General features: G+C 46.4%; 1 protein-coding gene and 2 pseudogenes across 1 annotated transcript; all 3 read left to right on the forward strand.

Moving 5' to 3' along the window:
• The first annotated feature begins 42,561 nt into the window (after positions 1–42,561).
• Positions 42,562–46,123, forward strand: LOC142791375 (fatty-acid amide hydrolase 2-like). The gene is made up of 5 exons (XM_075885484.1): positions 42,562–42,820; positions 43,849–43,968; positions 44,367–44,521; positions 45,676–45,771; positions 46,049–46,123. The coding sequence occupies exons 1-5, from the start codon at positions 42,562–42,564 to the stop codon at positions 46,121–46,123; spliced, it is 705 nt and encodes a 234-aa protein (XP_075741599.1).
• A 2,062-nt stretch (positions 46,124–48,185) lies between these two features.
• On the forward strand, positions 48,186–51,603 carry LOC142786156 (uncharacterized; annotated as a pseudogene).
• On the forward strand, positions 50,707–51,603 carry LOC142791390 (uncharacterized; annotated as a pseudogene).
• Positions 51,604–72,089: the final 20,486 nt, after the last annotated feature.

Genomic DNA, 72,089 nt, shown 5'->3' on the forward strand with positions numbered 1-72,089 from the left:
CGCAGTCTGGGACGGTTGTACGACTGTTTCAATCTCAGGCTTTACTCTGACAGCAATCTGGGTCGATGGGGAAGTAATTAATAATGACCATGGTCGCCACGATTAGCTCCTGCATTGCATCATTACTATTCGTCCCTCCAGCTCGGCATGTTTTCCAAAGAAAATAACATTATATCAATGCCTCAAGAAACCGTAAGGTGGCGACCTTAGCCCAAGCCTTGGCCTCGCTCATAGCATCCAATCATATTAAAGCTAGCTCTGCAACGCGCTCTTGCGTCTCGTTGCTGTAACAGCACCTTACAAGCACACCGAGTAAATCCTTGGTCAATCGCGGTTGGGCTACAGAGGAAACAAGAGGTGCGCTGCGTTCACCTCTAGTTCTGACATAGTGCATAACTATTAACACGCCGCGGGATGACGACATTAACCGAAGTCGTCCAGGCAGTGACGCTCCTCTAGCTCTCACAACACTTTATTTATTCAAAACACTCTTACTATTTACAACTACAGCTGCTAAAAGGCTCCGTTTAATCATTGATCCTTGGACGTTGGAGATTCGCCAACAAACTTCGGCGTGGTTGCATGCACGTTTGAGCAATAATTGAGTATTATACAAGCTCTCTTATATTAATGTACAGCAAATATTCACCTGTTTCCGTAAGGACAAGTTTTACTCTAATTTTATACGAATTCCTCTGACAGAGGAATCAACCATGTTTGTATTCTTTTTTACAGCCACAAACCTAAAAAAGTAGCCCAGTTGGCGCAAGGTACCAAAGCTTGGCAAACCCTGTTTTAGGTCTAGATGACTTCAAGGTGAAAGCCATCTTGTTCCTGTTACGCGGTGTACCGAACCTTTTCTGCCACCCCCTCCCCCCTGAGAAATTGCTACGTTTGACCTAGTTCTGCAGGGCCTTCAGCATAAGGGGAATTGAAAGGCTTTTACACGTGATGACGTCATATTGTCGTTTCTTGAGGCTAAAGGTGGTGACGTCGTCTTGCCGTTACCTAATGTGTCATCACCAACTGTGCATCACAGAGGCATTGCAGTGCTTCTACACCTCACTTGGCTTTGCTTCAGCTCTGTGATGAACACACCTTTGATCAAGCGCTGGTGTTAGTTGATGCTACGTTATGTAACCACAGGGCTACGTCACCACTTTTCGCTCCAAAGAACATATTCACGTTATATGATGACATTATCACATGATCTTTTGTATCACTCGTGTTGACGCTGACGCCACGGACCACCGGCGCCACTGAAGCCGCTGGCGGTCAATTTTCGCATATGATGAGGCATCTGAAGTTTTCGCCTTCTTGAACATAAAATTACAAATGCTGGATATCTTTGAGGATTGTGGTATCTCTTGCGCGACGAGTGCCTATAGCGCTCATTCTGGAACAGCGCTCAATGTGAATGGTTGGTAGACCCTATAGTACCTGGCTGTGGTGTCGTCACCGGGGGACAAGTCCTTGGTGAGTGGCCTGTCGTCTTCTGGAGATGACGGCGACAAGTGCTTGCTCTTAGCAGGACCACCAGAAGACAGACTGGCGAACTGCTCTTCACCGCTGTGCGAGAACGGCGACTCCTGCCCGCCAGACAACGCCGCGCCGTCATCTTCCAAACGCTTTTGCCGATGGCGCTTCTTGGAAGACCCTTGCGATTGGGCTGGATCCATGCCTTCAAGAAAAAAAAAAGCTGCGTGATCAACGTTTCTCGCGAGATGGCCACAAAATCAATCACGGAGGATCAAGACTACAGTTTTTCGAAAAGCCTGTGCATGACAACGAATTCGTTACTGATTGTCTAACTTAAACATCTGCGTTCACAGCTTATTAACATGCCTTAATTTATTTGTTAATTAGTGATAGAACAATTTAATGTGAGGGTGCAATGTTGCTGAACAATGTGACACCTTGCGAAGAGTTTACCGAAAAATACTAATTAGTACGCTTGGTTTTCATTTCAATGATATTCAGTTTGGCAGCGGTGCGTGCCTGAGCAGCACCTAAATATCGCGCTTGCCTTTACAATGTTGTCGGACCCACAAGAGGAACTGCTGCTGCCATGCCCAGTTAAGACGGATTTACGCCACGAGCCCAGGGTATTGCCAGCATCAGCTGTGTTGGCGCGTGGAAGACGAGGCAACGCCCACATTTGCGAGGACTGCCTCACGTGCCCACGGCTTAAAAGGGGCAGCTCAACGAGGATTCGACACAGTTCGGCAGCGGTGCGCGCCTGAGCAGCACCTAAATATTGCGCTTGCTTTTACAGGTAAGCGGCATTCTTGAAAAATTCTGTTATGCTTTAGAAGTGTGCACTGCTGCCGAACAATTTGTCGCTTGTTTTGTTTGCATAGTCATTGCTGTTGGCTTGCTGTACGTTTTACTGTTGGTTTGCTGTTCCAATGGCTAAAGAAATGACAAAAGTCTTCCAAGATTTCAAGTGCGAGCTTAGGCTAGAAATCAGAGGCTTAAAAGGAAAATTTGAGGGCATTGGGGAAATCACGAAGCAGTTACAGGAAGAATTGAAAGAAAACAGAGAACTTCGTGCCCAAAATATGAAACTGACAAACAAACTAGAAGAGCTGGAACAATATTAACGTTCCAACAATGTTGAGATTAAGGGCATTCCGCTTGAAGGTGAACCAGTCGATATAATCAAACAAATTGGTGTAGTCATACAGGAGGAAGTAACGGAAGCTGACATTGATGTTTGTCATCGTGTGCCTACTGCTCGGCACGACGAATCAAACATATTAGTCTGGTTCATCCGTAGAACAAAGAGGGATGCTTTCCTCAACAAAGTGGAGAAATCAAAATTAGATGCAAAGCAACTTGGATTCCAATCCCCTTCCAGTGTTTATGTGAATGAACACCTAACCCGCTATGGCAAGCAACTTCTCTGTGCCACAGTACAAAGAAAAAAGGAACTACGATGAAAATTTGTGTCGACTGCAGGCGGCAAAATGTTTGCAAGGAAAGATGAAAACTCACCTGTGTTGAAGATTGCATGCATTGGCGACACTGACGATGAACGAAGGAATGTAGTGAGCGGTCTTCTGAGTGTACTTGTAGAGTGTCGCATACGTAATTTACAGTCCTGAAGCGTGTAGCTATTACAATGTTGCCACTGTTAACGAAATTTTCTCATGGGAGTCTAAACCGTTTAAAACCCTACACCTAAACACGCGTAGTATTATAAATAATTGAGCGACAACTTAGTGACTCGTATGCCTCTATCACCCACAGCTTTGATAATCTGATGTACACGGAAACCTGGCTAACAGAAGCGGAAAAACCACCACATTTCCACGGTTACTCATACAATGGTTTCGTGCGGTCAAGCGGTAGAGGTGGTGGCATAGCAATTTATGTTAAAACGTCAATAAGGCATGCAAATATTTCCGAGTTTTCAGTAATAAACAGCAGCGTTGAATGTATGTCGGTTCGTTTACAGAAATTAATAGTTGTAGAAATATATCGACCACCAATGGGCAACAAACTAGACTTTTTTGAGTATTTGGAGCGTATGCTTTCTTTTTTATGTCAATTTTCGATGCCTTTTGTAATAATGGGGGACGTCAACATAAATATGTTATCGAGTAACACTGCAGCTAAAAAGTTTATTGAAATCATACACTCCTTTGCATGCACCAATCTTATTACGGAAGCCACAAGATTAACAGGAAAGAGTGCAACTTCACTCGACATATGTGTAACAAACATTCATTCCCGAGACTGTTTTGCTGGACTGCTAACGGCTGACGTAAGCGACCATTTACCAATTTCTTGCTTACTGCCAAATATGCAAGTCAAACGCGAAACCACAGTGGAAGCCTTATCTCGCAGCATTAGTGCTGCAGGCTTGGAAGTGTTTCGCCCACATATTCAATCAGTCGATTGGAACGGCGTGTTTGAGAAAAGAAACCCAAATGCAGCATACGAGGCGTTTTTCGAAAAACTTAGACTATGTTATAATCAAGCATTTCCATTTACCTTGCGAAAATCAAAACCCAAACGTGCAAGGAAGCCGTGGATTGATGAATAGCTATTGAAAATGAATAAAACAAAAAATAAAATGTACCACACATTTGGTCACGAAACCTGGAGGCGTTGTCAGAGTTTGAAAAATACCGAAATAGATTTGAACACCGACTTAAAGTGTGCGAGGGAAACATATTATGAAAATTAATTCACGAAAATAAAAAAAATGACTCTAGGAAGGTGTGCGACGAGGTTAAGAATCTAATGTCAGAGAAAAAAGAACCACCGCCGCTATGTTTTCATACTAATACAGGTACCTTATCTGATAGTGACGCAGCGAATAAGATGAATGATTACTTTGTCACCAGTGCACAATACAAAAACGATGGCAATATAGCTCCCTGTATTACAATAAGAGAGTGCGTGCTTATAAATTCCGTGTCACTGTCCCCAGTGACATCAGAGGAAGTAATACAATTAATAAACCAGATTAAAAATAACGTAGCCGCTGGCTTTGATGAGACCAAGGCAACTCCGCTAAAATACGTAGCTGATGTTATAGCTACAGTGATTGTTTATATAATAAATAGAATGTTCGAAACTGGCATTTTCCCAGACAGCCGAAAAATAGCCAGAGTATGCCCAGCCTTCAAGGGTGGTGGTAAACGGCTATTCACAAACTACAGGCCATTATCCGTTCTTCCTGTTTTATTTAAGGTATTTGAGGATGCAGTAAACGTACGTTTGTACAAACTTTTTGACAAGTATAATGTGATCAGTGAGGCTCAATATGGTTTTGAAAAAATAAATCTTGTAAAGCAGCTTTGCTTAATATTAAACATGAACTGATCACAAACATCGAACATAGACTGTACTCACTAGGTTTGTTCATAGACTTTAGAAAGGTGTTTGATTCGGTATGTCATGAAGTACTACCGGCTAAACTTAGCAAGTATGGTGTACGTGGTGTGGTTCTTGAGTTAATGAAAGACTATGTAACAAACCGCCATCAATATTTTTGCATCAACAAAAGTGCATCGACTTACTTAAACATAACAAGAGGAGTACCACAAGGGTCAATTCTTGGCCCTCTATTGTTCATAATTTATATAAACGACCTGTGTGATATCCTATGTTCTCCCAAGTTAATAATGTATGCAGATGACACTAACACACTCTTTAGCGGCACATCCATTTTAGAGCTTGAACACCATGTTAATAACTACCTACGAAAGTTGTCCGTGTATCTTAGTTTGAATAAACTGCAACTAAATGTTAGTAAACGAAATACATTGTCTTTGCCCCACCTAATAAGCCGCGTAACTATAGTTCAACTGTTTTTTGAGGGCAAAGAGATAGAGCAAGTCACCAGCCGGAAGTTCCTAGGTGTATGGTTTTCTGAAAGCTTGACATGAAACACACATATAGAAAAACTAACGGTAGAACTCAGTAAAACCGTTGGATGTTTATATAAGCTCAGCCCAGTCTTACCAAAATGGTTACAAATAGAAATATATTATGCCCTTTTCTACACTAAAATGACATACGGTATCTTGGTATGGGGTACTACTACACAAACTATCAAAAATTACTAGTTCTTCCAAAAAGGTTTTTGCGAGCATTCGATCAATACCATAGTATTATCAGGGACTCGAAAACTAAACCACTCTTTGAAAAATACGCATTACTAACGGTAACAAAACTGTATCATTTCAAACTTCCGCAGTGGATTAAACAAAACAAGCCACAGTGTCTTCAGAACCCGCCTGACAACACTCATTATACCATGCGTCAGCAATGCCGGAAAATCCCAGCAATAAGGACAAGTTATGGCAAGCAACATGTTCAGTATCAAATACCCACAATGTTAAATCGTTTACGCGGTCTCATAGATTTCAATTCCGTACCTTCGAACACCATTATTAGGTCCATCCTAATGAACCATGATAATGAGTATGCTTATTAAAGTTTCTGTACTTGATTTGTTACATCCTATCTATCAATTTGAGTTATAAACGTAAACATTTTGACAGCAATCTGTCTGGCTGGGTAGAAAAGATTAGAAAATTGAAATTGCTCCAGCCACAGTTCAAATAGAGCCCGACGTTTCGAGACCGACTCGGTCCCTTCCTCAGGGGGTGACTGTCTTGGTCATGGAAGTGTCGTCGCGTCGTGTTCTCTCACCACGGCTCCGGCTTTCCCTTTCCACCACGTTTCGGAGACCGTGAACGTACACCGAAGGCATTGTTCCCAGCGAGCGGTTCACGTTGGCAGGCGTATGCTGAATGTGCCAAGACTCGAGCAAGAGCCTCTTTCCCAAATTCCATTCTGTTTCAATAACAGAAGCGCCGTCTAAGTCAATTTTATGGTCGTGCTTCTCGCAGTGCTCCGCCAGAGCGCTACGTTGCACTTCCATCTTCCTGACGTCGTTCTTGTGTTGGCGCATTCTTTCCGGGAAACACTTGCTCTCGCCTATGTAGCAGGCTGGACACCCAGAACACGACACTTTGTAGACAACGCCCGGGTGTAGCTCCCTCGGAGGTCGGTCTTTCGGCCGCGGTAGCAAGCGAGCGAGCGTCGAAACAGGTTTATGGATTACCGTGACCCCGGCTTTTCCTAGGACTCTCGAGAGCTGTTCACTTATGCCCGGCACATATGGAATGGCGACGCGGTTGTTTGGCGCCTTCGTTTCTCTCGTGTGCGGTGGTGTGGCCAGGGCGGAAAGGGGGTCGGGCGGTGTGTCGCTTGCAGGTGTCTTTCCGCGGTGCGGTGGTTGTCGTCTCGACAAACGGCGTGACGCCCGGCGGATGAACGCTTCTGTGTAGCCATTCCTTCGTAGCTCGGCGACAATCCTCTTTTCTTCTTTCTTCCTCTCACCCTCCGACGTGCAGATTACTCGTGCACGTGAAAGGAGTGCCGAAACCACTGAAGCTTTGTGGGCAGTTGGATGACAGGACGCAAAATGCAAATACTTGCCGGTGTGAGTTGGCTTTCTATACACCGAAAAGGTCATGCGCTCGCCCTGTCGTCTGACTAAAACATCGAGAAACGGAAGCGCCCCGTCTCGTTCTCGTTCCACCGTGAACTGTATCGCTTGGTCGATGGAGTTTAGATGTTCGAGGAAGCTGTCTACTGCTGCCTTCTTTATTATGCAAAAACAGTCATCCACGTACCTCACAAATACTTTCGGCCTGTCAATAAAGGAGCCCAGTGCCGTCTCTTCTATGTGTTCCATTGTGAGGTTCGCAGCCGTAATGGAGATCGCCGCTCCCATCGCGGTCCCGCTGGCTTGTCTGTAGAAGCTCCCGTTGACGCTGAAATACGTCCCCTTGAGGCAGTATTCCAGTAGGCGACACAGTTCGTCGACGCCCAGGCAGGTTCTTTCATCCAAGAGCTCGTCTTGGTTCAACGCTGCTCGTGCGCTAGATACCGCTAGTGCTACGGGCACACTGGTGAATAGGGACACGACGTCGAACGAGACGAAGCACTCATCGCTGCTCACGGTCACATCTCTCATGCGCTCCAAGAAGTGGCTGGCGTCGCGTATGTGGGTTGGTGTTTGCCCCACGAGCGGCGCGAGAGTCCGGTGGAGATACTTGGACAGCGCCCGGAGTGGAGATGTTGTAAAATCCACGATAGGACGGAGCGGAACTGTGGGCTTGTGGGTCTTGGGAAGCCCGTAAAATCCTGGTGCAGAGCCGTTCCGGCAGATGAGCTGGAGGTATGTGTTTCTCGCCTTCGGGTGCGCTTTAAAGATATCCGCCAGGAGCTTGTTCATTTCCTTTTGGACACTTGGTGTGGGGTCCTTCGTCAGCTTTTCGTAGGCCGGACTGTCCAGCAGGTCTCGCACTTTGTCGTTGTATGCCTCCCTGTCGAGCAGGACCATTGCGTTCCCTTTGTCGGCCGGGAGGATGACAACCTTATCATCATTTGACATCCGTCACTGCCGAAGATCATCGCGGCTACGGAGGAAGGCATAAGGCGACTCGACAGCGGCATTCGGGAGAACGTGCGTCTCAAGGCTATCGACGTACTATCAAAAATAGGAAAGCGGCGTGAGCACAACCTGTCGAGAGAGGAGTGTAAGGCGATCCATGCGCTCCGAAATGATGATAAGGTTGTCATCCTCCCAGCCGACAAAGGGAACGCAATGGTCCTGCTCGACAGGGAGGCATACAACGACAAAGTGCGAGACCTGCTGGACAGTTCGGCCTACGAAAAGCTGACGAAGGACCCCACACCAAGTGTCCAAAGGGAAATGAACAAGCTCCTGGCGGATATCTTTAAAGCGCACCCGAAGGCGAGAAACACATACCTCCAGCTCATCTGCCGGAACGGCTCTGCACCAGGATTTTACGGGCTTCCCAAGACCCACAAGCCCACAGTTCCGCTTCGTCCTATCGTGGATTTTACAACATCTCCACTCCGGGGGCTGTCCAAGTATCTCCACCGGACTCTCGCGCCGCTCGTGGGGCAAACACCAACCCACATACGCGACGCCAGCCACTTCTTGGAGCGCATGAGAGATGTGACCGTGAGCAGCGATGAGTGCTTCGTCTCGTTCGACGTCGTGTCCCTATTCACCAGTGTGCCCGTAGCACTAGCGGTATCTAGCGCACGAGCAGCGTTGAACCAAGACGAGCTCTTGGATGAAAGAACCTGCCTGGGCGTCGACGAACTGTGTCGCCTACTGGAATACTGCCTCAAGGGGACGTATTTCAGCGTCAACGGGAGCTTCTACAGACAAGCCAGCAGGACCGCGATGGGAGCGGCGATCTCCGTTACGGCTGCGAACCTCACAATGGAACACATAGAAGAGACGGCACTGGGCTCCTTTATTGACAGGCCGAAAGTATTTGTGAGGTACGTGGATGACTGTTTTTGCATAATAAAGAAGGCAGCAGTAGACAGCTTCCTCGAACATCTAAACTCCATCGACCAAGCGATACAGTTCACGGTGGAACGAGAGCGAGACGGGGCGCTTCCGTTTCTCGATGTTTTAGTCAGATGACAGGGCGAGTGCATGACCTTTTCGGTGTATAGAAAGCCAACTCACACCGGCAGGTATTTGCATTTTGCGTCCTGTCATCCAACTGCCCACAAAGCTTCAGTGGTTTCGGCACTCCTTTCACGTGCACGAGTAATCTGCACGTCGGAGGGTGAGAGGAAGAAAGAAGAAAAGAGGATTGTCGCCGAGCTACGAAGGAATGGCTACACAGAAGCGTTCATCCGCCGGGCGTCACGCCGTTTGTCGAGACGACAACCACCGCACCGCGGAAAGACACCTGCAAGCGACACACCGCCCGACCCCCTTTCCGCCCTGGCCACACCACCGCACACGAGAGAAACGAAGGCGCCAAACAACCGCGTCGCCATTCCATATGTGCCGGGCATAAGTGAACAGCTCTCGAGAGTCCTAGGAAAAGCCGGGGTCACGGTAATCCATAAACCTGTTTCAACGCTCGCTCGCTTGCTACCGCGGCCGAAAGACCGACCTCCGAGGGAGCTACACCCGGGCGTTGTCTACAAAGTGTCGTGTTCTGGGTGTCCAGCCTGCTACATAGGCGAGAGCAAGTGTTTCCCGGAAAGAATGCGCCAACACAAGAACGACGTCAGGAAGATGGAAGTGCAACGTAGCGCTCTGGCGGAGCACTGCGAGAAGCACGACCATAAAATTGACTTAGACGGCGCTTCTGTTATTGAAACAGAACGGAATTTGGGAAAGAGGCTCTTGCTCGAGTCTTGGCACATTCAGCATACGCCTGCCAACGTGAACCGCTCGCTGGGAACAATGCCTTCGGTGTACGTTCACGGTCTTCGAAACGTGGTGGAAAGGGAAAACCGGAGCCGTGGTGAGAGAACACGACGCGACGACACTTCCATGACCAAGACAGTCACCCCCTGAGGAAGGGACCGAGTCGGTCTCGAAACGTCGGGCTCTATTTGAACTGTGGCTGGAGCAAGTTCAATTTTCTATAATTTGAGTTATGTGTTGTAGTTTCTTTTCTTATGCTTTATTTTACATTTTGTACTGATGAAGTTTCTTTTCAGTTGACGCTTTTGTGATGAAGTGATTTTCTAATGTTTTCCCTGAAACTGTGTAACAAGACGATGCTAAATATTGTTGTGTTATAGTTTATTTATTGCGTTATTTATTTATTTATTTGTGTTATTTGTTGTGGTATATACTTATTTCTGAAAACTTATGTGACAGATTGAGCGGCCTGCGTGACAACTGTATTTAGAAGCAGACGCCCCATGTCAGGCTATATGGCCTTTAGCCTCTGCTCCCACTCCTATAAGAATTTCAGGACAAATAAACTTCAATTCAATTCAATAATAATATCTTCCATACTACGAGCGCATGACACTCAAGAAGTGTCAGCATTATTTGCGTTAACCAACATTTCATTACAGGTGCAAGAACACTTACGATGCCACTGAAACAAATACCTCGGTGATATTCGAGTGTCCTCAAGTGTTAGTTGCCCTGAAGGAGTATAGGGTCCCTCAGGGCACCTTATAGATCAAATTTTCGATGTGTTTCTAGGATGTTAATTGCCGTTTACGCTAATTTCCACAAGATATATATATATATATATATATATATATATATATATATATATATATATATATATATATATATATATATATATATATATATATATATATCTGTTCTTTTGTTTCATGGTGTACTTTATTGTCATATTTATTGCATACAAACATTAATTATGATAGTTCGTTTCCTTTATACATTTTTGTATGTTTTTATTAGGGCCTGTATATCTACATCTGGATTTTGTGACAACTCGCACTGGCGCGTGACCGAGTGCTCTGAAAGAGCGCAAATAATCACTCAGTATTCGTGTCCCTTACATTCGCGTTTTGAGTTCAGACCGAACCCAGGCGTTCTGCGTGGCAGTCAAGTATTCTACCCCATAGCGCCGCCAGTGCTCTAAATGCTTTGAAAACAAGCGGGTAGACCAAGAATTACGCCAAGTTATTGATTTCCTGGAAGGCCGGAACTCCCAGGTTCCTCGACACATCGCTCGCGAGCTGTCCTCCTTTTAAGTGTGAATACACTTTATAAGCGACCGCAAACCATCCACCGCCGTCGGCGGCGTCCGCAGTCTTCTCTCTATCTTTAAAAGAAAGAGGACTTGGCGGGCCGCAGCGCGACGCTCTACCGAATAAGCCAAGGACGCGACGCTGACATCGGTGTCAGTAACGCGCCTTATACCCCTCCCCCTTCGTTCACTCCTCCACTCTCCTCGCTCGCTGCAGCTGCGCGCGCCCCCCTCTCTCTCGCGCGCCCGCCTTCTCTCTCAGTCTCCCGTCGAGAGCGGGTCGTGCGATGGATGTCCCGGAGGCAACGCTACCATCAACAACGAATGCAGTACAACCGAATGCCAGCACTGCACCCGTCGTTGGAGGTGACGGTACCACGGTGGTTTCGCCGACGTTGGAAGACAAGGCGGCGCTGCGAAGGGCTCGTGAGACCGAACGTAATTGGGCGAAGCGTGCAGCGGATGCCGAACTGCGTGCTCGCGAGGCCGAGTGCAAGCGGGCGAAGCGTGCAGCGGATGACGAACTGCGCGCTCTCGAGGCCGAGGACATGAGGGCGAAGCGTGCAGAAAATGCCAAACTTCGCGCTCGCGAGGCCGAGGACAAGCGGGCGAAGCGTGCAGCGGATGGTGAACTGCGCGCTCGCGAGGCCGAGATGAGGCGACAGCATCGAGCCGCGAACGCGGCCCAAGAAGCGGAACGACAACGCAAGCGTCAGGCGGAGAAGGGCGATGAAGGCTGGCGTCAAGACGCCGCTCGCAATTGTCAACGGCAAGTGGACGTTCCCGAAGCCGTTCGAGCCAGTGAACGTGCCGCGCGGGAAAGGGTGTGAGCCCTGGACGTTGCTCGTCCCGACGCGTCGTGAAGTGTGAATAAATAATACTTCGTATATAATGTATCTGTGTACAAATGCTTCATGACAAACAACACTTAAATTCATTAATTACACTTTAATCATCATCATCAGTAATACAACCTCCAAGCATTTCCCCGAGGGTGAACATGGTTAAGTGCGAATGCACGGGGTGATGCTATGAGGGGGAGTAAAGTTAAAATCCGTTGGCATTCGCCAGTGAGTTAACGTAAACTCCCCCGTGTAATCAAATTGCGATTCCCAGGAACCATTACACCATAAAGGCACCATAGTGTGATTAAGAAATATAATAGTGCGAATTAATAAATACCCCTCATAGCATCACCCCGTGCATTCGCACTTAACCATGTTCACCCTCGGGGAAATGTTTGGGAATTTTTGTCTAAGAAGAGGCATTCTTCACAAGAAAAACGCTCGTGGTAGCGACAAAGCCTTTCTACACGTTGTCCCTACCGACATGCGTAATGACATCTTTCTTGCGTGCCACGACGAACCCACGTCAGTGCATTTGGCCTATTCACGACATCTCGCCAGAGCGTGCCTACAGTATTACTGGCGGAGACTATCAACTATACTGTACGTCGCTATGTGAAAGACTGCCGTGGGTGCCAGCGCCGCAAGACTCCGCCTGTAAGATCCGCGGGTCTGCTCCAGCCGATCGAACCACCGCGCATACCCTTTGACCTCGTGGAATGGACCTTCTCGGACCCTTCCCTTTGTCCTCCTCCGAGAACGAATGAAATATAGTTGTGACAGATTATCTCACTCGCTATGGTGAAACCATAGTTTTCCCCGTGGCACGGCCTCTGAAGCCGCGAAGTTCTCACCAAAGTATCCTACGACATGGCGTCCCATCATGCGTGTTCACGGACAGAGGGACGTCATTTAGAGGGCAAATGATGCAGCACATTTTTAATCTAAGCTGCACAAAACATCGAAAAACGACGGCTTATCACCCGCTATCTAATGGACTGACAGAGAGACTAAGCAAGACCATAGCAGACGTGCTGTCAATATACGTGGACGTACAACACAAAACCTGGGACGAGCTTGTTCCATACATCACATTTGCGTACAATACGGCAACACAAGAAACAACGCGATGTCCGCCTTTCCCCCTTGTTTGCGGACGCAATGCGCAAACCATGCTCGATGCCATGCTTCCCTGCGACCAAAGCGATAAGCTTGCTCCAGACGCTGAGCAATATACTCAGCACGCCGACGAAGCTCGTCAGCTAGCTCGCATAAACACCAGTCACCAACAAGGTGCAGACGCATGACGTTACAACTTCCACCGTCGAAACGTCGCCTACCACCCTGGTGACCGAGTATGGGTGCGGATCCCCGCCCGGCGATCATGCTAATCCGAAAAACTTCTAAGTCGTTTTGGACCGCACTAGGTTATAAGACGTGCCACATACCTTACCTACGAGGTATTTTCAGACGGCGCAGTGTGTTCTCGTTAACGGCTTCGGCCCGAAACTGTGCATGCATGTCGTTCGGCTGAAGCCTTACTTCAGACAGTAGCCCTTTGAATTTCACGTGTTACAACGTGCCGTGACTTTGCATTGCTGCTACTGTTTTTATTCATCTGCGTTTTATGCCTTTTTCATTTGCGCTTCGCGCAAGTGTTGGGGCAATTTTCTTATTTGCGCTGCGGGTACTAGCTCTCTCGCTATTTGGTTCTCTACATCTGCGTGTGCATGCCTTCATTTTTTTTCCTACTTTACGAGCATAGAGTTTATGCTTTCAAAGAGGAGGGCTATTGCCTCATGGTCTGCTTGCGTTAAACCCACTAGTGGAAGAGAATAAATAAGATCTACCTGAGCTGCTTCTTGGCTAGTCTACTCAAACAGCCTATTAAAGCATGTTTATCATCAGAAACGTGATAATATATTGTCATGCTAGGGCAGCATGAACAGTGTTTTTTGTGCTCGCTATCTATATCCCTTTATATACCTCGCTCGCCATTATCTAACTTCAATACATGACACTATGCACTCACATGACTTCAATCTAAAGTCAATCGTTGCTCCACATCGGAGTAATACGCCAACGGCCACCACTTGTTATATGCACACCATGTGGTATCGTACCATTCATTTCGACAAAAGTGAAGTGTATGCTTTGATGTGAATACACGCTACGCACGACTGTAACCTACTCATTTGGTAGCCAGGATATGCCCACGAATACTCTATGTGTACCTATACGAACCACCACACAGGACTTTGTTTATTCATAAGCACGGCTGGGCAACAATTTTTCGTTTCATGCCTATGACTAACTGAAGAACTGAGGTGCGTGCATATTGGAACAGTAGTTTTGTCCATACACTAGCTGCATGAAACATACTTGCCGTCGCCGTCGTATGAAATACGCAGTAATCAATGCATGTAACCTTTGTGCCTAGGTTTCTTCAGTTTTTTGTGTCTGTGCGACTTCTTCGTTGCTTTGTGGCTGCTGTCTTCAGCCAGAGGAAGTTCCTGGTCAGGTCTCTGCGTCGGACTTGCCATCCTGTCCAGCTACCTGCGAGTGTAGGTGCACAGAAAAGTCAGCACGACAGAAGTTATGTATTTACGACTCCACAATCGCCGAGTTGCTCACCGACCGCACGACATCGCAGGTTCACGCTTGTCGCTTCATTGGAACCCGTCGTTATGGAATTCATAGTGTGAACAATCTCTTAGCATCGTGTATATTTACGTATCGCGTCATAATATTGCACAGAATGCACAATGATGCATTGAAAACTAATTGAGAGCGTTGTGCTCGGCACATGCATTGTCGGCAATCCGCCGGCGATGCACCCTAGAAAGCTACGAGACGAGCCGGAATTTTGTTTCCTGCTTTCCACTTCACTGCACACTGTTTATGCGTAAATGAAAGGAAGTTGAGCGTTTCCGAAAAAACTCCGCTGTCGAGACTACTGGACCAGGTGCAGAGTTCCGGGTATTCAGCGCACCCAAATTTATATCGAAGAGTTCGATGCGGAAATTCTGAAATAGTGGATTTTTTACTGAGTTTCAACTCAGTTTCTATTCAGCAAGCCGCAAGTAGCTGCATGTTGGGTAAATGGGAACTTGCTAGGAGGTGAATTCGGCAATATGGCAGATTCATACGCATTGAGAACACAGCAGCTCTCTCCAGTATATTGATGATGGGGCACAATAGGAATCATCATCTAAATTGCCTTCGGTTGCCTCTAGAGATGTCATGTGAGGCTGACGCCCACGCACCGCTCGTGACCTGTACGTACGGAGAGTGTGGAGTTTAAGCAAAAAAAAGGCCTCAAGACAGATAGCGACAACTGTTGCATTATCCGAAAATGCCGATGTCCGAATGGATATATCTGAGCGTTACTTCTCAAGGCCACTATATGACTATGAGACTCCGTAGTGTGGGCTGCAGCAATTTTGACGATCAAGTGTTTTTTAACGTGCACTTAAATCTAAGTACGCGGGCCTCAAGCTATTTCGCTTTTATCGAAAATGAAGCCTCCACCACCCGCATTCGAACCCGTAACCTGCGGGTCAGCAGTCGAACACTATAACTGCTAGACCACCGTGGCGGGTTGATTATTCATTTAAAGGAGCTGGGCGTGCACATCTGAGCTGAGTCTAAAGTCGACCCGATTCAACCTATAGTGGCAGAGTGTGTCTAAGCAACGCTCAATTCGATCATTCCAGCAACTATATGCGGCGCAGCGCTAGGTCGAAATGACGGACGAGGCGGTGATGTCGCGAGCGTGCACGTAAGCGTTGCAGAGCGTGATGACTCGTTCATTATTTCATGCCTACTGAGTGTGTAGCGTTGCAGTTTATCACCGTGTGACAGCTTCGGAGCACGGATACATGGCGCCGCCTGCGTCGCTAGAATGGCCGAATTGCCCCCGCTATGAATCTACATGCCTACAAGCTCGCCAACCGAGCGCTTTTTGTTCTATCTGAGCTTACCAGGTGATCAGCAGAGTGGTTGGTTAGCCCTTAGATTCCTGAAGCAACCCAGCAAAGGGGATGATGGCCAGGACAGCGTAAACTGCTGCTTTCTTCTTCGTAGTGCGAACGACGAGCGAGCCGCGCGTGACTTGCACAAGCTCGAGCTGCAAAGCGCTGTCGCATGAGCTGGCACAGCGCGTTCACGCGACTCAAATGCTTCTGTGGCGATGATAATGACAATCACCATGATGATTGCCGGGATCACGGGCATACGATATCTACTAGAGGGAACTCTTACGGTGGTCTGTATGGGAGCTGAAACGCAATGTGCTCCGGCCGGTATGGGAATTAAGGTCTGTACACAGTTTTGTCCAAGCTTCTTATTTCCGGCTCCGTTTCGCTCCGTGTGATCTGGAGCTGCTATGTCTCAAACTAAGTTCGGCAAATGTTCAGCTCTTGGACTTCACCACCTTATGATGACATCCAATTCAAATGAGCTCACGAATTTCAAAGCAATCTATCTTTTATCCGAAACAAGCGCGCAAACACCACAACAAACTATGCCACAAGTGAGTTTGAAGCGGTAAGCACGAAGATCAGGCATATTCGCATGCTACCCATAATTCCCATGGTGGCTGGATGATTGCAGCGCCACAGTTTCCTTGGAAAACTGTAAGAAACTTTGAGCCCCCATGTGGAAAAAGGGGGCAGGAGAGGCCGTATGGGTAAGGGCAAGTAATGTTTGCTTATTAGATTCACTCAGTTGAACGAATCCCTTCTGGTTGCAAAGTCCTGAAGTTGAGCGCAAAGAGTTATGGTGCCTTGCATTTATTTGACGGCACTGGCGACCGAGGGTGACTGTCGTTGCATTCCAGGGACAGTTCACCTCGCACCTTTAACCCTACAATGTATCAAAAGCAGATCTGCAGTGAGAAACACGTAGTCTCTTCACTTTCATTTTTGCGTCCATTTTCAAACTTTGTTTTTTTTTTTCGTGCTACAAACAGTGAAGAAGTGGAGGAAGGGAGCACAGCGATGAAACTTCGTCTCCCTCCGCCACTCCACAACGGAGAACTGCGCACTTCTACGGCCCCGAGACCTACGTACTCCAGCAGTCAAACTTCTTCACGTATTTCCTGCGACGGGTCTTGTTACGGATCGGAACAGACGGAAACAACTTGATTCAGGGAAATTTTCCTAGGCCGGTACAGGTGCCGTCCTTTGGCTAGTAATAATAATAAAAATAATTGTTGGCGTTTGACGCCCCAAAACCACGAGATGACTATGAGAGTAGAGTGGAGTGCTTCGGAAATTTCCTCCACCGCGGCTTTTTTGATGTGCACCGAAATCTGAGCCCATGGGCCTGAAGCATTTTCGCCTGCATAGAAAATGTAGCCGCCATGACCAGGATTCAATTCCGTCACCTGCGTCTCAGCAGTGTTTTAACCACTAGATCCCCATGACGAGTCAGCATCGTTTGGCTAAGAGAAAGCTATCAAAATTTAATCCTTATCAATAGCAAAAAGCACTGATTACCACGCAGATGCAGAACTGGCTAAGCTCCCTGTCCTTCCTCATTTATTCCTCCTCCTCCTGTTGTCATTTCCCGTTTAGAAATTATACCTTACTGTGCAGTGTTATTATCCGAACAATATGTAAGCTGCTTTTTTTCTTAATTTTTTTAATGTTATCCTATTGCAAAACGCGAATACAAAGGTGCAATGTAGTACCGTGCTCTTTTGAATGTACTTAATTGATGATGATGATGATGATTCCACAGCCATGGCTCGTACCCACTCAGGGGGATCGGCCAAGAATCGATGACTTAAGTAAGATTTTTTTTTCAATATCGAAACCACCCACCAGAAAAAAAGAAAGAAAGAAGAAAAGACACCCTAGACAGAATGAAAGGAGTGCAAAAGTTGTTTGTCACTCGTTCAGATAAGACAATTATTCATTACATTGAATAGGATTCAGCATGGTTAAACAATGCTCTTGTGTATGTTGGAAATTTTTTACACGAATTGTATCGACTGCGTATTCTTTTTTCTTTGTGCATGTGTACGTATTTTAAGAAGCTGGTAATTGTGTCATGTAGTGGGGAATCCCAGTACACCGACGCAGATGCTCTTTCTCGTTCGCCCCTTCCTTCAGCCGTTGCACCTGTTTCCTTCGCCGAAGCTACCATCGGCAGCATCGATACCGATGCCGTTGGCCACCTAGCCCGGTACGCTGAAACCGTTGCTTTGCCAGCCGCTGCTGCTCGTGATGTCGCCTTGTTCATCTTACGTAGCTTTTTACTTCGCCATGGCGCGCCAAGTGAACTGCTTAGCAACCGTGGGCGTGCGTTTCTATCGCAAGTCGTCCAGGAGCTTCTCAGTGAGTGCAATACTATTCATCGCACAACTACAAGCTATCACCCACAGACAAACGGTTTGACAGAGCGCTTTAACCGCACGCTGGGTGATATGCTTTCTATGTACATATCCTCCGACCATTCTAATTGGGACTTGGTGCTCCCTTTCGTGACGTATGCGTATAATACGGCCACGCAAGCAACTAATAGGTTTTCACCTTTTTTTCTACTGTACGGACGTGAGCCCTCTTCTACGCTTGACACGATACTTACTTACCATCCAGATGCTTCAGAATACCGCCCAGCCACCGAAGTTGTTCAGTGTGCCAAAGAGTGCCGCTAATTAGCGCGTTCATTTACGTCCGTCGCACAAAGTCTCCAAAAAGAACGACTTGACCAAGACAAGCCTGCCACAGCTTCCCCGTAGGATCTTTTGTATGGCTTTCGGTTCCATTCCAGTCCCCCGGCCTCTCCCGAAAGTTTGCACCCAAGTGCAATGGTCCGTACCGCATCGTTCAATGCACGTCATCGGTCAACTACGTCGTCGAACCAGTGACACCTGATGAGAACAGACGATGCCGTGGTCGTGAGACAGTCCACATCAGCCGCCTAAAACCTTACTATGATCCCCTTGTGCTTGCTTCGCCGTGAGTCACCAGGATGGCTCCTCTTCACCACCGGGGCAAATGTAGTGGGGAACAGGGAGAGAGACAGTATCTAGTTGGAGCACCTGAAAGACGACTACGACGAAGAGCTGAGCTCGTGACAGTGACTGACGCCTCTTGAACCAGGCAGTTGGTTTTATTCAATAAACCCTCTTATAATTAATACTTTCATTTTTTGCTTTTGTCCATACATTCATGCTTTTTGGTGGTGCCGTCTTTTTTCTCAACCATTTTGCGGTTTTGTTAATATGTATACGACATTAAGTTGTGTTACACTAAGTGTATTCAAATATAGTGGCTGCGGCTCAATAGCTCTATTTTTTTCTCCCTCTCATGTTTTATATGTACGTTTTTTCAAATGCGCATTATCGTGCGAAATTTATATTCTACTGTTCAAATTGATGTGGCTATGTGTGGACGCTATTATATTGTTATTGCAGGAGCCTCGAGGTAGTCTTGTCCAAACTTGTTTTCAGTGTATAATACAGTATTTCTTTCGTTCAATTTTTGTTTTACTTTTTTTGACATTTTAACATGTGTTCTTCCTGCAATCAAGTCTAATAAGATCGTCATGATGTTGAATAAATAAAGAAATAAAATAAAATGAAAACTTGGCAGAAGAAACATTTTCGAAAGTTCAGATATTCCTAAATGTATTCTAAAGTAGCAAAAAAAACTTGCCATTTCTAAAATCAACAGTGAAAGTATTACCACAGCACTCTTGCAACAGTTGCGCAGTTTTTTATGCTGTTGTCAAGGGGGGACAACAACAATTCGCCCAACGCCTACCGTGGGAAGCCACTTGCAGTTACGCCACAAATATGCTTTGACGTCACAATTTTACATGAACAATCATGTTAGAAAAGTGAATGCGTAATTAAGCATACACGAACAATCAATTTAAAGAAGCAAAGAACTCATGAAAAGAAAGATTAATACGATTATTTCTTGAAAAGACTTGTTTTGCTTTTGTTACAATAAAAGAAAACCGATGACATAATAATGATACCACCACACAAGTAGGGCCCCACAAAGTGCTTGCATTGCTGTGATAATGGTTGTTGTCTTGTGCAATATAGGTGGCTTCCGCTGAATATATATTCTGTGGAGAGGTTGAAAGTACTGACCACATGGCATGTTTCCACGGCCGAAAAACTGCATGTGCTTTCAGCGACAAAACGTACTGCGGCAACTTCAGTTCAACTGCTTGATTTTATGTCGGAAAATATTCAAAATCACATATTATTCTCTCATCACCCGTCAAAGAGGTATAGTTTTTTTTTTCACAAGAAGGAAAGATTCACACGTGCCTGCGATTGCTTTCTTCGTAAACTTCACGGCGATGAACCAGAGCTTTGGCTACCCGTCTCCAGAACTTGATGTGGTTCGTTGTCCTTTCATCTATTTTGAGCTTTATCCACAAAATCTATTCCCCTTTGTTTCAAACATCATTCCTGTATTGAGTCCCTACCGATTCCATGTGATCCACCCCGCACATATACTTACTATAAATATCTTTGAGAAAAGGCCTCAGATCCTCAATTATGCATACGCCTTCGTGGTTGCCACCTCCTCATTCTTTCTGTGTTCCGGTGAGCGTGGTTGGACACAACACAAACAAGCGAGCTACTCAAGCGTCTTTTTACTGATGCGTCATAACTCAGAAGTGTCCTCGTCTTTGACGCTTCATAATCGCAATGTCTATCAGCATGGCAAATCTAAAAAAGAAGCAGGGCCGACACACAAACATCGATTATGGATGAGCAGCCCGCCCGAGAAGCAACCGCAGTATTAAATTACGACTGCTCTATGCGTATTGTTGCGAAGCGCGCCTCCGACGACGTTACGAAGGGCGCTTCGAAATCTCTTCGCTGCAACCACTGTTTCGAAAGACGGCGACGCCAACACGGTCCCGAAGGCGCCACTGCTTCGAACTCCGCAGGGAAGGTCCCCAACCGTTTGGTACCGTAGGCTTCTCAGCTCGCGACTGCTTCTGCGCAGAGCTTATAGACGAGCGGACGAGACGACGGTGAGTTAAACAAGGTTTATGTACAGCATATATACAGATGCGTTACAAATTCGGCACTGGGGCCGACAGAGACTCGAAGAGCCGAGCTCTCCTTTCTAACACATAGGTCTGCTCTCAAATAGGACTGCTGCGACACACATGTCTGCTCTCCAACACGTCTCCTGCTCGCGACGCGCCGCAGGGCTTCTTTTATATGCACCGGCTACAACCCAAATGTCCAACCAGAAGCGCCGCTGGTCCTCAGGTCAGACTCCTCCAATGGGGGTCGCCACTGGGCCGCGTCGTTCTTTCTCATCGAATCTGGAGAGGCTGCGCTGCAGGTGGCTGCACCCAAGGACGAGTGACGTCGCCGCGCATTGCGTCAGACCCCTAGACAGGAAGACGCCGGTTGTTTACTCGACGGGCTCGCTTACTGAGGTGACTCACTGCACGTGCACGCCAGAAAGGCGCCGTCGCCTGTTGACGCCGTTGAGTTGTTCGCTTCAGGCGGACTTGCGGGCTGGCCTTGACACAGATTGCCTTTTTCAGAGGCACAGACGTTCGCTTTCGACTCGCAGGCATAACAGTATACCTGAAACAAGCACCGTGACACTCATGCTGAATTTGTGGCAAGTCTATGGGTCATGCATGAACCTTTTTCTATTATCCGTGCTTTTAGAGTACTTTTCACATACCAGCGGCTGTAAATAAGGCTGTGCTAACACCCCTGCTGTGTGCGTTCCGTGTTTATACACGGGCATATATATGCATTTCTGTCGAACCACACAGTGCGGTGAGATACGAAAAAGAGACTATACAAGCGCAGTTTGTCTTCCTTCGTTATTCGTGCTTAGTCCATCCGCGCAGCTAAACCAAAAAAAACGCTGACTGACTAGTGGCATAGTTTGCAGAGAGAGAGAAAAGACTTTATTCACAGGATCCTGCGTGGGGTAGAGGCTGGCCTCGCAGGGCGCGGTCTACTATTCTAATGTTCTAGTCTATACAGTCCTAGAAACACTGGACCAAGAGCTCGAGTGTTGAAGCTGACCCGACGGAAGATATCCCGCACCCCGCGCTGGTGGGTCACGAATTTCCGTTCTCCTCTGCCTGGCCAGGAACCCTCGAGCCACTGGATCGCCCATTTCTGAGATTGGCGACGAACAAGGACCCCGAACCAATAGTCGACTACGGCACGATACTCAGGAAACACAGGGAAGGAAGAAGAGAATACCCGGCTCCACATCGAGAACTTCCCCGAGCGGAGTCGGTGTTGCTCCGTCACCTACAAGTGAAGTGCGCGTAAACCCCAGCGATGGTGTGCCACATGTCCCGAGATGTTCGCAAGCCCGGTCTGTAGTATATGCGAACAAGAACTGGCTAGACTAGGGCACATAATGAGGTGTGAAAGTGCAGCGATACCGGGCGGTGCTTCGTGCGACGGTGCCGACGGTGATGTGCACAGGCTGGGGAATTTCATGGCGGAGTAACTGGTGCCGACGACAGCACCGCCCGCCAAGAACTGCCAGCGATGAGGGAGCGGTGGATCCGCTCGGTGGACTGCCAATCTAATAGTTTGCACTCTGCTTACTCGTATTGATTCATACTTTTTTTTTACACTAAAGTAACTTTTGCCGGGGTCCACCGAGACCTTAATAACGAATTTCTTTCACGAAAATCACGTCCAAAAAATGTACACACCCAGATGTAAAAGACAAATTTATCATCAACATGGCATCTAACCAATGAACTCTTGGTCCGCAGCGACAGATGCCGAGCCCACTATCCACTGTCCTCTCGCAGTTCTCTTGGTCAGCGGGGTAGTGTCACCCTCTTGTAGCGGTAAACTAATTCATCATTACAGACACCTGCAATCCGTGTTGCTACGCATCCACTCGATTTTTAACGCGATTGTGTTAATTGAAAGCCTGTGTTATCAAAACAGTCTGTGCTTTCTTGAGCCTGTCTTATGACACAGGCTCAAGCAAATCAGAAAACGAGTTGGAGTTCGTGTTCTGTTCTCTGCACCGTTCAAATTAATCAGCTTCACTAAATCTACAAACCTCCTGAAAATGCAGTCATCAACAGAATGCAGAGTTCAGCATAGAAACAGGTATGCGGCATGCTCCCGGGAAGTTGTCTATAGGACCCCCCTTTCATGCGGTGCTTGTTATGTCGAAACGACCGAAAGGTGTCTGAACGATCGGCTGAGAGAACACGCTAACAATGTTAGAAATGGGACAGATGGTTTTCTTGCTCAGCACTGCACTGAGTGCAACTGTGTGCCCCTTTTCAAGGACACAGCGACGCTGTCCACGCCCAAAGATGAGCGCACCCGAGGCATTGTCGGGGCCGCGTAGATGGCACGCGAACAGGTGTCTTGCATTAGCAAGCCATCCGTGTATCTGTCCGAGAAGGAACTAAGGTTCCTCGAAGGTTTTGGTGTGCGCCAGGAGTTATATTGCCTTTACTTTTCTGTTTCGTTTCCTCATAGTCTTTGCCTTTTTCTGTGCTTTTGTTTTTTTTTCTTGCTTTTTTCCTACTCATGCACTGTAAGCAAAAACTATCCGAGTTTGGGTTTTTTGCGGCTCATGACCTCTGAAAACTCTCTCGCGTTTAAATTTACTACCTCGTGTAGGAGTAAACGATAGTACATGACATAGTTTTACCACCACCTCTCAGGCAAGTAGTAAAAGGATGTCAAAATCCAGTTTTACCACGTAGGGAGTTTTATATCACGTGATTTTTAACCTGCGTTTCAGAGTTTATTACCACGTGACTGCAAGGTGCAGGTGCTTTGGTGGCTTTTGCTCCATACCCCCCTTGTGACGCTCTCAGTGAACCCTGAAGGTACGCGAGGACCACAGATGTTTTTTGTTCTTTTTTTTTGGCATCGCCGTGCCTCAGGACTGACCTCGAGTCAACGCACTTTCACTGGAACTGGGGGCAGCATAAGCCCAACAAGCGAGAACTGCATTCTGTGAACGAAAAAAAAAGACGGGGGGGGGGGGGGGGGCTTTCAAAAAAGAAAAAAAAAGAAAGAAATCCTGCTGTGGAAAGTTGTCCTGCATATTTTCGCAAATTGTTGGCTTTTGCTCGGCAGGGGCTTTGGAGAGAGACGGTACAAGAAGCTCGATATCTGTGTGTCTGGTTGGGCTGATGGATCTCACGTGTTTCCTACATCACCGAGCGACCATGCGATTTTGAGTGCCTCCGAACCTGCACGTCGCGGATACTTCGCTTCCGTGCCGAATCGCGAAGATCTGCCAGTGGTACCAAAATCAATCTGGTGTCATCGTCCGTGCTTGCATACTGGAGAAGCAATAGGCAAAATGCTTCACTGTGTCGTCGGCCCCGAGCCGCGGCCGCCAGTGACCAGTGGGAGTGTGTCGCCGGGGCAGGTGAAGGAAGCATCGCATATATTTTGTTCCATAGTAGGCGATGTCTGCATGAGTAAAGTACTGCCCGAATTGCCCACCTCATGTACCAACAGTTCTCAAACAATGTGGCGTGAAGCCGATACGACGCAGACGGAACCAACAAGCGGCTGCCGGTGAGCACGAAGAATACCCGGACGGTGGTCTTTCGTTGGAAGTATGCATATACCGCCCCGTCCCCGTAAGATAGCGGTCACGTGTTCATTTGTGTGTGAAATAACGACGAAATTCGCGCATGATATGTGTTCTGTGATCGCCAGCTGTGTTTCATCGGATAGCCGTGCTCCTCGAAAAGGCCTAGTACGCCGTCGGTAAGAAGCTTGTGTGCAGGCGTGCACCGCGCCTCTACGCCCGTTGCGATGAATACGTGCTGCTACAGTGTTTGTGCACCGTCGCTTAATGAAAATCATTGAGCTACCTTGGTTTGTGCGTACTTAGGTATATATTATGCACTTGTGCATCAGCAGTGTTAACACGCGTGGGGCCATGAGCTCGGTGTGCCAAGTAATCATTGGATACTCAAAAAGGTGAGATCGGGTAGATTTATAATAAAAGGTCGGTGCGACATTTAGTGTCCTGCAGCCCAATTTAAATTTACGCTTGCACCTTCAACCGTTGTAGTTATTCGATGCAAAAAAGAGCTCTCCTACCGGTACTACACGTTCGGTCAAAAAGTTGTGCCTATATATACCGGATTGTCAAACTGTAGTTGAAAACGCGTGCAGTCTGTTTGAGTGGTGTATTATTCTGCATTTGTTGTATGTTGCTGTATGTCTGTATGTGAATCTATGTGTCACCAATTCTGCCGTTTAATAAATTCTATCATTTCTGCTATTCAATAAATTTGTCGACTCTGGGCGAATGCACCTGTCAATTTTTATTTTTTACCACAGGAAATAACTCCCAGAAATCGCCTCAAAAACCTTGTGAAGGCAGTAAAAATTTACTCTCCCTATACTGGCTCAAAACCTCACTGGGGTAAATAATTACTACTCTCCCTACGTTCAAAAACTCAGTCAGCACAAGAGTAAATTTTTACCTCGATAGTAGGTAGTAAAAAAAAACCCAGGAAAGGTAGTGCGCTAGAGAACAAATGGTTTACCCAGTTTTTGAGGTTATTTCAGGTCATTTTCGTTGAGAGTGTGTTTTGCTCTTTGTGCCATACAGTTTTTGTGAAATGGTTACTGTCTCCTCTATATAATATAGCGCTCTGAGCAATAACCTCAGTTGGAAGTTAGCGCTCGTGTCCTTCCTGTCCTTCTTGTCTCTGTGTCGTCGTTTTGTTCTCGCGCTATAACTATCGTCATGCCATACCAACTATTCCAAGCTGCCACACTTCTAAGTTACATTTCAAGGTATTTGGGCTCTTTTTCGCGTGTTTCTCTTCAACATTCAGTCCTCGTAACCCTCATCGCAGTCTCCATATTACTTTCTGCATTTGCACCAAGCAGCTCCCTCTAGACGTTAGAGCCTTGTTTAAAGGTTATCACCCCTCTATCGGCCAAGGCATACGGGTGTGCAAAATTCTTCGGTATGAATGGCACCTACAAGAGCGCAAGTACCATGCAGCCCTGTATGTCCAGCTTCAACAAACAGATCTTACACTGGTAGTGAAGAAAAGAAGATGACGAGAGTACTGCGATCGAATCGAACACAATGCAAACAGCTCGTGGTCACGTGAGCTTACTAGCCTTCATGTGCAGTGCTCAACCAACCACCGGCATTCAGGTGTGGTCCACTCCTGCAGTGATGTCGTCCTGCCAGACTACGTCCACAACACCCTTGCCCTAGGTTCGAAGTTCGCCGTCGATTGAGAAAGGTCCGCACCCGAGCTTGTTTCAATGGTGCGCTCGATTGCTGGCCGCGCCTCACCAGAGGATTCGGACAGATGCATCTCAGAAGGCGTCGACGTGCTCCTACGGGGTAAGCCCACCAGCACCCACCTTCCGGTGCAGATGACGACCAAGTTTCTGAGAGACAATGAACTTTGTGTCGTGCCGTCGGATAAGGAGGGTGGTTTCGCCGTTCTTCCTAAATGCCCTTACCTAGAAAAGGTGGTCACAGCTATTAGCTCTGTTTTCAAATGTTGTACCGACATTCGTCTAGATAGGGTAAAAACGCAAGCCAAGGAAATGTGTCGTAAACTAGAGTTGAAACAGTTAGCACAGCATATTAGCAAAAGTGACAAAAATGGGCTGAGCAAATTTTTTTTCTGCCAAAACACATTAGGTTAACATGCCATTCTGTGTTATTGTGACAGAAAGTGGTACGTGGCAAAAGCCACTCGACTTGTTTATTCAGACTCAACTAAAGTGTCTAAAGAATAATAACCGATTTCAAATAAAAAACTCGCAGGCACTGATAGAATTTTTCAAACAGTGAAATCAATTTAATGTTTTCGGTTGTTCAATTGACATAAAGGACCTATACTACTCCCTCCCTCACGATGAGGTATGAGAATGTATAAGGGATAACATAGAATTCTTCGGGGATTCGAACTTCCAATTAAAAACCGGTATCAGTGCGTGAAACTTTCTTGAACAGCTGCTTTTGCTGTACTTTACCTCTACTTTCGTTCAATGGAATGATAGCATTTATCTGCAGAAAAAGGGTGTTTCAATCGGCTCATGCATAGCATCTCTACTCAGTGATCTTTTATTGGCAAAAATGGGCAAAATACTGCAGAAAATTCAAAAGGCTCGCATGTCATCAAAGTATTCAGATACGTGGGTGATTTCTTGGTTCTCATAAATTGTAACTCTTCAATGGTCCAGTCGATTGCGACTCAAACTATAGGTGTGTTTGAAGATTGTTTAAAGCCTCTTGAGCTGACACATGAAATGCCCGAGAACAACAAGTTTGTTTTTCAGCTCACGGCACATCTGTTGGTGTTATGAACCACGTGCGCAGGAACCTTTACTTCCTTTTTCTTCCACTCACAGCAAGTTAGTCAAGCGAAGCATAGCAAGAGCTTGTCTTGAGAACGCCTTAAAAAGGTCGTACGCCCACAACATCTCTGCGAGCTTCAAAGCTCAAGTTTCCCGGCTTAAGGCTTCGAGTTTCCCCGAGGCATTTGTCGTTTCCGTTGCTGACGTAGAGAGGAAGAAGATTATGTGCCGCAGTGGGTCACGCCTTTAGCAAGAGGAGCCGAGCGTGAGCTGTTCCCCCGACCATTCTGTTTCCTGCGTCGGTTGCTGCCGCCCGCTTTCCGCATCAACAGACCTGCTGTGCAAGTACTACTTGCGCCAATAAACCCCGTTTCAGAGTGGTGGAGGCGCCGGGGTAACTCAACCTGGAACTCCGCAACAGGAAACCACCTGCCATCCCAGACATGGCTGAAGAAAACACCCAGCAAGGTACGACCCAGCCTCCGATGGTCATCGTGCCCACTGCGCTACGAGTGCACGATCCACCTTTTTTTGACGGTACTGATGGGCAAGACGTGGAAGATTGGCTGTCGACATTTGAAAAGGTAGGCGCATGCAACAAGTGGGACGACCCTTCGAAGCTGCAATATGTACCCTTCTACCTGATAGAGGTAGCGAGTCTCTGGTTTAACAACCACCACTCGGAATTCGCCACTTGGGGTGCCTTTAAGCTACGCATTACCGATGTGTTCAGTCGCCCCGAGGTACGCAAGCTTCGCGCCGAACAGTGCCTACGGGGACGCGCACAGCTTCAGGGAGAAGGCTTCACAAGCTACATCGAGGATGTGCTCGATTTGTGCAAGCGCCTTGACCCTTCAATGATCTTCAATGATCAAGGCAGACAAGATCAAACACATTTTGAAGGGGATAGACGAAGACGCCTTCCAGATACTTCTGGCCAAGGGCCCACGTACCATGTCCGAACTTGCCAATCTTTGCCAGAGCTTCGAGGAGTTGCGCAAACAACGGGTAATGACACGGCGTCCAGCGGCTACCGATGAAACTCTCGCGGCATTGAGCCTGGGTGGAGACCACAGCACAATCATGTCGGAAATCAAACAATATGTGCGCGAAGAGGTGGCCCGACAACTTTCGTGCCTGTCATATCTACCGGCAACGGAACCCTCTTCTGAGCGTCTCGCCCCCGCCATCAGGCAGGTAATACAGGCACAGGTCTCTGAGGCACTGCCGTCCATCTCTCAGACAGCACCCGTCACCGCGCCATTGACTTATGGTGCTGTTGCTGCTACTCCGCCACGACCTCCGCTTGGGCCGACTCCCCAGCCTGTACGAGTATCAACGACGCCATATTCAGCAACACAACAGCGCTATAACGGAAACCCTTGGCGCACAGTTGACAATCGCCTGATCTGTTACGCATGCGGAAATCCAGGTCACGTGGCGCGCTTCTGTCGCCGGCGCTTCGCAATGGGCCCGGCTGCACCTCCGAGGTATCCTGACTACTCTTTACCGGCCCCGTACAACGCGCAACGAGAACTGCCACGTCAATGCGACCGACAATCAGTGGAACGCGACTCGCCACCAACCGAACTAGACCACCGCCCTGCTGCCGACTACCGACCATTCGGTCCCCGTCGCTCATCCTCACCACGCCGCTACCGTTCTCCGTCCCCTCTGCGTCGCCGACCGAACCCTGTAAAGACGGAAAACTGACTGCCGCGGCTCCGGAGGCATGAGCTGCGAAATCGTCGCATTGTACAAGTCCTCGCCGGTCCCCCACAAACGTTCTGGAAGTGTTTGTTGAAGGTCTACGAACTCTTGCGCTTGTCTCTACGGGTGCCGCCGTATCTGTGATGAGTCAGAAACTCTGCCGTTCGGTAAGAAAAGTAACTACGCCGCCTTCCAACGTTTTGCTGAATACCGCGAGTGCGCAACCAATTCGACCAGTCGGAGCATGTACGGGCGAGAGTAAACATTCAGGACGTCCTGTACCACATCGAGTTTCTCGTGTTGACCACTTGTGCCCACGACATGATACTTAGATGGGATTTTTCGTTACGCCACCACGCCGTAATTGACTGCGCTCGCGCGCAGGTTGAATATTCTGTGTTTCCAGATGCGCCATCTACCGACAATGAGCACACTCACCTAGGCAAGCTCCTTGTTGCTTCCGACGTTGATGTTCCTCCTCTTAGTGCCATCGTTGTCCCCGTTAATCGCACTGAATTCTCCGGCTCAACCGTTGTGTTCTCCCTATCTGACGTTTTCAGTCGCCGCCACGGTACGTCTCTGCCATACGTCGTTCTGCCACCTCACCAAGATACTTCCGGAATTGTCGTTTGCAATCCTAGCTCATGCCCTCTCACCTTAAGAGCTCACGAAACACTGGGCTATGTTCATCCTGTTGATGACAATGTTATTGTGCCTATTGAGACCCACGACCCTGGCCAGCAACTTCAACTGAACGCCGTTACTTTTCTTTTTACGCGGGATGACTACTCCTCGGATATCTTCAATCGTTCCATCGAAAGCAAGCTTCCTCCGGATCAACGGAACCAGCTAATAACCCTTCTGCACGAATTCCGAGACTTATTTGACCTTCCTCAATAGGCACTGAGTTAAACGAACACCGTCGCTCACACAATCTACACCGGAACGCACCCTCCTTTGCGGCAACGCCCCTACCGCGTATCATACAAGGAACGAAGTGTAATTGCAGCGGAGGTGGATTATATGCTTCAGCGCGGTGTCATCAAACCATCTTCTAGCCCCTGGTCTTCACCTGTTGTGCTAGTGAAGAAAAAAGATGGTTCGATTAGATTTTGTGTCGACTACCAGCGACTGAACAAAATTACACGGAAAGATGTATGCCCTCTTCCCCACATCGACGACGCTATCGATTGCCTACAAGGTGCCGAATTCTTTTCTTCGCTGGACTTACGTTCAGGTTACTGGCAGGTTCCGATGGCAGAGTGTGACCATCCCAAAACAGCGTTCATTACGCCGGATGGCCTATAAGAATTCATAGTTATGCCATTCGGTCTGTGCAATGCACCTGCAACGTTTGAACGAATGATGGACAGCATTTTACGCGGCCTCAAATGGCAGATATGCTTATGTTACCTCGATGATGTTATCGTATTTTCTCCTGATTTCTCTACCCACGTCAACCGTCTGCGCACCATCCTTCAGTGTATTACCAAGGCAAACCTCCACCTTAACCTAAAGAAGTGCCGCTTTGGGGCTCGCAAACTTACTATACTTGGTCACGTTGTGTCAAAGGATGGAATTTGCCCCTCCCCAGAAAAACTTCTAGCCGTAGCCGACTTTCCGAAGCCGACTTCACTCAAAGAACTTAGGAGCTTCATCGGCTTGTGCTCGTATTTTCGTCGTTTCGTCCACAACTTTGCAACAATAATAGCCCCACTTACAGAACTACTGAACGGTCCAGCTAATCTTTCTAACTGGACCCCGGCATGCGACGAAGCTTTCCTTGCAGTGCGCCGCCTACTTACTTCCCCACCGATTCTACGCCATTACGACCCAAGTTCCCCCATTGAAGTGCACACAGATGCCAGTGGCGTTGGTCTGGGAGCAGTACTCGCGCAACGAAAGCCCGGTATTTCAGAGTACGTTGTCGCATACGGAAGCCGCGCACTCATGAAAGCGGAGATGAACTAGTCCGTAACTAAAAAAGAATGCCTCGCAATCGTTTGGGCGTTAAGCAAGTTTCGTCCTTACTTGTACGGACAGAGTTTCGACGTTGTGACCGATCACCACGTACTTTGTTGGTTGGCGTCACTAAAAGATCCTTCAGGTCGCCTTGAACGTTGGGCTCTTCGCCTACAAGAATTCGACATTCGTGTCGTCTACCACTCAGGACGAAAACACTCTGATGCGGACGCCCTCTCACGATCACCAGTGAGATCCACCGCAGACCTGTATTCGGACACCAACTTCTCCATCGCTCCCATTTCCGTCTCAAGCATGTCGTCTGAAGAGCGAAAATACCCATGGATAACATCTCTCCTTAACATTCTTTCCGATTCTTTAACGTCTGCGTACCCACGCGCTCGTAAATGGCTCTTGATTATACCACGCCACATGCGATCTGATGTCTGTGCGTATTGTTATGATTGATTGATTGATATGTGGGGTTTAACGTCCCAAAACAACTATATGATTATGAGAGACGCCGTAGTGGAGGGTTCCGGAAATTTAGACCACCTGGGGTTCTTTAACGTGCACCCAAATCTGAGCACACGCCTACAACATTTCCGCCTCCATCGGAAATGCAGCCGCAGCAGCCGGGATTCGAACCCGCGCCCTGCGGGTCAGTAGCGGAGTACCTTAGCCACTAGATCACCGCGGCGGGGCTGTGCGTATTTTCATGCCGACCCACAACATGCTCCCGCTGGTGTGTCAAAAACATATCAGCGGATCCGCCAGCGTTTCTACTGGCGTGGTATGTACACTTTTGTACGAAAATACATCGGTCTGTTTCATTATGCCGACGACGAAAGACAGCTGCCCATTCACCCGGATTATTACAGCCTCTACTGTGTCCGGCGCGCCCTTTCGACCGCGTTGCTATTGATCTGTATAGTCCCCTTCCTTACACTGCCACTGTAAATCGATGGATCATTGTCGCCGTCGACCATCTGACGAGGTATGCTGAAACAGCTCCACTACCTACGGCTGGTGCACGTGACGTAGCCAATTTCGTTTCGCGACGCTTCGTACTGCGTCACGGGGCACCACGTGAACTACTAAGTGATCGAGGGCGTGTCTTTTTATTCGAATTTGTACAACAACTCCTTCAGGCATGTCGCACGGTGCACCGCACCTCTACAGCCTACCACCCGCAGACCAACGGTCTAACTGAGCGCTTTAACCGAAAGCTAGGAGACATGCTCGCCATGTATATCAACTCCGACCAATCAAACTGGGATGTCATTCTCCCATTTGTGACCTATGCGTACAACACCGCGACGCAGTCAACCACAGGCATCTCGCATTTCTTTCTTCTATATGGGCGTGAGCCGTGCTCCACCCTTGACACTACTTTGCCGTATCGTCCCGACGTCTCAGAGTTCAACCCACTTTCTGAAATTTTGCACCACGCTGAAGAGTGTCGTCAGTTGGCCCGATCATTCACCACGGACAAACAAGCATTCGAAAAAGACCGCCACGACCGCGACCAGAAAGTTGAGCCTTTTGCCGTGGGCTCGCTCCTCTGGCTCCTACTGCCATTCCACTCCCCAGGTCTGTCCGCTAAGTTTGGCCCCAAGTTTCACGGTCCTTATCGCGTCGTCGAACGTCGATCTCCCTTCACATACGGGATCGAGCCGGTCACGCCATCTAAGGACAGGCGATGCCTTGGTCGTGAGACTGTCCACGTGAGTCGTCTCAAGCCGTATCACGACCCACTCCTATTCTCGTCCCCTTCACTTGCCAGGATGGCTCGTCTTCGTCGCCGGGGTATTGTAGAGAGGAAGAAGATTATGTGCCGCAGTGGGTCACGCCTTCAGCAAGAGGAGCCGAGCGCGAGCTGTTCCCCCGAGCGTTGTGTTTCCTGCGTCGGTTGCTGCCGCCCGCTTTCCGCATCAATAGACCCGCTGTGCAAGTACTACTTGCGCCAATAAACCCCGTTTCACCGAGACTATCTTGTGGACTAATAATGCAGAGCAGATGCGGCGACAGAATACGAGCAACACGGATACAGAGCGTGAAAGGATAGCCGTGATTCTATGCAAACGCCAGATATCACACAGGCTCAAGAAAATCGGAAAACGATAGAGTTGGTGTCCTGCTCTCTGCACCGTTCAAATTATTCAGCCTCACCAAATCTACAAACCCCCTGAAAACGCAGTCATCAACAGAATGCAGAGTTCAGCATAGAAACAGGGATACGGCATGCTCCCGGGAAGTTGTCTATGGGACCCCCCTTTCATGCGGTGGTTGTTATGTCGGAATGACCGGAAGGTGTCTGAACAATCGACTGAGAGAACACGCTAACAATGTTAGAAATGGGAAAGATGGTTTTCTTGCTCAGCACTGCACTGAGTGCAACTGTGTGCCCCTTTTCAAGGACACAGCGACGCTGTACAGGCACAAAGTTGAGCACACCCAAATCATTGTCGAGGCCGCGCAGATGGCACGCGAACAGGTGTCTTGCACTATCGAGCCCTCCGTGTCTCTGTCCGAGAAGGAACTAAGGTTCCTCGAAGGTTTTGGCGCGTGCAAGTAGTTATATTGCCTTTACGTTTTTGTTTCGTCTCCTTATGAACTTTGCCTTTTTTGCGCTTTTGTTTTTTTTTCCTTACTTATGTTTCGCTCCTTGTGCCATATGGTTTTTGTCAAGTGGTTACTGTCTCCTCTATATATTTTCGCGCTCTGCGCAATAAACTCAGTTGCAAGTTAGCGCCGTGTCCTTCTTGTTTCTTTGTCGTCGTTTTGTTCTCGCACTATAGCTATCGTTAGTGTTAAAAGGCTCGTTTCATCGAAATTCCGGCGTTGGCGATAGTGAGCGAAAAATCGCTGTCTTGTGCTTGGCCGAAAAATTGACAAAGATGCAAATCAAATTGAAAAAATGAAAAATTCTGGGCTCGAGTGTGTATTGAACCCGGGTCATTTGCGTGGAAAGCTAGCGTTCTACCACACAGCCACGCATTTTTTTTTTTCTTTAATGAATGAAATGATCACCAGTTAAGTACACAGAACATACTTCATCAGAAGTCAGACAAATACACACAAGCGTCAAGAACGGGAAGCCACTCCGAAACGGCTTCAAAAGTCTCGACAACACTGCGCACTTGAGCAGCTGCTTCTCGGAAGACAGATCTCGTCGACCGTGGTGGCTCGGCGTGTCTATCGATCATGCGACTTTTCCATAATGAATCGGCCTGCGAGTGCAGTGAAAAACATTCGGCAAATCCTCCGTACCTTGGTAATCTTTATGCGAAGCATGCGGAAAGAAGTTTACCGTGTTGTCATTTTTTTCTTGAATGACCCGTTAGGAAGTGATGATAAATATATGTACAAATTCTGCACGCATTGACATATATTGAACCATTGCAGATGTTTATATAACCCTTGTTTGCACTTGCGCAACGATGCCAACATAAACATGAATATTAGCAACACTAAAAGCATTGAGCTGATACGAAGCGCCGATGTTTGCGAGAACGGTAGCCCTCGACACTGCAACATAAATAAAACTATGCGCATGACACTTAACTACAATGGACGCTAACCCAACTTGTTCGCTGTATCACATACGATATGCATTGCTTATAGAATTGTATAGTGAGCACTGCCACCACAACTGACGTTTCGCGAACATTAGCGTCCATTGAAAAAGTAGTTCCGAGACCTGGCGTGGCTCTGTGGAAGAATGTTTGATTGCCGCACAGAATGCTGGGGTTCAATTCTTTCTGGGACCCTGACATTTACTCTTTGCGTTCATTAGGTGAACGCTGCCGATGTTAGGTCTTTCTCCACGCTCACGCGTTAAAATTACCTATGTGTGTTCTCCCCGTTCTTTGGCAGATATAAAGTACCAATAGCATGTGACGCATGCTCACATATCAGTGGCACATACCTACACGCGTGTATTTTTATTTTATTGATTGATTTATTAATACTGTCAACCCTCGCTTGAGGGTCATAACAGGGAGGGAGTACAATACGAGCACAAACAGAACACCTAAAAAAACCACTAAGCAATAAACACAGGAAAACAGAATGGGCAGTACTTTAACCATTACCAAAATAAGCATCAATTTCTCTGTCAAAAGTTTGTATATCGGTACTGCTAATAACATGTTGGGGTAAAGAATTCCATTGTTCTATAGCATCCGGGAAAAATTACCACCGAAAGGTGTCAGTGCGAGCGCTAAAAGGTTCAATGGGGGCATCATGATTCAATCTAGTGCTACGTTTTTCGGGAAGCCGAATGTACTCGTCTTTAGGTATTTTGAATATCCCTTGGATTGTACGAAATATTGTTCTAAGTTTTTGTTTCCGTCTTTGAATTTCCAGTGATTCTAAATTGCATGAATTTCGCGTATCAGTTACTGAATCCCGCCTTCTATATCCAGAGCACACAAACCGAGTTGCACGCCTCTGAATACGTTCTAACTTGGTGACCAAGTGTTTCTGGTGAGGGCTCCAAACCACAGAGGCGTATTCCAGTCTAGGTCTAATATATGTGTGGTATGCAAGGAGCTTTACGTGTTTCGGTGTTTTATGCATCTTTGCTCGTAGAAAACACAGTTTTTTAAATGACTCAGCACAAACCGATTCAATGTGACGGTGCCAAGTTAGGTTGTCCGTAATTGTCAACCCTAAGTCTTTAAAATGGGGCGTTTTACTTAGTTTATTGCTCCCGATGTTGTACTGAAAATTGAGAACATTTTTCTTATTGGTAATGTGTACATATGTTGTTTTTTTTAAGTTTTTTTCCATATCCCATTCGCAACACCACAATTCCGAATCTTCAAGGCACTTAGTCAACTCGAGTTGATCATCAGTACAGCTTACAGGCATATAAATCAAACAATCATCAGCATAAAGTTTCATCTTACCAGGTGCCTTTACAATAGTACTTATATCATTTATCTACAACAAAAACAACAGTGGGCCAAGCACGGACCCTTGAGGCACACCTGAAAACCCATCTATCGTGGCTGAAAAAGAACCATCCATCCTCACTGCTTGCTTGCGTTTATTCAGGGAGGCGCCTATCCAATTTAAAATTTCATCACTGAATCCAATTTTACTCAGTTTAAAAAGCAGTTTAGTGTGGTTTACAACATCAAAGGCTCTAGCAAAATCAATACAAATTACATCAACTTGTTTGCGATCGCCTATAGCCAAGCTGAAATTATGAATTGTTTGAATCAATTGCGTCACTGTGGACTTGCCACTTCTAAATCCATGCTGACAGTCATTAAGTGATTGATTAACCTCCAAGTGAACTATGATATGCTTTGCTATTATATGCTCTATGACTTTGCAGCAAACAGCCGTCAGTGACACAGGACGATAGTTGCTAATAATTATTCGGTAGCCGGCTTTAAACAAAGGCATGATAATTGCGCAGAGCCAGTCCTGTGGGTTAGTGTGAGTTTCTAAAGATTTTTTGAAGATAATAACAAGGAAGAACGATGCCCATTTTGTGTATCTTTTCAGAAAAGCATTTGGTATCTTGTCCGGACCGCTAGCCTTCTTTGCATCCAGATTTAGCAACCGAGAAATTACACCTTCTTGATCAGACAATAAGGGTTCCATAGGACATGCGCATGAATAATGCAAGTTGCTATCACCGCGCACATCTGACGGCATCGTGAACATGAACTGGAAAAACCTGTTAAACTCGTCTGCTATCTCAGTCTTTTGCGTCACTGTTCTCGATCCGGCAGTGATCTGTTCAATTTTTTCTTTTCTGCCGCTCATATAAAGCCAGAACTTCTGAGGCGCACTCTTCAGAAATTCTGCGAGGGTATGTTTGAAAAACTTACTCTTCGATTCGGACAAGGCTTCTTTTAGGGTTTTACGAGCTTGAGATAATTCAGTAGTGTTCCTCCCTTTTTTCCGTAGTTTTTAATTTTTCTTTTCATGTGAACTATATTCCTGGTTATCCATGGACTGCGTTGTTTTACCTTATTAAGACGAGACGGGATGAATCTCTGTACACAGGTGTCCACGATTGCCTTAAATCGATTCCACAATGTCTCAATGGACTCGTATTCTGAGGCAGACTGAAATTCGTCGAAGGCGACTTCTAAAAAATCTAAAATAGAAGTGTCGTCCGCTTCTGCAAAATTTTTAACTTTTACACGCGAAACAGGCTTTGGACGATCGCTTTTCTCTGTGGCAATGTTGATAACAACTAGCCGGTGGTCTGATATGCCCGCTTCCACTGACACCATGTAGCCATCCGACTGGCTTGTTACGAACACAAGGTAGAGCAATGACTTCGTTTCCGTGATTATTCTAGTGGCTTCCTTCACGATTTTTGTAAGATTGTGTGAAAACAATATCTTTAATAATTTATCTCCGCTTGCAATTTCGATATAACCAGGCGGCAGGGTTTCCCAGTTAATAAGGGAAGGTTAAAATCCCCAGCCATTATCATATGTATGTGCCACTGTTTGGCGGGAAGCCTTGCCGACGTGTGCGACGGTATTCTGACATTATGTCTTCATAGTCGTCCGATAATGTCATCCTTCCATACTAATTTTGGTTCACTCCATGTCAAGGGGGTGATCTCGTGAGCACCTAGACGTAAGTGGATAGATAGATAGATAGATAGATAGATAGATAGATAGATAGATAGATAGATAGATAGATAGATAGATAGACAGACAGACAGACAGACAGACAGACAGACAGACAGACAGACAGACAGACAGACAGACAGACAGACAGACAGACAGACAGACAGACAGACAGACAGACAGACAGACAGACAGACAGACAGACAGACAGACAGACAGATAGATAGATAGATAGATAGATAGATAGATAGATAGATAGATAGATAGATAGATAGATAGATAGATAGATAGATAGATAGATAGATAGATAGATAGATAGATAGATAGATAGATAGATAGATAGATAGATAGATAGATAGATAGATAGATAGATAGATAGATAGATAGATAGATAGATAGTTGCAAAACATGCGTGCAGTACGAAAAGAAACGCTTGGTATTCAATAGGATGCAGTGAAATGCAGTGAAAAAAAAAACTTTCACGAAAGAGCATCCTCCGTTCCCTTCAGCCACTTGATACCACTCTGAAAACTGTAGGGTGATGTGTTGCCGTGAATCCTGCGCGGCTGTCCACCCTGTCAATCTTTATTGTCTCAGCCGCGTCCTTTGCGCGCAAAAGCATGAGACAGGTGTGTGCCATGACGCTTGCATCAGCAAACATAAACGTTAGCGCGATGTGAGAATGCTTCGATTTACAGATTACTGGATTACTCTTTTATGGTCACAGAGTGTACGTCGTTACAAATGAAGACACGGCTGCTCGCAGCGCGACAACGCAGTCCAGAGTTTCAGGCTCACAAAGCGGCTGCAGCACGACAGCGCAGATAAGCGGCTTCAGACTTGCGGGCTCGCTAAGCTGCAGCGAAACTGCAGCACCGGCAAGCCGACCTGAGGGCTCTCAAAGCAGCAGCGCCACGGTAACGTCGTCTTCTCAAATTTAAGGTTGGATCCCATATAATAACTTTTATCTTTACATTTCACCGATCATAAAGTGGTGATAATGAAAGGAAAACGCCGCACACATCTCAACACTATATACGCATTGTAATTAATAAACAGCTTTGTACCTACTCTACACACGTCTTGTCCTGTCTTTCCCCAATCCAGTGGACATTGTCGGGAGAATAATGATCTCCCTGAGCTTCACCCACTCGCCAACATTCACTTCGGGAACATTTCATTTCAGTTCATTTCATTTATTGAAGCATTAAGGGCCCGGAAGCATTACATAAGGCGGGGCACACAATATATGGGGGACTTTTAATCACACAAAAGGTCGAAAAAGGCGGAAAAGACGAAGAAATGGAGGAAAAGCATCTCTAAGAAAGGGAACAAGCAAAGAAAATATTTTGGTCAGATGCATTGTTATTTTTCGCGAAAAGTCGTGTGGTCGGTAGACTAAACAATACTGTCGGGGAGGGCATTCCACAGGGTTATTGCATGAGGGAAAAAAGTATCTTGCATCGATAATGTACGGCACTTAATGTGTGCGATCGGTTTGCTGTGGTTGAGGCTTGGCGAGATTCGGGGCGGGGGCTGAAGTCGAGGATGCCTGGAAAGTGGGTGATAATATAAAGAGTGAAGCAAGCAGAGACGCGAGATGATTCGACGTGATTGGAGACATGGAAGATCAAGTGTGTGTTTGAGTTCAGTGATGCTAGATTTACGCGAGTAGTTTGACGTTATGAAACGAACAGCGCGATTCTGGATGGATTCTAGTTCGTAGCCGAAATATGCTTTTGAGGGGTGCCATATAGATGAAGCGTATTCCAATTTAGGCCAAACGTAAGTCTGATATGCAAGTTTTTTAATAGCGGGCGACGCAGATCTGAAATTTTGGCGCAAATATCCAAGTGTGCGTGATGCATGTGCGCATATTGTTTCAATGCGAGCGACCCATGATAATGACGATGTCTAGTGAACGCCCAGATACTTATAGCAGTCTGTTCGAGTTATTTCATTTGAATTGACATGGTATGCGTGATTTGTGATGATGCGTTTACGGGAGAAGGACATAGATTGGCACTTACTAAGGTTAAGAGGCATGAGCCATTTTCCGCACCATGCAGCGATAGTGTCAATGTCTTCCTGAAGATCAGTGGAATGGCTAGGCTTGCGAATGGCAATGTAGATGACGCAATCATCAGCGAAAAGTCGAAGTCTACTTTTTGTGATAGATGGCAGGTCACCGACGTAAATTAAAATTAATAGGGGGGATAAGCCTGCTCCCTGGGGGACACCGGATGTAACATTAGAAATTTGCGAGTCATGAGAGTTAGCAGTTGTGTATTGTACGCATCTTTTTAAGAAATGTTCTATCTAAGTAATCAGTTTCGGGGGGATACCAAGAGTATATAATTTTGCAAGCAGGTGATTGTGTGGAACATGGTCGAAGGCCTTCGAGAAGTCGAGGAAAATGGCGTCAATTTGTAGATGATCGTCCATATGTTGCAAGATATAATCGGTGAATTCTGAGAGCTGAGTTTCGCACGACAATAGTTTTCTGAAACCATGCTGGTGCACATAAAGAAAGTTAATTGATTCAAGGTAGTTCATTAAATTGGTTGCTGTATGTGTTCTAGCAGTTTGAATGGTATACTGGTTAGTGAAATTGGGTGGTAATTAGGTGCTTTTGATCGGTCTCCAGACCTACAGATGGGAATGATTTGTGCCTCCTTTCAATCGTTGGGAACTTCACCAGTGCTTAGTAATTGATGGTTAGTATTGCGCTTGACAAGTGAATTTTGTTTTTAAGTAGTTTGCTGCTGATTTGATCGCGATTAGCCGAGGAGGATAATTTGAGAGAGTTAATTAACTTAAATATTCTATCAACGTTAATCTGGATATCAGACATTCTGGTCGGCGAGTGGAGTGGTAAGTGGGTAAAATAAATCTTTGAGCAGGGGAAATTACTGACCTAACGAAATCGTTAAGGAATGTAGCACATTTTTTCAGTTTGGATTAATTCGTTGTTAACGTTTGACAGCTGGAGTTGCGTTTGACGATTTGGCGGGGAGATCATTTGAAAGAATTTACGAGGGTTAGACTGTAGGATTGGTAACAGCTCAGTTGAGAAGAATTTGTCTTTGGAGGCTTTCAGTTCCGTAATGTATTCATTAGCAGCCAATTTGTACTGATCCCAATCCCTGGTGTTATTAAAAAGTTTTGCTTTTCATTAAAGGCGTTTTTTTCTTGATTATTAAGTAGACGTTATAGGCGTTGCGTAAACCACTAGTTATTTGTGTCTGTATTTACAAGGGAAGTGGGAATATGTCTGTTTTTAAGTTTACCATCGTGTTTTTATATAATTACAATTGGTGCTGACCGAGCGGGCAGTGTATGACCGTCGAAAGTCGTCGTAGAAGAGTGCAAGTTTGCGGTTAAATGCGTCGAAGTTAGATTTCTTGCAATTGGTGGATAATTTTTGCGTTGGGGCGTTCTTTTTTATAGGCAGAGAAATGCTGATATGAAGGTCACTGAGGGCAGGGAGCAAAGTCACATTTTTTTCATGTTTTCAGGTTAGATGTTAATAAGAGATCTAGGGTGTTGTCACCCCTCGTAGGGCATGTAACTGTTTAGTGCGGATTAAAGTCCGGAGTAAATTCAAGAAATTGCTTGGGTTCACTATATGGTGATCTTTTGGCTACTGAAAGTAACGACCAATTTATGCTGGGATGAATAAAGTCTTCGAAAAGGAAGATTGGTGCCTCGGGTGTATGTTTTTTTATTTGTTCGAGAGAAAAACGTAAGTTCTCGCAAAAGGAGGGGCTACTGTCTGGTGGACGGTAACATATTTCAAGCACTATTTTGCCAATTGTACTGTGCAGGCGTACCCATGTTAGTTCAATGTTGTATTCGTGAGTGATTAGTGAGGATGATAAGCTGTCTCTAACGACAATCAGTACTCCTCCACCTCGCCTGTCATGTCGGTCACGTCGCTATACTGTTATAATGGGGTCAGATGGAAAAACTTCGCAGTAATTGACGTCTTGTTCAACCACGTTTCTGTTAAAAGAGACGATATCGGCTGCGGTAACGTCTATGAAGCTTTTGAGTTCGTCACGTTTTGGCACTATGCTGCGTATGTTCGTGGTATGCGGCGATTTTTTTTTTTTGCTTATTAGCAACACGAAGAGCCTGTAAAATTATGGGGGACTGTTTAACTATACCGAAACATTGGGCTTCCTGCTCTCATACCTTCCAATAATGAAGCATGGAAACTATTGTTTTCTATACACAAAGCTGCCAATAATTTCTCACTGAGAAACGGTTTTTTTTACAAGACATTCTCTTCTTTTTCTTAAAAAAAACTATGATTTTTATGAAACTGGCGTATTATGCATAAGTATCAATACGATTAGTACTGTCGCCCATTCGATGTCGTCACCGATCATTATGCACTATGCTGGCTTTCATCATTGAAGGATCCCTCAGGCCATCTCGCTCATTGGGCGCTTCGCTTACAAGACTGCGACATCCGCGTGCTGTACCGCAACGGACGCCAGCATGCTGACGCTGACGCCCTCTCGCGCTCCCCTCTACCTCAAGACGACGTGCCCTGCTCAGTAACCTCAATTGCTGTATCTGCCATCGATATTGACACCCTCGCTACCGAACAGCGAAAAGATAATTGGCTCGCACCACTGATCGACTTGTTGTCTGATCCGTAGAATACGTATTGTAGAATACATAAAACACGTCAACTGTATTGTAGAATACGTGACTATTTATTGTAGAATACGTGACTATGCTTGCTCTTTACTTGACTTTACCTGACTATGCTTCTTTAGTCGCTGTCTTTGTATCTCTTTCTCAATGTATTTATTTGTTTCTCTCTCTTTATTTTTCTGTCTTTTTTTCTCTTTTTTCTCTTCTTTTCTCTCTTTATCTTCCTTTCACTGTCTTTCTCTTCGGTCTTTCTCTCACCTTCTCTAAGTTCTACCCTCCACCATTATAGCTGTGCTTTAAAAGTCTGACAGACCTCTTTGACAGTAAACGAAACAAAACAATATCACCGACATATTCACAAGGTGAATCATGTTAGAGGAGCTTGCTCGTAGGTAATGGGGGTGTTTCTTGGTGATATCAATTCTGCAGCAAGGCCTGATATCGAGCCTGCGCATGATGTGTACGTCGAAGGCAGCGTTGTCCGGCACGTGCCACGGCCGCCACTGCACATTGTTGGCCTCGCCATGCACCTTTATGCCATTGTGACCGCTGTTATGATTTATATGCCTAGCGCTCATAACTGGAAGAGGGAGCTATCAGGCGTTCACATCAACGGGGTTAACAGCAGGCAGGTGATGGGACTGCGCGTGGCGTGTATCTGGAGGCCCTGCGACTATTGCTTTAGATCAAAAACCTGTATTTACCATTCGCGTGCGCACGCTGGTACAATCTACTGTGTGTGTGTGTGTGTGTGTGCGCGTGTGCGTGTGCGTGTGCGTGTGCGTGTGTGTGTGTGTGTGTGTGTGTGTGTGTGTGTGTGTGTGTGTGTGCGTGTGTGTGTGTGGTTTGCCGCCAGTGGTGACCCCTGGCTGCAAACCTTGGTGTCGGCACGAGAGAGTTGAGACAGGCTCTTAGGCTGGTGGCGTCTGACGCGTACGGTTGTCTCTCGCAGTGGGATCCCGGTGCGCGGCACCTCGGGCTGTCTTCCGGGGGCCCTTGAGTTGAGTCAGGCGTTAGCGACACTGCCTTGTTCGTCATGTTGTGGAGTGTTTTGTAATTTTCCGTAAGGTTCTTTCAGCGTGTTGTGCACAATTGATGTTATAATGATTCGGCTGACGATATCATTGATCAAAAGCGGCTAAATAAATGTGAGTTGTTTGGTTTGTTCCGACCGTGTCTACTGTGTCCGTTCACTCCAAAGCTTGGCACTCTCCATTTCGACACCCCACAACCTCCACCATGACAGCTCTGTTATAAAGCCAATGGCGCATCGGGATTTCATTTAAGCAAGAAACGAATACATATTCAAAAAAGGGGAGAAATCTTTCTAATGAACAACACAGAATCATGCCACTGCATTAAAGTCATTTACATGTTAATGATTGTGGGAGAAGGGGATTCAGAAGAGAAATGACCGAGGTTAAGGAGGGCAGGAAAAGAGGAGGAAAAAGCAGGACCGTAGTATGTGCGTGTTAGAACGTAATAGTTTTATATAGGCCACATTGAAGTTTATCTAATAGGTTAATGACCTCGAGGTCCTTAACATTAATTTTAAAATGTTACGTTGCTGAGAAGGAGAACACGCAGGTCCCAGCGTAGGCTTAATACAAAACGCAGAAGAGTTTGCAATAATAAATGAAATAACGTTAATGTCTCCAACACTTTCTTTGTGTGACATGCAGGTGGAGAGGGAAGCCTCCTAGCCGCAGCTGGCTCCCTGATGGGCGTAGGCACGGATCTCGCTGGTAGCGTTCGAGTACAGGCAGCCTACTGCGGTGCCTTATCCCATAACTCAACTTATGGTGAGATTTTATGAAAAAAAAGTTTACAAAAAGAAGATTTTACCCCCTTTTTCTCTGCATTCACCCGCCAAAAGGGCCGGTGGTTCCAAGCGCTCTCTTTCTTAGATTTTGGCTTAATTCAGAATTTGTTAGCGACCATGTGTGATCGCACTTAGCGAAATCAAATACGTCGAATTTGCGCGATGAATTCCGTAACGTAGAGTACCATCTACTGACAAAAAGTATGAATTCTCATGGCTTTCTTGTTAAGTGTCCTCCCAATCAGGCCATCAAACGGACTCTGTTCCAATTCCGTTTACACAAACCAAATAATGCAGTAAAAATTTCACTTTTTAGACTTATTATATTGACCCTGTGTCGTTGTTTTATTGACTGTTGATTTTTCATCATAATTCTAGGTGTGGTGCCCAACACTGGCCTGCTTCCAGATGACGGAGAGAATCTAGAGCAGTACAACTTTGTGGGACTCATGTGCCGGTTTGCGGAAGACTTGTCACTGATGCTCAACGTCCTGGCAAAATATGCGGCCAATAGGCTCAAACTAAACAAAAAGGTGCGTGAACGTTTAACGGAATCCCACCCTACAAATAAAGAATTTTTTCAGCAGCGTTAAACACTGTATCTAGAGATACTGCATGAAAATACTTGATACGCGAGCATGAACAGAGAGAGCATCGCTCTCCGAATGCGACCCATGACTGCAACTTGAGAACGAAATAATTTTTTTGGAGTTTACAGAGAGATCAGGTGCCACCCTTGGTTTTGCTCGCTGCGATGAAATGTATACAAGGACACGCAAAGGCATTTACTTTTTTTACAATACGCCAGCGGGATTCGTCAGGTAATTAGGTCTTTTTTAAGGCAGTTAATAAGAATGTTGGGCAGTTACAACTCCTCACGCTTTCCCATAATATCTTACACGCTATTTCATATATTGCCCTTCTTACCAATTCAATAAAAGGATTGATAAGTAGGAGATGTGCTTTATGACGCAAGAGACAATGATGGCTAAAAACAACCCAACTCGAGAACGATCTAGAAAAAAGAAGTACAATGGCTTGAAAAGTTGCGCATTCACACAATCAGCTTTCTTGCCTTTGTTCTATACATGCGAAAGAAATACCTCACAATAATGGGCTGATTAAATGAGTTCTAATGTCATAATTGTACAAATTCTTTCTTTCGTTGCTACAAGCTGCTAACCACCAACTTGTTATGGCTGAAAACCTCGTTTGACTCAAGCGCAAGTTTTTTTTTGTTGTTTTTTTAGACATTTAGTTGCACCCAGTCGCCGTTTCTGTTTTAGAGAGCGTCCAGGAAGGAGACAAGCAGAGGGGCTTCATGTGAACGTGGCTGGCTTCATGAATCCGCGCTCTCTCTTTCTGTTGAAAATTTGCTACGAGAAAGCTCTCGCAAAGAGCATGACAGGCAGCCCAAACTCGTGATGAAGGGGGTTGTTCGGAGTTTACCCTAATACAAAATGGTGTCGATGCTCCGGTGGTATCTTTAAAACACGCATTTTAGAAGTTGGACTTATATACGTTCTAAGCTACTTTAATTGCTGGTATTTTGTAGATTATGTCTGTGTGTTCACACAGGTCTATCCTGCAATATGCATCTCTTTCAATATTTTCTGTCATAACTACTTTAAGCGTGAAGTGAAATTCTGCTACGCGAACGAAAACTGTCTTTTCCTTTGTGTTTCAGGGGAATCTCAAGCATCTGAAGGTGCATTACATGGACACGGAAGGAAGTTTGTACATCAGCCCTGTGACCACTGAGGCTACCAGAGCAGCTAAGCGGGTCTGTACTATCATAAAATATTTGACGAAGACACTTTGACGCATTTCATTGTAACAGAAACAGTGTGATTTGCATACATCCTGCACAGATAGGCACCAACGATCTCGCATTCACGCACGTCCACGCTATCTGTTTTAGTACTTGCACTCTGCGGCTCTGAGCAAATGTTAATATGCCTTGGAGAAGCAGGCGAAAGGCAGAAAAGTCTGTGACGCATGGTTTTGGTATTGCTAGACTTGCGTTAAAAAATCATGCACGTGTTCATGGCTCTGTGCAGGTCACCGATTACTTGAGGACGGCTCATGGAATCGAACCAAAGCGACTATACACCTACCAGAGGTGTGGTTCATGACGGTCACGTGGTTGAAGTTCGCAAGGAGCGCAGCCTTTGGCAGAGATGTTCAGGCCTGGCGGTTTCAACACTGTAATTAAACTGATCCGCTTCCTTGTCGGAGCTAACCGTCACACGCTCACCGCGATCACGTTATCCAACATGACGCCACTTTTCAGCTTCTGTTCGGAGCAGAATGCGCAAGCCTGCATCGCCTCCGTCGAAAGCGCCCGCGACCGCTTCGAGAAGACTCTCGGCGACGACGGAGTTCTCCTACTGCCAGCGGCCACGAAATCTGCCCCGTTTCATAACCAGGACTTGATGTTCTTCGATTCGCCGGGCATGACAGCCCTGTTCAATCTATTCAGGGTGCCCGTTACTGTGTGCCCTGTCCTAAGGTTGGTGGACGGATTGCCCCTGTGTGTACAGGTAGTGGCGAAGAGAGGAAACGACAGACTATGCCTAGCTGTCGCTAGGGAAATTGAGAGACACTTTGGTGGGTGGTCAGAGCTATTCGTGACACTGCCGAGAGGCTTTTGACGCCCTCAACCTGCTTTTACTAAACGATCTTCTATGGGTTGTTAAATATCTCTTATATGAATGGGCATGCATCACGTGAAATGGCATGAGCGCTACAAAAGAGGTGGCTTGTTTAACAGCGAGTCTCATAATCAGCCTTCTGTGACAGTTCCTTCTTGCTATGATTCTCAGATCATGCCTTGAAAGTAAGGAGAACGAGTGTGCTGAATCATTTTCATATCAGCTTGGTAGCACTCACAGTTAATTCTGTTGTCGCGGCAGAATTTTCGGAAAACAGCATGAAAAGTACTTCATGCTGTTTACCGAAAATTCTGGTTACCGAAGGCCACTCTGATAGGGTGCGAAGTTGCAGTGGTGTGCATGGCGTTGACTCAGTTGAAACGGACGTCGATTCATGTGCTGGTAGAATGGTTCGAAGCGAGACTCGGTGTAACGTTTGTTCGAGTGAGTGTTTGTTTGAAACGTAAAAACACAGGAAGCGGGTTGGGTTTCTGGTAAATTTCATCCCAGATAAACGAGCCGAAAGAGTGTTTCCACTGAACGGGCAGTCGAGCGTTGCGGGTGGTGGAGAGAGTGAAGCGAGAGAGAAGCGTGTTGCAAGTGGGTGGAGGAGCAACGCCACCGAGACTGACACAAGGCCGGGAACTTCCGTGGGGCCGTGAATATATGTCATCAGTAAAGGGCCCAGTCCCACGTGTCCGCTAAATGGCGTTGGTCCCCTGAGTGGCGGGGCCTCGGCAGCCTCGGCGCGGCGGGCACGTTTGGACGCGCTGTGAGCGTTCCTGGCGCGGATGCACGTTGCTGCTTGGATATTCGTTTCTGTGCGTGGTTGGGCAACGGCGAGGGACCTGTTTGGACGCACTGTGAGCGTTTGTGGCGCGGATGCTCGTTGCTGCTTGGATATTCGTTTCTGTGCGTAGTTGGGCAATGGCGAGTGACCTGTTTGGACGCGCTGTGAGCGTTCGTGGCGCGGATGCACGTTGCTGCTTGGATATTCGTTTCTGCGGGTAAATGGGCAACGGCGAGTAAGCTGTTTGGACGCGCTGTGAGCGTTCGTGGCGCGGATGCTCGTTGCTGCTTGGATATTCGTTTCTGTGCGTAGTTGGGCAACGGCGAGTGACCTGTTCGGACGCGCTGTGAGCTTTCGTGGCGCGGATGCACGTTGCTGCTTGGATATTCGTTTCTGCAGGTAAATGGGCAACGGCGAGTAAGCTGTTTGGACGCGCTGTAAGCATTCGTGGCGCGGATGCACGTTGCTGCTTGGATATTCGTTTCTGTGCGTAGTTGGGCAACGGCGAGTGACATGTTTGGACGCACTGTGAGCGTTCGTGGCGCGGATGCACGTTGCTGCTTGGATATTCGTTTCTGTGGGTAAATGGGCAACGGCGAGTAAGCTGTTTGGACGCGCTGTGAGCGTTCGTGGCGCGAATGCACGTTGCTGCTTGGATATTCGTTTCTGTGCGTATTTGGGCAACGGCGAGTGACCTGTTTGGACGCGCTGTGAGCGTTCGTGGCGCGGATGCACGTTGCTGCTTGGATATTCGTTTATGTGCGTAGTTGGGCGACGGCGAGTGACCTAAGTGTTTATCGCGTGTTATGTGTGTAGAACAGGCTCGTGCAGAGTTAGAATCAGCGCCGAAATGCCAGGAAAGTTTTGTGTGCCACGGTGCAACAGCAATTACAAGACAGGCCCCAAAGTGCACGTTTTTTCGTTCCCTCAAGCCGACGAAGCAAGACAAGCGTGGATACGTGCCATTCCACGTGAAAACATGGTCGTGTCAGCGAATGCCAGGGTAAGAAATTTTGAATGCTTTATAATTTCCTCATGGAGGTTGCTCCTGCCGTTGTGTGGCGAGCCTTGTAGTTTGTAGCACGTTACGCCTAAACGCGTCACGCAAAGCCCTGACTGTACTGTTGCTGCTACGAGGTAGCCGTACTGATGCTAGGATATGTTTCTTATGTTTAGGTATGCGAACGCCACTTTAAAGCCGAAGACATCGTTCGGGAAACAAGCTATATTGACCAAGCCACCGGCCGCACAGTGACCGTACCGCTCTTACGTTTGCGGCTTCGAGCTGAGGCAGTACCGACGGTATTCCCTGATTGCCCAAGCTACCTGTCTATAGAAAGCTTTAGAAGAGAGGACCCAGAGAGCAAGCGAATGCGCTTAGAGGCCGCTTCCTTTGAGAATGTGCTCGCCGAGTCACTTCTCCCTGCCAAAAAAAGAGGAAGAAGCAGATAAGCTTTGTGATTTGAAAGATGTCGCAAACTTCGTTCGAGGCAAGAAGCTGACATTTTAGCATGTCATCGAATGCAGTGACCACGTCATTTTGGCTCACATTTGTAATGATGACGCTCCTTAGATTAAGTACTCTGTTGTCGTAAAAACCGACCTAACTCTTACGGTAAACGTCGCAAAAACATCAGTGAAGTGGCTCGGGTCCAAAATGGTAGTTCCGTCCGTGATCGACAGCAAACGACGGCTGCTGGAATTGCTGGAAGAAGTCGAGGGGTTCGACAGTGCCCAGAGGTCAAGCTCTGAAAACTCAATCGCAGACATCTTCGAGACTGTCGCTTCTCTTCTGAACGAACTATACACAGCACAAGAAAGCGATAACACCCCCACCATTCAACTGCTCGCTGAGCAAGTGAAGTTAATGTCAACAAAAAGAGAACGACGGCGCTAATCTGTAGAGTTTATGGTGTACTGCTGCATACTATTTACTATATCGCCTCACGCGTACAAGTACATGCGCAGTCACGGGAGCATCATCATGCCACACCCAAGAACCATTAGGTCAATATGTTCGTCTTTCGGAATGAACCCCCAACTAGAGCATCAAGACAATACATTCCTCCGCTACATGTCCAAGAAGATATCCGAGTTGAATGAGCAGCAACGCTACGTGACTTTGATGGTGGACGAAATTCATCTAAAGCCATTTTTTGTTTATCAGGGAGACAACATCGCTGGTATCGCGTTGAACAGCACAAAAGCAGCAAATAGTGCATTTGTATTTATGGTACACAGCCTCATATGTAAGTTTAAGGAGGTAGCGCACAATGTTCCCATTCAAAAGGCTAATGGAGAATTTCTGCACAACATTTTAGGAGATGTCATTCACGGCTTAGAAAAAATTCGATACAATGTAATGTGTGTCATGACCGACAACAACGCCATGAATCGAAGCGCAATGGTGCCGTTTAAGTATTCGGTGAGCAAGGCCCCTCAAGCCATTTCAAAAAAATCACTGGCAAATGATTTCGTGTTTCCGCACCCATCAGATCCCCACAGGCCATTGTTCTTCGTCATCGACCCAGTGCATTTACTGAAGTGCGTGCGCAACAACTGGTTAAAACAAAATGACCAGTGTTTCTGGTTACCTGAGTTCGAACCAAGCACAACGGGGCAGCGGCGCATGCAGTATGCGTATTTCAAGACAGTTAAAGACGCATATAATTTAGAGAGTGAGCAGGTACTGCGGTACGGCTACACTTTGTCCATAAAAGCTGTTTCCCCAACAGACATCGAGAAACAGGATGTTAAACCTGCTTTGCAGGTATTTAGCGAGTACGGACCGAATGCACTTCGAGTCATTGGAGCCAAGCATAACCTGAAGCACTACGAAGAAACCGCCAGTTTCATTGATGTAACAGTGAGGTGGTGGAAGGTTGTCAACGTAAAGACTCCTTTCAAAGGACTGAGACTAAGGGATGACTTGCAAAAGCCAGTTTACCGTTCTCCATTTGACCCCAAGGTTTGCTTCTTGAACGATTTTTTGGACTGGTTGGAGGAGTGGAAGGAAAGGAGAGCGGATGCCAGTAAGTTGTCTGGTGAGACACATGGGGCTCTTATTCAGACGACTCGGGTGTTCATTGAAATCTGCACATATTGCTTTGAGGAGCTCAAGATGTCCTTTGTGCTTCTTGGGAAGTTCCAAGCCCCGCCGCGGTGGTCTAGTGGCTAAGGTACTCGGCTGCTGACCCGCAGGTCGCGGGTTCAAATCCCGGCTGCGGCGGCTGCATTTCCGATGGAGGCGGAAATGTCGTAGGCCCGCGTGCTCAGATTTGGGTGCACGTTAAAGAACCCCGGGTGGTTGAAATTTCCGGAGCCCTCCACTACGGCGTCTCTCATAACCATATGGTGGTTTTGGGACGTTAAACCCCACATATCAATCATTGGGAAGTTCCAAACAGGCCTTCTGGAAGAACGTTTTGGTTGTTACCGACGACTGGCTGGCTCGCAGTATCATTTGTCCGTAAGACAGATTTACGAGTGCGAGAACAAGTTGCGACTGCAAACCTCACTACCACAAATCAGCATGGCGTCCGCAATCGACAACGACCAAAATCAAAATTGGGAAGAGCTCCAAACGCAGGCAGCAGTGCCAAGTGGAAAATTCAACGTTGTTGTGACCTAGGAGGTGCTATCAAAACTGAAGGATATCATTCCAGTGGTTACCTATGTTGCTGGTTACTCGGTGCACATCGCTGTGAAGAGGTTAAAATGTGACAAATGCAGAGAGCTCCTCACAATTGACAAGACTGTCGCAGTTTCTCCGGAAAATCGCATGTACAGTCTTATCAAAGCAATTGACAGGGGAGGGCTGGTTTACCCAGCAATGCCAGCTGTGAATGCGGTGGCTCATAATTACGTTGTTGTGGAAGAGCTTTCCAAATGTGCCGAATTTTTAAAGGTTCAAAACCAACGTCAAGTAGCCACAGAACTAACACTGCAACTGCTCAGCGACGAGGAGCCTTCAGATTTCGACGTCTGTGAAAAGGGACACGCAAGTGAAGTGGTGCTCAAATATATATTGTGGTGCAGCACGAACATTCTGCTAAAGAACTTTTGCCAGCGATTGAACAACAAAGTTTCGGACCCGGACAACAAGTCTAAGAAGCGGAAGCTGCAAACTCTAACAAATAAATGAATAAAACAGCGATTGGTGTAAATATGAGTGGTCTCTTTTGTCTTTTCCTTCCTAATTTTATTCAGTATATTACACGTGTAGTACTTAAATTTAGGTGCACGTTAAAGAACCCCAGGTGGTCAAAATTTCTGGAGCCCTCCACTACGGCGTCTCTCATAATCATATGTTGGTTTTGGGACGTTAAACCCCAGATATTATTATATAAGTATATTACACGTGTAGCAGCAAACAAAGTCAGCCAAGCGCACAACTTATGCCCTCCGTAAGGCCCTGCGGCGCCCTTAGGGTGTCTGAATAAATAATATAAGGACTTCTGTTCAAACGTTCCCCCGCTTCCGTCGGCCCCATCCCGGCTACGTCACAGAGGCAGCCCCCCGGCCTGGAAACAATTTCCTCTAGGTGGTGTTGGGAGGAGCCAGCAGCTGCTGGGAGAGAGAGAGAGAGAGTGACGTCAATGTGAAGCTGCGACTAGACTTACTTGGCACCGCTCCAAGACCTGGGCGTGGGCAACGCGCTGCGGCACGTTCATACTCTAACGTGCGTACGGCGTTACCCACGTGAGTCAAAAAGATGCTTCGCACCTAAAAATATTACATAGTGACCGAAAAGAGGCCCCACCCGGTCACTTATTATCAACTGAACATTGGCTCATAGAGAAAGTGAAGCAAAACGACACCAGGAGTGTGTTCTTGTGCACAAACTTCGTTTGTTTCTTTAAGGAAAAGCGCAGCTAACATACAAAAGCAGTGTTGTTTCTGGTGAATAGGGACAGGCTTCTATTGATTACGTCTTCTGCGTATTCACAAAATTAGGTACCTTATTTATTTGTACTTTTATTTATTTATTTATTTATTTGCATACAAAGATACACAAGGACACATACGAAAGGAGAAAGCAAGCTGGCAACTGCCACCTGGAAGGGCACAACGCCTGCCCACTGTTTAGGGAAGAGGGAGGAAGCCGGGGAAACTAAGTTAAGAGGAAAATGTGGGATATAAAGAGAAGGAAGTAAAAAAAATGACGAAGACTTACACAAGTATGAGTTAAAAAATAAAAATATGTGAAGAAGAAAACGCATCGTTGGCAAGCAACATCGCCTCCGCTTGGGTACTGGGTCCTGGGCTTCGCTCTCTCGGCTCGTGCTGATCATCACCGGCATCTGCATGACCGTTGCTCTTTCCCGATCGTGTTTCATCGTAGGACCACCGTCGCAACAGTCACCAATAAACCCTTTTTCAATTGGTGGATGGTGCTGACATTCCCCGTCGCCTGAACCTGGGTGCTGCCATTCGCCGTCGCCTAAACCTGGAGCCGTGCAACCGAACGCTACCTCCCATCAAGGCTACCAACAACGCGCAACCTGGCTCTTCCACTCCATCCCCCCGCAACCCCGGCGTTCTTTGTTTGAGAGAGCCCAAGGTCTTTAGCGGAGCTGATCAGACCGACGTGAAAGACTGCTTTGCTAACTATGAACTGGTGAGCGCAAACAACAAGTGGGATGACGTGGACAAATTGACTAACGTCATCTTTTACCTCACTGACGTGGCCGAAATATGGTATAACAACCACAAAAACAACATTACGACGTGGTCCATCTTTAAAACGTTTTTTGCTGACGTTTTTGGCCGACCCGCTGTCCGCAAGTCCAGAGCCAAACAACGCTTGCGGACTCGCGCACAAAAGCCAACGGAATCTTTCACCAGGTACATCGAATACAATATTGGTCGTTGCAACCGTGTGAACACCACCATGCCCGAGTCGGAGAAGAATCAGCACATCCTCAAAGGGATAAATGACGGTGCATATCAGCTGCTCCTGGCCCGTAATCCTGCCACCGTTGCGGAACTTGTCACTTTGTGTCAAAGTTTCGACGAGTTGAGAGAGCAGCGCGCCCTGACTCGGCCATTTTCCTCACACGCCGACTCGCTCTCCAGTCTCATTTCCGTTTCCAACCACTCACCAACCCTGCAAGAGATTAAAGACTTTGTGCGTGAAGAAGTAGCTCGGCAACTGTCTTTGATTCCCTTCACGCAGCAGCCGCCGTCCTGTCGTCTGCCCTCACCACTCCGCGACGTTATTGCCGAAGAGGTAGCTCAGGCTGTTCCCGTCGCTGCCCACCAGCAGCCTGTGGCCATGCCTGTTGCCCATGCGCCGGCTATGCAGCCCGTGGCCGCGCCTCTTACGTATGCCCAGGTGGTACGCAGCAGACCCCGCCAGCAGCATTTGCCACCCATGTCTTCATTTGCTCCCAACTCCGCCCCTTTTTCGACACTTTGAGCCGCACCACGAGTCAGCAATTTCTGGCGCACTCCTGACAATCTACCGATCTGCTACGCCTGCGGTACTCCAGGACAGGTGGCACGATAATGTCGCCGTGGCTTCCAACCACTCCACGACGCTACTCGGCCGTTACCGTATGACCGACACCCCATGCACATACCTGCTCCCTATCCCTCACCGCAGTATGAATACACTAACCTTCCTGAGTTTCGGTCACCCCAGTCCTCACCCTAGACTCACTCTCCCCGCTCCCCATCTCCTCGCAGGCGATCACTGTCCCCAATGCGTATTAGACCCGCTTCCTCCAACCGGGAAAACTGAACGCCGCAGTTCCAGAGGCGAGAACTGCGCCATCGTCGAAATGCTCAAGTCCTCGCACTTCACCAGCTAACGTCGTCACCATATCTGTCGATGGTGTTTTTACCTTTGCCCTCGTCGACACAGGTGCTGCCGTTTCTCTTATAGCCGCCCAGCTCTGCCGCTCCCTACGAAAAGTGACCACGCCACTCTCTGGACTATCGCTTCGTACAGCTAGCGCACAACCAGTTCGACCTCTCGGCACCTGTACGGCCCGCATATTCATCCAAGGCTCTAGGTACGTTGTCGAGTTCATCGTCCTTTCGGTGTGCTCGCATGACGTTATCCTCGGGCGGGACTTTCTGTCAAATCATCATGCCATCATCGACTGCGCACGCGCTGAAGTTCAATTTTCGCACCTGTGTGACGAACCTTTGCACGATACCCTTGAGCGGTCGCCAAAACTTGTCGTGCGTCAGGACACTGAAATTCCGCCAGCCTCTCTTGCCGTTGTCCCGGTTTCCTGCGATGACTATGACGATTTTTCGGTAATGATTACACCTTCCGACATTTTCATGAGCCGCAGAGCCGTTTCTTTGCCTTTCGCTACACTTGACGTCACTGCTGGCCGAAGCAATATTTTCGTCCACAACCCCTTTTCTGCACCACTTGCGCTACTTGCCGGCGAATGTCTCGGTCGAGTGGATTACCTTGATTCTTCTTTTCTTTAACATGCCAGACGAATCGTGCAGTAGCGCCTCTACCAAACTGCATGCCCTTTCCCCACTGAAATGCTCATCGAGTGACACCTTCTTGAGTTCCATCGCCGACACCGTAACTGCTCAAGAACGCGCCGAGCTTCTTAATCTTCTCCAGCACTTCGCGAATTCATTCGACGTTTCTCAGCCGCAATTGGGTCGTGCTTCGGCAGTGCACCACTACATTGACACCGGTTCGCACCGGCCATTGCGTCAAAGACTGTACCGTGTCTCTGCTGCAGAATGTCACGTCATCAACGACCAGGTCGAAGAGATCCTACGTCGTCGCGTTATTCAACCATCGCACAGTCCTTGGGCATCTCCTGTCGTTCTAATTCGGAAGAAGGATGGATCAATTCGATTTTGCGTCGATTACCGGCGAATAAACAAGGTGACGCGGAAAGACGTCTATCCATTACCGCGCATTGACGACGCCCTTGACAGCCTGCAAGGAGCCGAATTCTTCTCCTTTTTAGACTTACGATCTGGATACTGGCAGGTCCCTATGGCAGAAGCTGATCGCCAGAAAACTGCGTTCATTACACCAGATGGCCTGTATGAATTTAACGTAATGCCATTTGGGCTTTCTAATGCCCCTGCCACGTTTAAACGACTCATTGACAACACACTGCGTGGACTGAAGTGCTCTGTGTGTCTATGCTACCTCGACGACATTTTCGTTTTCTCTCCCGATTTTCCTACACATCTGCTTCGTCTCCAACTGGTTCTGACGTGTTTAACTAACGCTGGTCTCCAACTGACCCTCAAAAAGTGCCGCTTCGCTGCGCGAGAGCTGTCTATCTTAGGGCACATCGTGTCCAAGCATGGTGTTCTCCCCGACCCTTCAAAACTGCGAGCAGTCGCCGAGTTCCCGAAACCTACTACACTGAAATAATTACGCAGTTTCATCGGACTATGCTCGTACTTCCGGCGCTTCGTTCGAAATTTTTCGTCGATCATGTCACCACTGACCAACCTCCTACGCGGTGACGCAGACCTTTCATCCTGGTATCCTGACTGCGACGTCGCGTTCACCACGCTCCATAGTCTGCTAACATCTCCTCCCATTCTACGGCATTTCTACCCAACAGCTGCAACGGAAGTTCACACAGACGCTAGCGGGGTTGGTCTTGGCGCTGTCCTCGCCCAGCGCAAGCCGGGCTACTCCGAATACGTCGTCGCTTATGCGAGTCGCACGCTCACTAAAGCTGAGGCCAATTACAGCGTCACTGAAAAAGAGTCCTTAGCGCTAGTGTGGGCGCTTCGCAAGTTCCGCCCTTATTTGTACGGTCGCCCATTCGACCTGGTAACGGACCACCATGCACTTTGTTGGCTCGCCACATTGAAAGATCCTTCTGGCCGCCTAGCTCGGTGGGCACTGCAAATCCAGAAGTACGACATTCGCGTGATCTATCGCAGCGGACGCAAGCATTCTGACGCCGACGCCCTGTCCCGTTCGCCTTTACCTCCCGACTCGGCCTGCGGAACCACTGGTACCAATTCCGTCGCATCTCTCGACCTCGACTCGTTTGCCAGTGAACAACACAAGGACCCATGGATGGCTTCCCTTTTTGACTGTCTCTCTGGATGGTCAACCACTGTGGTATCACGATCTCTCCGACGTCAAGTGGCTCATTTCGCCATTCGTGATCGGCTGATACACCGACGCAACTACGCCCCTGAAGGTCATAAGTGGCTCTTGGTTGTCCCCCGCAGCTTGCGATCACAAATATGCACCACCTTTCACGACGATCCCCAATATGGCCCTGCTGGAGTTTTCAAAACTTACGAACGCATTCGCCGTCACTTCTACTGGCGCGGAATGTATAATTTTGTTCAAAAATTCGTTATGGGCTGCCCTGACGGTCAACGCCACAAATCACCGCCTTTTCACTGGTTCGGTGCACTTCAACCGCTTCCGTGCCCTGCCAAACTTCTCGATCAAATCGGAATTGATCTCTATGGCCCTCTATCGACAACACCAGATGAAAATCGGTGGGTCATAGTCGCTGTGGATTATTTAACACGCTACGCTGAGACCGCCGCCCTTCCAAGTGCCACTGCGCGGGACGTAGCGTCATTCGTCCTCCATCGATTCATACTATGACATGGTGCTCCTCGGGAACTACTAAGTGACCGAGGACGAGCCTTCCTATCAGAAGTCGTCACGGCTCTGCTTTCTGAATGCAGTGTTGTTCATCGCAAGACGACGGCATACCATCTGCAGACTAACGGGCTCACGGAAAGATTTAACCGCACACTCGGCGATATATGCTCACGATGTATGTGACATCTGATCATACTAACTTGAATCGCATTCTTCCATTCATCACGTTCGCATACAACACCGCGGCACAGTCCACCACATGATTTTCACCTTTCTTTCTTCTTTATGGACGCGAACCATCCCACACCATCGCATCGACACTCTCCTTCCATACCGTCCTGACGCATCCGAATGCCCTTCTGTGTCCGAAGTTGCCCGAAAAGCGGAAGAGTGCCGTGAACTCGCACGCACCTTTACGTCACAAGAACAGCAGCGCCAGAAAGAAAACAACGCCGGCTCTTCACGAAGCCACAGCTATTCCCCGGGATCATTTGTACGGCTGGCTGTTCCTTACCAAACCCCCGGCCTTTCCTCAAAACTAGTCCCGAAGTACGAGGGTCCTTACCGCGTTTTGGAGCAAACCTCACCGGTGAATTTTCTCATTGAGCCACTTTCCCCATTTGACGACATGCGCCGGCGTGGACGTGACATCGTCCACGTCGCCCGCCTTAAGCCATATTACAGCACTCTGCCTCCAGACTCTTAGGTCGCCAGGATGGCTCTTTTTCGGCGGGGGAAAATTGTGAAGAAGAAAACGCATCGTTGGCAAGCAACATCACCTCCGCTTGGGTACTAGGTCCTGGGCTTCGCTCTCTCGGCTCGTGCTGATTATCGCCGGCATCTGCTTGACTGTTGCCCTTTTCCGATCGCGTTTCATCGTAGGACTACCGTCGCAACAGTCGCCAATGAACCCTTTTTCAAATATAATGAAACACCGTCTACAAACGGGTGACTAGATCCGATTGGTTCATAAATGTAAGGAGAGCTCGGTGGGCCTGGTCACATCGGGAAGCACAACCTCTCGGAAACAGGTAGTCGACTAGGGTCATGCACTGATGTCCTAGCAATTTATATTCCTTAATCAGCAAAGTCCCCTGCGTAGCAAATGTGGGATAGTGCACTACGAGGTGCTCAAGTGTTTCGCAGGAGCCACAAGCTGTGCACAACGAACTGTTCACACGTCCTTCACGGTGTAATCATTCACGCATCAGCACAGAGCCCAATCTTAGTTTGTACAACCGTGCTGTGGAACGACGAGGAAAGCCATGGCCACGAACATGTGGAGGGAACGATGCATTCGTTACACGCTGTTACCATGGTGTGATAATGCAAGCTGGTATGCATTTCTTTCTTACGCTGTACACGTTGCCGATTTCTCTGCATCATCAGATTATTATGGTGTATGAACACAGCAGATGTGTGCTTTTCAGCATACAATCGCAGCAATTCGAGGTCAAGTGGCTGAAATTAAGACACTTTGATAAGCCTTGTAATCGGGCGAGGTTGTTGATGCCAAAAGGGATCTTTTTAGTGCTAACAAAAACAAGAAACTACGGGAAAAATAGGTAGAAAGTTTAAAGGGTCGGCGCCTGATCTTCAAACTTCCTAGCTTTTGTTTTTCAAGTATTTGTTTAAAGTAATATCTTTATTTTTATTTACAAATTCTGCAGGCCCTACTCAGGCCCAAGCAGAGTGGGATCATCCATAAGCATAAACACTACCGGCCGTAGTAATTACAACTGTAGCTAGTTAGGTAACCAGTCTTTTAATTTAGCCCGCATTTTTTTTCAACCACGACGTAAATTTATTTCTCATTGATTTGGTGTCACTTCATTCTAAAGAGCACGAAAATAATTTTTTAGTATCCCAGCAGTATACAAGGAAGATGGCGCCATGTTCTAGATATTGTAAAACAAGGCTTCGTGGGTATGAAGAGAAATATGGTAAATTTAAATACATGTAATTATTATTGCTGTTTTAGTGCAAATTATTGTTTTGAAACTAACATACAGCAATCGTGTATTAGTTACAGCACATAAATTTTCCAATTGCAAATCTTTGCGCTTGATATACGCAGGTGTTTATTGCATATTAATAACCACCGTCTAACTAATCAACACTTTCCAAGATACAACAAAAAAAGGAAAATCCTGCTTTGCAGCGCCATAATTAATTCCGTCCATCTTTGTAAGGTTCGTTGCTTGGTTCCTCAACAGCTTGGCGCAACCCACTCGGGGAGATAGGCTGTGAGTCGGGTGGTGTCTGGCTTATTAAACTAATGCACTTCTCGAAGGAAAGAGTAGAATTTATTAGATATATAAGGTAATGAATTAAACTTGTAGGATTTCAGAAAAAGTCCTTTGACAAGAATCACATATTATACGCAAAAACGTCTGTGCCTCAAATAACTGAATTTAGCTACGTTCAGCATTTTGTTCTCTAGAGTCTCATGAAAACTTTTGTAACAGCGTTCGAAGCGCTCCTGTGGTTGAAACAAAATGTGATCGCGCCAAAGGAAAAATGGGAATAATTAACGGAAGGACAAGTTTAAGTCCAGCTTTAGTGGGAGTTCTTCTATTAGTCTTTGAATACCTTCGGCATTTAAATCTTCTGCGTGTCCAAAAGAAGGGCTCCAGAGATTCACTCTCACTATGTACAGTGATGCAGTTTGTAAAGGCAAGCTGATCGAAGTGCACTTAATTGTCGTCCTCTTTTAGCTCCATTACGCACCTATATTATATTTCGTTAAACGAATTTTAATTCATTACGCACTATCTCGATATTAGATACCCCTTTTACAAGTTATCAGTAATGTAGGTTTCTCGACTAGTATAACAAGTAAAATGGGGGTTTTGAAAGAGCTACACATCTGGATTGGCCTGAATGCATTCAGGGGTCTGACAACCGCTACGCCCTGCTTCGGGCGATACGTTAGTGTTACGGAAGACCTAGTTGGTAAATAGCAGGTTTAATATCTTACAAAGAACATGAAAAAGAAATACCATAGTTATTGATAGAATAGTTGTAATAGTTACCTAGTAAAATATTATTAATTATTTGGTTTGTAAGAGTTACCATTGTTATGTTACGCCAACTTGCTATGCACTTTGCAGATTTCGAAAGCATACGACGACAAAAATTTACTGCCTATGCTTCTGCAGTTGTAGTAAGAAAAGTTCAGACACCTTTTTCAATTTTTGGCCTATTTATGCCACATTTAGCAGCAGAATTTTTTCCTGTCCTGTTATAGAACGCCAGGGCCAAAGAACTATCATTATTTAGGAATAGGGAAATGTAAATTATCGAATTTGGTGTAGAATACAAGAAACTTCAGCGTGACCGGTATTGTTTAAAAGACACGTACGGTGGACTTCAAAACACCGCAAGTGTAATGCATGCACAAGCATGCCAAATAGCCTGATGAGAAATTCTGTTTACTTAAGTGGTGGAAGTACACCAAACCGATCCACAGAAACCAAGTAAACTCCGAAACAGAAAACATGATAATGTAACAAACAGAACAAACATGTTGACTTATCTCTTATAAAGTGACGCCGGGCACAAGCATTGCGCGCTTTGTTGTAAAAAAAAGACTCATCCAGTCTGAAAAGCAAGCCTGAAACCACTCTAGTTTGTCACTCCAACTAAGCGCTCGCCACGTAGCGGCCGCGCCTGAAAACGGCGCTAACGAGGTCAACCTTGAAAGGAGATACGTTACCAGGTTGCGCGAAATGACAAGCGCCCGCATAGTTCCTAATTTTCACCATGTCGCATGTGCGAGCCCGCAAAAGTCAAAAAGCGATGTCTAAAGACCATTAAAGTGTGCTACAATGCGTGGCATGACGGGGAAAGATGTCAACGCGTATTGTTCTTCCACTGCTCACTATGACCAAAAAATGGGCTAGAAAAACGGGTTTTGCATTCGTGTGGCATGCCAACGGTAAGCTGCTAGGGAGGCGAGCGAATGGCGAAAGAGCAGTGGTCATTCGGGGAAGCGAGGACATTATACGTTTATCATGAAGAGTGGTAACAGTTGTGTATTTCTCGGGTGATACAGTTCCAAGATGTCGTACTCACCATCCGAATTCCTACGCGATCTTCCAACCTTAAGAGGCGGCTCTGTGCTCTCAGTTTTTCATTTAAATGCCAGAAGCTTAAGAAAGAATTTTGATGAGATAAGCACGTTGTTGTCGGAAACTAATTATCCATTTGATATAATTTGTTTACTGAGACACGGCTGTCATCAGATGATGATTGTATTTTGATTGATGGTTATGAGTGCATTTCTGCATACCGATTACGAAAGCGTGGTGGTGGTGTGTGTGTGTATGTCCGTGCAAACCTCCCATATAGAACTGTTGCCGAGTTTAAGGTCGTAGGTGATAGCTATGAGTGTATAATGTTAGAATGTTGTAATGTGTTATTTTCTGTGATTTATCGCCCTCCTACTGGTTCAATAGAAAGCTTTTTGAATTTCATTGAGAAATCACTGGAGAGATCTCTAGATTCTCGCTTACAGACTATCTTGGTATGTGACTTTACATCAATGTGTCACTAGATAACCCCAGCTACGTACGCCTAAATGAACTAATCGAAGCATATGGTTGTATGAATGTAATTACACCCCAACAAGAATAGCCGCGACATCGGAAACAACGTTAGAACTATGTATTACAAGTTTCAACACTACTGATGTCAAAGCAGGGGCCATTACTACCGACATTAGCGACCATTTTCCAACATACTGCTTCCTACCAGGCAATCGTGTAATCAAAAGTAAGGATGAAATGCTCTTTAGGAGTTATTCTAGCCGCAACATTAAACTTTTTGAGAACCTTACCTCTGGAATTTACTGGAGCACGGTTATAGAAGAAAGAGATCCTAATAAATCATAAAACATATTTTTAAAACACTTAACATCTTTAGATGACGCGTGCTTTCCTCTTAAGCCCTACAAAAAACACAGAAAATGCAGAAAACCATGGGTGACAGTGGAACTATACAACAGAATTAAAGTCTGTTGTAGCGTGACGTCACTTATCACTGCGCACCCAGTGCGCGCATTCCTGTGCGACCGATCACGTGGTTCTGCGCCTATATATGGTGCGTCTTCTAATAAACTTATCAGTTGCTTCTTGGTATGCTGTCTGCTGCTCACGTTATTACACTGGCGACGAGGATGGGATCCGCCCCCTTGTACTAGCTCAGTACGAAGCAGTATTGCGGGCGATCGGCGGTCGACAGCCATGGACCAGAAAACAACGGCAGCCATGGCCTGGGACGGTTGAACTCGGCGGCACTACCTTCGGCAAGAGGCAACGCAGTCGTCGGGGAAAGCAACCCGATAAGTATACTGCACTTTTACTGAACAATGGCGCGACTAGGCAAGCTAGACGAGTTCGACGAGAAGGATCAGAATTTTGAATCCTATCTGGAGCGTTTTGAGCACTTCGTCACCGCAAATGACATCAGAGAGGAAAAGAAGCTGGCAGTATTCTTGAGTGTGATAGGACCACGAACGTACGAGGTGCTCAAAAGTTTGGTAGTACCCGCTGTTCCTGGGGACAAGTCCTTTGAAGAGGTCACAGTGCTGTTGAAGAAACACTATAGCCCACAGTGCTCGGTCATTGCCGAACGTTGCAAATTTAACAAGCGAGCACAAGAAGAGCAGGAAAGCGTCGAGGACTTCATAGTGGCCTTAAAACAGTTAGCAAGGAAGTGCGACTTCGGTCAGTTTCTGCAAGACGCGCTGCGAGACAGAATAGTGGCAGGCATAAGACGCGAGGAAACGCAACTCGCCCTATTTGCTGAAGAAGATTTAACCTTCGAAAAGGCGTGCAAGATAGCCCAGGACCGAGAGCAGGCTGCGCGACAGACAGCGTTACTTCATGCAGAAGGCAAGGAAGCGGCTTTTTATGCAATGGCGATAAGAGGAAAAGGAAGCGAAAAGAAATCGAAGCTTCGGAAGCTCAAGGAAGCCAAGCGAGTTTGCGAAAGATGTGGCAAGGCGCATGCGGCTAGTGTTTGCTGGTATAAGAACGTCCAGTGTCACAGCTGTTCTCAAATCGGTCATCTACAGAAGATATGTCCAAGTAATCGCAGAGAACTCAAGACTGCAAACGTGGTGGACTGCTCTGATAGTGACTCTGAATTAGATGTGTACCATGTTATCAATACCGTGCGTTCTGGGTATGAAGTGCAGCTAAACGTAGAAGGGCAAGACCTCTGCATGCAGATTGATACGGGAGCAGCTGTAACACTAATTCCTGAGAGTGTGAGGCTGAACGCATTTCCTCATGTCAAGTGCGAGCCATCTCGAGTCACCCTAAAAACATACACTGGGGAACCTGTTCCAGTAAAAGGGCAATGCAACGTTTCCGTTACGGTGGGAAAACAGTCTTTGCGGCTACCCGCTATTATCGTCAAGGATAACGGCAAGCAGCTACCATTGCTGATGGGGCGAAGTTGGCTTGAAAGGCTCGGGCTTGACTGGAAAAGCGTGTTTGCTATAAATGTAAGCGACTCTCACAAGGTAGAGGCGGTTAAAAAGAAGTTCCCAGGGGTGTTTTCTAAGCAACCTGGAAAAGTAAAAAACTATCAAGCAAGGATAGTTTTAAGCCAGAATTGTACGGCTATTTTTGGCAAGGCCAGAAACGTCCCATTTGCGCTTCGAGATAAAGTGGAAGGCGAGCTAGAAAGGCTAGAGAAAAGCGGTGTTATACGCCCCGTAAATCGGAGCGATTGGGCCACGCCAGTAGTCGTAATCCAAAAGAAAGATGGTTCACTGAGGCTGTGCGGGGACTACAAAGTCACCATTAATCCTGTTTTAAAGACCGACCACTACCCATTGCCTAGACCGGAAGATTTGTTCTCTGCCATAGCTGGCGGCAGAGTGTTTTGTGTGTTGGATCTTTCGGCCGCGTATCAGCAGATTCCGCTCACTGCCGAGTCCCGACCACTGCTAACTATTAATACGCACAGGGGGCTGTTCGAGTTCCAGCGCTTACCATTTGGGGTAGCCAGTGCGCCAGCCATTTTTCAGTCCTTCATGGATGAGGTGCTCAAAGGCATACCGCACGTGGGATGTTACATAGACGACGTCATTGTGTCGGGAAAAGACTTAGCCGACTGTCAAAAAACGTTGGAACTAGTCCTGCAGCGGCTGAGTGACTACAACGTGACACTGAAAGAGGAAAAGTGTCGGTTTTTTCAGAGCACTGTGACTTATCTCGGTCACACTGTGTGCGCTGAAGGTATATATCCTACAGAAGAAAAGATAAAGGCGATCACAGAAGCGCCAGAGCCCACTTGCCAAACAGAGCTAAAGGCTTATCTCGGCATGTTAACCTTTTATGCAAAGTTCTTAAGTAACCTTGCCTGCGTGGCAGAGCCATTGTACCGTCTGTTGCGCAAGGGCGAAAGGTGGTCGTGGACACGGGAGTGTAGCGAAGCATTTGCTTCTACGAAACTGTTACTTGTCAAGAGTAATGTGCTCACTTTTTACGATGTGGCGAAACCAATGGCTATGACATGTGACGCTTCGTCGTATGGATTGGGGGCTGTCATTTTTCATGAGACCGCAGAGGGACACGAAAGGCCAGTGGCATTTGCTTCTAGAACACTTACAGCCGCAGAGAAAAACTATGCTCAGTGCGAACGCGAAGCATTAGCACTGATGTTTGGGTTAAGAAAATTCCACCGCTACTTGTATGGACGAGAGTTCACTCTTTATACAGATCATCAGCCATTGCTCGGAATATTAGGCCACGACAAGCCGGTGCCTGCGCTTGCTGCAGCTCGAATGCAAAGATGGGCAATTACCCTGGCAGCGTACCAGTATAAACTAAAATACCGAAAGGGAAGAAATGTTGAAGTGGCTGACGCTCTGTCTCGGCTTCCACGGCCTATTGTAGCGGCCGATGAACCTTCCGAGTGTCTCTTGCTATTTGACAGCATGCCCCTCAAAGCGGATGACGTAGCGCGAGCCACACGACGTGATCCCACCTTGTCTCGCGTGACGCACTTCATCTTAAATGGATGACCTTCAGAGTGCTCTGAAGCATTTAGACCATTTTATTCCCGGCGCGACGAGCTATCAGTAGAGCAAGAATGCATAACGTGGGGATCAAGGGTGATCATACCTGATAAGCTCCAGCTACAGGTCTTGCAGCTATTGCATGAGGACCACCCGGGATCTAGTCGCATGAAAGCGTTAGCAAGAAGCTTTGTGTGGTGGCCTGGCCTCGACCTTTCGCTTGAGAGCTACGTTCGACAATGTCAGGTTTGTCAGGCCGTCCAAAAAGCTGCTTCACCGGTTCCTTTGCAACCATGGAATTATCCCACAAGGCCCTGGCAACGCGTGCACGTCGATTATGCGGTAAAGGGCTCTCAGGCGTTCTTGGTTCTCGTCGACGCGTTCTCCAAATGGATCGAGGTCTCGCCTATGTCATCCACTACTGCTAACAAAACCATTGAGAAGCTACGTAGTATGTTTGCCGCGTATGGTCTGCCAGAGGTACTGGTGAGTGATAATGGACCGCAGTTCATTTCCGAAGAGTTCGCGGCCTTCTTGAGTGTAAACGGTGTAAGGCATGTCAAGACACCTCCTTATCACGCGGCTTCTAACGGAGCGGCCGAGCGTTTAGTGCAGACTACCAAACAAGCACTGTCAAAGCATGTCTTGCAGGACAAAGCTAGCCACCACAAAAATTCATTTCGGGAACGCTTGGACAGCTATCTAATGAGTTACAGGACTACTCCGCACAGTACCACTCGCCAGACCCCGGCAGAATTATTCTTGAAAAGACAGCCACGGGTAAAGCTCTCATTGCTAAAACCAGATTTCGAGCTCTCCATGCGGGAGCAGCAGCAACGTACCAAAGTGCAAAAGGACATGTCTAGGGGGGTTCCGCGATGTTTTGCTGTGGGGGACGCTGTGTGGGTGAAGACTGTGCGAGGTGAAACAGTGTCGTGGGAAGATGGTGTCGTGACACAGGTTATCAGTCCCGTAACCTATCTGGTGAAAGTGTCGCAGGCGGTGCGATTTACGCATTCGGACCACATCAGAGCCCGCCACGGAAGCCAGGATTCTTCAAGTTATCCGCAGACACAACCTGCTCCAACGGCATCCGTAGACACGACTCCACCGACGGTTCCGATGGCGTGTGGGCCAGTCGCCGGGTCGCCTCTCGTAAATCCACACGCAACCGACTCTGCGACGTCTCTCCTTCCGGCAACTGCATCGCCCACGGCCGGAGCAGCTGCCTCCGGCTCGCCGGACCAGCCCAGTGCCGACGACGCGCCACCTGCCACCGAACTTCCAACTCGGCGTCGTAGTGCACGTGTACGACATGCCCCGAACAGATACCAGTCCAGTGACTTTCGGAAGTAATCTGAAGGGGAAGGAGTGTTGTAGCGTGACGTCACTTATCACTGCGCACCCAGTGCGCGCATTCCTGTGCGACCGATCACGTGGTTCTGCGCCTATATATGGTGCGTCTTCTAATAAACTTATCAGTTGCTTCTTGGTATGCTGTCTGCTGCTCACGTTATTACAAAGTCAAAAACAACCTTTTTTATCGTTTTCCTATCTTCCAGAGACAAAAACGATTTACGTAATTTCAAAAAATTTCGTAATACACTGAACAAAGATTTGAAGATAGCCAAGACGGAATACTACATTAGTAAATTTACCACTCATTTAGGAGACGCGCGCCTGCTGTGGCACACAATAAATCAGCTCATTAACAAAAAGAAGATATCCAGACGAATAAAATTGGAAAAACTGGGCATGAGTAAATTAGAAATCGCTGACACCTTTAACAAATACTTTTTAACAGTTGGTGAGTTTACCAAAGACAGCACGGAAACGTGTTGCGAGAACTATATAGCATCAAATTACCCATCTAGTGTATTCCTGTTTCCTACTGATCAACAAGAAGTGGTAAAGCTAATCACGTCATTAAAGGATAACTGTGCTTGCGGCCCAGATGACATTAAGCCAAAGCCTTTAAAGGCTATAGGTAACATTATCGGTACACCACTAACGCACATTTTTAACTTGATGCTTTCTTCAGGTGTTTTTCCAGATCAAATGAAACTTGCGAAAGTAACTGCCATCCATAAAAGTGGGTCATTTGATGAGCTTAACAATTACAGACCTATATCTGTACTCTGTGTTTGCGAAAATGGCTGAACGAGTTATATATAAGAAGATTACGGGCTTTCTAAACGCAAACAATATAATAGCAAAAGACCAGTATGGTTTTTGCAAAAACAAGTCTGCTGAGTCGGCTCTACTCAGCATCAAAGAATACATTCTAGACAACAATGAAAACAAAATCTTTAAAGAATATTTCTGGATTTTAGAAAGGCATTCGACAGTATATAACACGATCTACTTTTACAAAAACTATCGTATTATGGCATTCGGAGTACCCCAGCTCGAATAATAGAAAGTTATCTCTCGTCTAGAAAACAATATACCGTTGTAAATAATACACACTCTCAAGTTGAACACATTAAGTATGGTGTTCCCCAGGGATTGATTCTTGGACCAATCCTATTCCTGCAGTTCATTAATGATATCGTAAATATCGGTGGACACAAGAAAATAATATTGTATGCTGATGACACAAATGTATTTTTCGCAGGTTCAAACGTATGTGAACTATATAAAGAAGCTAACGTTTGGATGGAGAAACTAAATTCATGGTTAAATGCAAGTAAACTTCAATTGAATATCGCTAAAACAAATTACATGTTTTTCAAGCCAATTCACTTCCAGAGCACCGAGATTCAGCGCACAACAACAATTATATTTCTAGGAGTTCTATTCCAAGAACGACTTTCTTGGTCTCCTCACATTAATTCTTACAAACCTTAATTCTCTGTTGATATTACAAAAGCGTGCTATACGTGCTATATCTAACACTCCCCTTTACGAAAGTGCTCGACCATAATTTAAAATGTACAAAGTATTGCCTATAAAACTGTTATACAGACATAAGCTATGTCTAGAGATATTACACCAGTATAAACAAAATACATCACTATTCTTGGACACATATTATGTAAAACAAACACCATACGAGCTGAGAAAGAGCCTAATATACAAATATAAATCACGCACGAACTACGGTGACCAACGATTAGCGTCAGTAATTCCAAACATTCTAAACAAACACCCAACTATATTACATTTACTGAAAGACGGAATTTCAGCTAGATCATTTAAAAAATAACGAAAAAATTCCTAGTGGAAGAAAGCGATGCTTTTCTTGATTGTTGAAATTTGTAGTTAATGATGTTTTTGTATTCGTTGCACCTTGTTCATTATTGTACCTTGCCTGTTGTTTAATATACTCTAATTTGTCTTATAGGACAGCTCGACTTTCTAGTCAAGATGTTTCTTGTTCATTTATTTAATAGAAAACATGCATTTGTTTGTATTTGCCACCACTTGAATAAGGACTGTTCATATTTCTATTCTTTTATTCACACTTCTGGCAGTTCCTGTTTGACTATGGTACCCGAGTAAGATAACACGTATGTTGTAATTTTCTGAGTACTGTACTTGCGGTATGTTTCTGCTTTGCTGCCAGGGTGGCACGACCAAGTCAGGCTTTTACTTAGCCTTTAGTCATGTCCCCCAAGACAATCTTGTTCAATTTTGCCTTGAATAAAAGCAAACCAAACCAAACCAAACTTCTGGAAGGATGCAGACGATGCGTGACGTAGAACGGCTCAAATCAGAAACTTGTGGATTGGAAACAGGGTGACGGACAGTATGGTAGTCTGTTCTTATCAAATTCATTGCGACGACTTAATTCTCCTCATTGCTTAGCTTTAGGCATGGTGTATAGTTTCGTTTATAAAAGCAAGTTCTTTAGGAAATTTGTTGTGCTACGTGTGTGACTATCTTTTCGCATATACTTGCTTTGTGTGCAAGTCGTATATATAGTGCTGCTCATTCTCAAACTCGGCAACTGTAATCCTTGTGTGTATACACACGCCCAAAAACTCGTGATCGAGGGCAACGCGTGCGTAGTGTGCGTGTACTGAAGTGGTTCTAAGAGGGAAAAGAAGAGAAAAGTGAGCCCCGTAACTGTCTGCATCAGGGTGCGACACCTAAACAGTAGCTCACAGGGGATGGGGATGAAGAGGGATTGAAAAGATGGGAATAAAGGTGTAGAAGGAGAGAAAGAGATGCGCTAAGCCAGCGGGTGAGGACATATGAGGAGATATGAGAGATAGGAAAGATGGAAGCACGGTCACTGGAGTCCGAGGACGGGGCATCACTTGCGAGAGCTCTTGTCGGCGTCAGGAGATGGTGTATGGCAAGTCCAGTAGGTTAGAGCTACGCTGTCGTCGAAAATCGGCGTCAGGAGATGATCTAGGGCCAGACCAGTCGGCCAGAGCTACGCTGACGTCGGAGATCGCGAGGGCACAACCGGTCGGCACGGAATCCAGCGAGCGAGTGTTCGTGTACGTATATTCGTGTGTATATAGTATAGCATGTTTGTGTATTCGTAGCGTGCATCTAAACGGATTTTACGTGCGTCGTGTGCGTGGTGACACGAACAAGCGAGTATTCGAAGCACACGGCCTTCTTCATTAGAAATTTAATAACATGGATCGTGAATTAACAGACAGGAGCACTCGTATTGCAATCGAAACTATCGTTCGCCTCTTCTCAAAATACACTGGCCCAGGCAAAGCTTCATTCTTTGACAAGTGAAAGGCATGCCTATTTAGTTTTCGACGGGACAACAGAACTCAATGGAATACATGCAATCGGCGGCATGTGTCACAGCGTAGCTACCTCGAAAGCTTTTAAGGCCTGGCCTGTAGCAGTGTAGCAACGCAGCCCAAAAGTGCTAGCAACTATCGGTAAAGCCCGCTGCACATGGGCAGTTGCCTTTTTCAATATCAGGCTCACTAGAAAGGTTCTTCGACATGAACTAAATTTGATGTGGTTCGCCGAACAGGCTGGATGTTTGCGCGCACAGCACCAATATTTCCATTGTTTGGCGAGAAAAGATCTTTCATGACGATGAAAATGAGGTGGTCTGCAGTCTGATACATTTCGCCTTCGATGAAGCAACGTGATCCGACACAACAATCAAGACACTTCAGCACTGCGTTGTGCGAAAGAACCGCTTTGACCCTGTTAAGCGCAGTCATTTTTAATTTATTCGACCAGTGTTGCCAGCACAGGGAGTGTTTTCCGAAGTTTCGAATGTACTAATTAGCTACCACACATTTTAACTTATGTCTGCTAGCCACGACATTTTCAGCTAGGATGCAAACAGCCAAAGCTATTTTTCTTTCCAAAAAAAGGTGACAAAATTGACTTTGGTGATTACGGAAGCACCATTTTTGTATTTTCTAAATGTTCGAAAAAGTTGTATACAAGCAATTAGATATGTTTTTACACGCTCACAACATACTTACTGACTCTCAGTATGAATTCAGGTAAGAACCAGTCGACAGAAATCGCTTTACTTCATGAAAAAGAATAAATACTGAATAAACTTAAGCAAAACAACTTTGTGCTAAGCATTTTTAATAATTTTACAAATGCATTTGACTGTATTGTGCACAGCATTTTGTAAAACAGCTTAGATATTTTTGGCATAAGTTGTCATGTTTTACAGTTAATGAAGTCGTATCTATCACATCAAAAACAGTACGTTCAATGTAGCAGTTTCCAATCAAAAACACGCGACATCAAAACTGGTGTACCTCAAAATAGCATACTAAGGCCTGCACTTTTTAACATATAGATCAACATTATTATGCATATTGATTGTGATTCCAGATTTATAATTTATGCAGACAATACCAAGATACTTCTGAAGGTACTTCTGTCTCATCACGAGTTAGCTTTGCATGTAAACAATATTTTAATAGATTTAGAACTACGGACTAATAAAAATGCATTGTCAGTCGATGTAAATAGGACTAAAGCTATTATCTGTAACTGCAAGAATAAAAAATTGGAGACTCCAGTAAACTTTCACAGTCTGTATAAATTGTGAGATCGATAAAATAGCTAAGAGGCCTTTTTACGCAAAGTATGCAACGGAATGACCATGTCAAGAATGTTTTACTGAAGGCCTGTAGAGCTATTGGCATACTATTGCGTCATAGATCACTGGTAACGTTAAAAGAGCTTGCAATATAATATGCTCTATTTCTTTCTTATTTAAATTACTGTATATTAGTGTGGACCATGACGACACAAAGTAATTTATTATATTTGTGTATTACTTAATATAATCATTCATTTATTTATAACCTTCCAAACAGACATGACAATCATTATTTGTTGATTGAACACGGCATTATTAACGCTTTTAGCTTATACAAATATAGACTGCTACGAAACTATACTATGAAAGGAAAAACACGTTTTTCTACATTAACAGAGTTAGCTCATGTGCAAACTAACAAGTCACACTGCCAACATCGTAATCAGCCTCTTTGGCTACTTCCTCAAACAAGAACAAATTATGGTATGCAAAGAGTGTCTAATGAGTTACCATTACAATTGAATAAACCCTATTTTGATAGCGTTGAAATTACAAACATTACACTAACACAGCTCCACGCATTTTGATTTTAACTATTAACGCACATTATTACCCTTTACGCTCTTTGTATATTATGAAATGTGTTACCATGTTCTGTGCCTGTTTTCTTTTCTGCTCTTAAGCTGCCCTGTTCCCATATTTGCACAAAGCTGTAGCAACTATGCTCATTCATACCTTTTTGTTCAGTCGGGTGTACACAGCCTGTACTGCCTCCATTTAAAATGTCCCTATTACATGTGCATTCATATAGTTGTGTAATGAAAGTGAGTGACTATGACCCCTCATGTATATTTTTTTTGCCACCACTCTCTGCCTGATGTACCTGGAGGTGGGAACTTAGTGAAGCGGCCTGTTGCATTTTTTCCCTCCCCCGACAAGAACACTGCATTACAACATACTCACTCCCTACGTTTTTTTCTCACTCCCTACATTAACACTACAATATTAATGTTAGTATCCGTGAGGCCATTTTTC

The sequence above is a fragment of the Rhipicephalus microplus genome, chromosome 2 (genome assembly GCF_043290135.1).
Source record: "Rhipicephalus microplus isolate Deutch F79 chromosome 2, USDA_Rmic, whole genome shotgun sequence".
In the NCBI taxonomy this organism is placed as follows: Eukaryota; Metazoa; Arthropoda; class Arachnida; order Ixodida; family Ixodidae; genus Rhipicephalus; species Rhipicephalus microplus.

Coding starts and splice junctions, on each gene's coding strand:
- LOC142791375 (XM_075885484.1), top strand. CDS start 42,562: ATGGGGGTGTTTCTTGGTGATATCAATTCTGCAGCAAGGCCTGATATC. Junction 43,969..44,366: donor ATCCCATAACTCAACTTATG/GTGAGATTTTAT, acceptor TCATAATTCTAG/GTGTGGTGCCCAACACTGGC. Junction 45,772..46,048: donor CTACCAGAGCAGCTAAGCGG/GTCTGTACTATC, acceptor GGCTCTGTGCAG/GTCACCGATTACTTGAGGAC.